Raw genomic sequence first — 72,089 nt, 5'->3', positions numbered from 1 at the left:
GCAAACAACCAATGTGCAGCTTAAGACAGTGACTGGTGACCTGGCCCCCATAAAAGGGAGGGGGATGTTTCAGTTTAAGGTTGGAGACCTAACCATGCCTTTTGCTGCCTGGGTGGCTGACGTCCAGGATGCCTGCATCCTGGGGCTGGACTTTTTACGAGCCATTGATGGTGTGCTGGACCTCGGGGAAGGCTGTCTGTTACTCCCGGGAGGAGAGAGGGTGCAGCTTAAACCCCCACCTTTAAACCCATCCCCTGCTGTAATAGCGGCTTGCACCTCGGAGTCCCCTGTATTACCACTAGTTGAACAGCGAACTGATGAAGAGGAGAGGCTGTCAGCAGTGAGAAACGTCTGGTCCAGGAACTGTGAGGGCCTGACTCAGCAGCAGCAAGGAAGTCTATGGCAGGTGCTCTTGGACTTTAAAGACATTTTTGCCCTCACAGAGTGTGATGTAGGCCTGACACACTTGGTGGAACACGTTATTGACACTGGGGATGCTCGTCCTGTTAAAATGCGTCCTCGTCGCCTTCCTCTGGCTCATCAGGAGGCGGCTGACCAAGAACTGCGTGAGATGCTAAAGATGGGCATCATAGAGCCATCTGAAAGTCCCTGGGCATCTGCTGTGGTGATGGTGCCCAAGAAGAACAGTCCACGAATGCGCTTCTGCGTGGACTACAGGCCACTTAATAAAGTTACTAAAAAGGACTCTTATCCCCTTCCCAGAATCGATGAGTCTCTCGACCTGGTGACAGGGTCTTCCTGGTTCTCCACCCTGGACCTGCGAAGTGGTTACTGGCAGGTGCCTCTGTCCCCAGATTCTAGACCAAAGACGGCCTTTTGCACGAACAGGGGACTGTGGCAGTTCAGAGTCCTGAGCTTTGGCCTGTGCAACGCCCCAGCCACCTTTGAGAGACTTATGGACGGTGTGCTGGCTGGTGTCCCAAGACAGCAGTGTCTGGTCTACCTGGACGACCTCCTGGTGCATGGGACCTCTTTTGAAACCACCATGGATACCCTGAGACAGGTAATGGAGAGAGTAAGGGCCGCAGGCCTTAAGCTGCACCCGGACAAGTGTCACTTCATGAGGAGGGAGGTGGAGTTCCTTGGTCACAAGTTGGGTCGGGAGGGCATCAGCACTTTGGAGGAAAAAGTGCAGACCATTAGGGACTGGCCCACTCCCGCAGACCAGGTGCAACTAAAAAGCTTCCTGGGACTGGCGTCATATTACAGGAGGTTTGTAAAAGGCTTCTCCTCCATAGCTGCACCACTCTTTCGCCTGCTGCAGAAGGATCACGACTTCAGCTGGACCCAAGACTGTCAGCAGGCATTCGACACCCTGCGCAGATCCCTGACGGAGTCTCCGATCCTTGCCCCACCTGACCCCGCACTACCATTTGTCCTGGACACAGATGCAAGTAGTGTGGGACTGGGAGCCGTGCTGTCGCAGGTCGGACCTGAAGGTGAGAAGGTGGTGGCATACTTCAGCCGGGTCCTGAATAAGAGTGAGCGACGCTATTGTGTCACACGGCGAGAGCTCCTGGCTGTGGTGATGGCAGTGAGACACTTTAAGTACTACCTATGTGGCACGCCTTTTATCATCAGGACTGATCATGCCGCCCTCCAGTGGCTTATGTCTTTCAGAGAACCAGAGGGGCAGGTGGCTCGTTGGCTGGAGGTGATCCAGGCCTTTAATTTCACTGTGGAGCACAGAGCAGGGGCACACCACTCCAATGCGGATGCACTATCCCGCCGCCCATGTGCCGCGACAGGCTGCCGCTATTGTGGGAAGCGGGAGGAGAAGGAGAGGGAACTCACAGCAACAGATAATCCTGCACAGCTCTCCTGCAGGGCACTCCTAGTGGTGGACATGGCAGAATGGAGGGCCCAGCAGGAGCAAGACACCGACCTGCTACCAGTACTACGATGGCTTGAGAACGAGCAGCGACCTAACTGGGATGAGGTTACCGGGCTCTCTATCGCCACCAAAGGGCTGTGGGCCAAGTTCAATGCTCTAAGGTTGGACAAGGGAGTGCTGCAGCGCGGCTGGAAAGATCCTGCTACAGGTGAGGAAAGGTGGCAAGTTGTGGTACCCAAGTCGCTAAGGCCAGCGGTGCTGGAAGCCTGCCATGGGAGTAGAGGCGCTGGCCACTTTGGCGTGTCAAAGACCCTTCGCCGCCTGCGCCAGGGTTACTATTGGGGCCAGCAGCGTAGAGATGTGGAGGGCTTCTGCCGAAGCTGTGACTCCTGTGCCGCCCACAAAGGTCCGCTGGACCAGTCCCGTGCTCAACTTCAACAGCAACCGGCAGGTGCACCGATGGAGCGAGTGGCTGTGGACATCATGGGGCCATTTCCCCGGACTGATAGGGGAAACCGCTATGTGGTTGCTGCTATGGACTATTTTACCAAATGGCCGGAAGCATACGCCATCCCGGACCAGGAGGCGGAGACAGTGGCTGACACATTAGTGGAGGGAATGCTCAGCAGATTTGGAACGGCAGGGGTTCTTCACAGTGACCAAGGCCGTAACTTTGAGTCCAGGGTGTTTGCTGCCATGTGCGAACGCCTTGGAATTCAGAAGACCCGCACCACGCCACTCCACCCCCAGAGTGATGGCCTGGTGGAAAGGTTTAATAGGACACTGGCCCAGCAGTTAGCCATCATCACGTCAGAACACCAGCGTGACTGGGACACTCACCTCCCACTCATCCTAATGGCCTACAGGTCGGCCGTCCAGGACTCCACCCAGTGCACACCCGCCCTGCTCATGTTAGGGAGAGAACTAAGGACCCCTGCTGAACTGGCTTTTGGGAAACCTCCTGATGCTCCGGATGCGCCACCGGGTCAAAGCTATGCCAGGAAGCTGCAGGACCGACTGGAGTCGGCGCATTCCTATGCTCGGGACCAGCTGGCAAAGGCGGGACTGCGGCAAAAGAGAAACTATGACCTGACTACTAAAGGGAGGCACTTCCGTGCTGGAGAGCTGGTGTGGGTCTACAGCCCGAAGAGAAAAAAAGGACGGTGTCCTAAACTGGACAGCAACTGGGTTGGATCCTGCAGTGTCCTGGAACGAGTTGGGGAAGTGGTTTATAGAGTACAGTTACCACCTAGAGGCAGGAAAGTGGTCCTGCACAGAGACAGGATGGCCCCTTATAAGGGTCGTTCTCCTTCCCCTTTCTCTGAGGGATGCGTGCAAATCCCCCACACTCCAGCTCAGCTGGACTCCCAGCTGGACATGGCTCCCTCCCCATCCCCTTGTTCTCCCCCTCAGTTTCCTGTAGTTCATGCCACCCCTCGGAAGCCAAAGAGGCGACGTCAACTGCCTCCCCGCCTCAGAGACTGTGTTTTTCCCTCGAGGACGAGGAACTTTTTGTTGGGGGAGCAGTGTAATGATCCATGATGGACGTTATTGCTAAATGTGTGTCACAGTTATTGTTCTCTTTAAGTTAGGTTGTTTTGGGGTTGAACCGGAAGGAGATGTGGGGGGTCGCTCTTGGGAGGGAGGTCTCTTTTTTTCTTGTGTGAGTTAGAGTTGGCTGTATCCGGCGAGAGCTGTTCTGTGTGTGTCCGGCCTGATTAAATGGTGTTAGTAACGAAACCTCTGCCTGGTGCTTGGGTGACATAACGGAACGTTACAATATGCATTTTCTTAAACATAAAATGACCTAAACAAGCTGGAACACTGAGCCAGTCCCAATAATTTTTTCTTATTTCCTTTTTAGAACATCTGTGTTAGATTTTTTTAAAAAAATAACTCAATTTGTAAAGCCAGATTTGTCTCTGATGACAAATAACTTAGAAGATGGTCATTTAGCCTGGAAAAAGAGTTTGTTGCTCTATAAAAAAGCCCTCCGTAAAGCTAGGACATCTTACTATTCATCATTAATTGAAGAAAATAAGAACAACCCCAGGTTTCTTTTCAGCACTGTAGCCAGGCTGACAAAGAGTCAGAGCTCTGTAGAGCCGAGTATTCCTTTCACTTTAACTAGTAGTGACTTCATGGATTTCTTTACAAATAAAATTTTAGACATTAGAGAAAAAAATTATTCATAACCATCTCAAAGATTATTCTTCATGTTCGGCTGCTTTCAGCACTGCTGGTATTTGTTTAGACTCTTTGGCTCCAGTTGATCTTTCAGAGTTAACTTCAATAGTTACTTCCTCCAAACCAGCAACATGTTTGTTAGATCCCATTCCTACTAGACTGTTCAAACAAGTCTTTCCATTTATTGATGCTTCTATCTTAAAAATGATCAATCAGTCTTTATTAGTTGGCTGTGTACCACAGGCCTTCTAAATTCAGATCAAACTGAAGTTCTTGTTCTCGGCCCCACAAATCTTAGAAACATGGTGTCTAACCAGATACTTACTCTGGATGGCATTACTTTGGCCTCCAGTAACACTGTGAGAAATCTTGGAGTCATTTTTGACCAGGATATGTCCTTCAATGCACATATTAAACAAATATGTAGGACCGGTTTTTTTGCATTTGTGCAATATTTCTAAAATTAGAAACATCCTTTCTCAGAGTGATGCTGAAAAGCTCATTCATGCATTTATTACTTCTAGGCTGGATTATTGTAATTCATTATTATCAGGTTGTCCTAAAAGCTCCCTGAAAAGCCTTCAGCTGATCCAAAATGCTGCAGCTAGAGTACTGACAGGGACTAGAAAGAGAGAGCAGATTTCTCCCATATTGGTTTCTCTTCATTGGCTCCCTGTTAAATCTACAATAGAATTTAAAATTCTTCTCCTCACATACAAGGTCTTGAATAATCAGGCACCATCTTATCTCAAAGACCTCATAGTATCATATCACCCCAACAGAGCACTTCGCTCTCAGACTGCTGGCTTACTTGTGGTTCCTAGGATACTTAAGAGTAGAATGGGAGGCAGAGCCTTCAGCTTTCAGGCCCCTCTTCTGTGGAACCAGCTTCCAGCTTGGATTCGGGAGACAGACACCCTCTCTATTTTTAAGATTAGGCTTAAAACTTTCCTTTATGATCAAGCTTATAGTTACGGCTGGATCAGGTGACCCTGAACCATCCCTTAGTTATGCTGCTATAGGCCTAGTCTGCTGGGGGGTTCACATAATGCACTGTTTCTTTTCATTCACCTTTTCACTCACCTCTTTTGACTCTGTTTATACTCCGCTCTGCATTTAATCATTAGTTATTATTAATCTCTGGCTCTCTCCCCCCTCAGCAGATGACCCCCCCTCCCTGAGCCTGGTTCTGCTGCAGGTTTCTTCCTGTTTAAAGGGAGTTTTTCCTTCCCACTGTCACCAAGTGCTGCTCATAGGGGGTCGTTTTGACTGTTGGGTTTTCTCTGTATTATTGTAGGGTCTTTACCCACAATACAAAGCGTCTTGAGGTGACTGTTTGTTGTGATTTGGTGCTATATAAATAAAACTGAATTGAATTGAACTGAATAACTCCCGGACTTGCATTTTTCGACACTGCTTGGGGTGTAAACCCCATATTGGAAAAACTCCCCCACAGCATTCAAGAAAAGTGAGTCACACAAGGCTCCAGATATAAAAAAACAATTCAGTTTTTTTTTTACACCTTTTGGCTTTTTTGTGCAGTTTGTCTGCAATCAAGTAAAGACTTGAAATGACCCCAGTTTTGTATTCTCCTCATCCAGCTGCTCAAACAGCATGTAAGCAGACAGAGCAGTCAAGGTGAACAACAAACTGCCCATCTTTGTGAAGAAAACTGAAGTGTCATCAGCTCAAAATTCCCCCAAGAGCTTTCCAGCAAAACCAGTTAATGAACCAGACAAACACTGTCCCGTCCATAATAAGCCCCATCCCCTCTTCAAGTGTTGAACCTTTGTGCACAAGCTCCTCGATGAATGCAACGCCTTTCTTAAAGAAAACTGAATGAATGAATGAAGTTTATTGCCATGTGGGTGAACAAGTTCACACATTGGAAATTGCAGTTACAGAACACCATCCAAGAATACACAAAACACAACACACATGGGGGGATATGTGTCCTGGGGTCATGCAGCCGACTTGCAGCGCTACCTTTGGCAGGAGGAGAAAACAACACATCATGGGGAAGTTAGGTTAAAAAAAGTCATCTGGTACAGTGCTCAAAAAGAGCACTATACCAGGGTCCAAAAAAACCACCTTAGCAAAGCATTTGCACATGTAAAGCAAGGACAGCGGCGGTAGGTGAGGTCAGGTCAGGAGGGAATGCAGACGGAGACGAGAGGTGGGGGCATTGTGGAGCCAGATGCCAGGTTCCAGCCAAAACAGTTCGCTGATAGTGGTGGAATTTCATCAGCGGCCATGGTACACCAGACCCAGCTTCACAAATCACAACGCGGAGTGGGGGAGAGAGCAGCCGCACACAGAGCCCTGGAGAGAGATATGGTTGCCAACCCAAGGCCGGCAGGGGAGCCGAATTCCTGATAACAGAAGTTGTTTTGGAACAGGCTGCTTGTTTTTCCAACAGCCTTCAGTCTTACTGGGAAACCATTCAAAAATCCAATATTCCAAATTCGTTGATTGCCGTCCTCACTGTGCAGAACCGAACTATATCTCCTGATCTAACCCCTCTCGCCTGCGAGCCCGCTAATCTTGCGGCTCAGGTCCACCAGGCTTTGAGTCTGAGTTTGTACGGCTCTGCTCAGCCCTTCCACCTGGGTCGCCAGCCTCTGCAGATGTCGAACCGCCGTCCAGATTTTCTTAATTTGCCAGTAAAGCAGGTATCCACCGAGCCCAAACAGAGAAGATACCGCTACCAAAAAGCCGAATATATATGCGTCTTCCACGTCTTCCACTCCAAGGGCTGAGAAGCACACAGGTCTCCACGAGCTCCAAGAGTCGATGACGTATCCAACCGGGTCTGTTCCACTCGGACACGCAGGCTCCCCTGTCCCGGATCTCATACTGGAAAAAATTCGATCAATGATGGAGAATGCCCAGTTTGCCAGATCCATGGTTCAATCTTGTTCTTATTCGGACAGTGTGTAAAAGACGCTCTCACAGCAAGCAGCAAGCGGAGAGATGGGGAGGGCAGGGAGAGAGAGATAGTGCGACCGTCTCCGACAAGAGCAGGAAATCTGTAATCGGTGCTTCACTGCCTGAAGAGAATGAATACAGCTCAGAATGTCATGATAAGCAACTGGCTGTCACAGAAATATGCAGTACTTCTCTTCAGCCCAGGTCATGCTCCAAAATATGTCTGGTGAAAGTTTATCCCACAGAACATTGTGAAAGAGCCCAACGTGTATATGCAGATGCCAAAGAATTTGTGCTCTGCAACTTTTATGCGGATGACGGGATTACCTCTGTTTCCTGGGAAAGCAAAGCCATTGACCTCCTGAAAAGGACAAAGCAAATGTTGTCAATAGCCAATAAGAAACTTCACAAAATGGCATCCAAGAGTAACCCAGTTATGGAGGCCTTCCCCCCTGAAGACAGGGCCAACAAACTCAAAGACCTTGACCTGAGCTCTGATTCACTACCTCTGCAGCGGAGCCTCGGCATTAGCTGGGACCTAAAAATGGACCATTTCACATTCAGAGTGTCAAGAGACATAGGCCATTTACACATTGAGGGACACTCTCAAAGGTCAATTGCCTGTATTACCCTCTAGGACTTGTCTCTTCTGTCACCACGCAAGGGAAAGCTGTCATGAGAGACTTCACTTCTCTGCAACAGAACTGGGATGATCCTCTCCCTGCAGAAAAGAAAGCTGAGTGGGAAGCATGAACCACGTCACTTGCAGACCTTGAGCACCTCCACATTCCATGTCCATACGTTCCAGTCTCGCTCTCAGAAGCCCAAGACATAGAGCTCTGTGTCTTCTCAGATGCATCTGTTCTGGCCATAGCTGCTGTGGCCTATTTTCGAGTCACTGACATAAAAGGACAGTGTCATGTGGGGTTCGTGATGAGCAAGTCCAAGCTTGCCCCTATCCCTGCTCACACAATCCCACGATTGGAACTGTGTGCATCTGTGCTTGCTGTTGAACTCATGGAACTCATAAAAGAAGAGCTGGACACCAAATTACATGTGAAGTTCTACATCGACAGCTGTGTAGTCCTGGGCTACATTCACAACACAACCAGGAGGTTTCACATGCATGTAGCAAACAGAGTTACACACATATGAAAATCCACCTCCCCTGATCAGTGACAATATGTTCTGACTGACCAAAACTCAGCTGATCACGCCACTAGACCAGTGTCTCCAGCCCATTTGCTACTCACCAACTGGTTCTCTCTTTGGGTGGTTGTAGCTCAGTAGGAAGAGCAGGTCACCTACTGATTGGAAGGTCAGTGGTTCAATTCCTGGCTACTGCAGGCTGCATGCCAATGTATCCTTGGGCAAGATACTTAACCCCAAGTTGCTCTCCGACCGTTCCGTCGGAGTATGAATGTGAGTGAATGTTAGCCGATTAAAGCACTTAGCTTAATTAATTAATCATGGAAGTGCTTGTATGAATGCGTGTGCATGGGGTGAATGTGTTGTGTAAGCGCTTTGAGTGCTCATATCTGAGTAGAAAAGCGCTATATAAGAACTAGTCCATTTACCATTTCTCAGAGCCTGCCTTTCTTCAACTTCCAGATGCTGCAGGAAACAAAGAGCAGTGCTTTCAGCTCACAGACCCAGACCTAGATGTTGAGATTCGGCCTCAGGTAACCACACTGATCACCAAAATGACACACCAGTCTTTAGGTTCACACAGGTTTCAATGATGTTCAAGCTGGAAATCTCTCGTGAGAGCCTTAGCCACACTCACCCATGTAGCGAGGTCATTTTTGCAACCCTTAAGGCCATTTCACACTGAATGCATTGCGTAAAAACGACACGAAATTCCGAATCTTTTGGATGCAAACCTGTCATGTAACGTACATACACACTGGATGTATTGCAATTTTGTGAATAAATCAGCCACATAAAATGCACTGTGAAAGAAATGAAGTCGACAAACGATGATGTAATGAGGTTGTGATGTTTCTAAACAAGATAAGGAAGAAACAGAGATTCTGGGTTCATCCAACTCATAAGAAAGCAGCAGCAGGGAGAGTTTTATGGTTTGATGCCTGCAAGGGCTTAACTTTGGTTCCAACATTGGGGCGTTAAGCTGTCTGTCTACTTATTTATTTATTAAATCATTTAGTTTTCTAAAAGGATTCAGGAGATTTTGGGTTAAGCGTATTAGAAATACATTGTAATGCTTTTACTATGTATTTATTTAACTTGCTTTGTATTTACTCTGCACCTTCAACAACTAAGAAAAGGCTTACATTTTTCACATTTCTCCCAACAGTAACAAATATTTTACACTTTTAGAATCTTTTATATGACACACCTAAAGTTATCAGTTTTCCATGTGGAGTAATAAACAAGGCAGGCCGATGGACCTGGATGCACAGTCTTTCTGGACTTCTCCAGAATGGACAAATTGCCAATCACCCTCTATTTGTGCGGTCACTGTGCCACGTGTGCGCACTTTTATCTTCTTTTTCTTTTGACTCATTGTCAGATTAGGAGTAGCAGGTCTAACAGAGCTAAAATACCTTAATGGTATTCAGTGTGTCTAATACACAGCGGCATAGTTACTACATCATCAGCTAACAATACATATACATTTACCTCATTTTAATTTTTCCACTTTTTACAACGGGGTGTTGTCGACCAACAATGAAAAATTGTTGGGTGTCCGCTTTTTGGCGCTCTTTTTAATTTTTCGAACTACACCCACTCGCAGCAGTTGCTTCCACAAGCAAATGGTGAACGCTGCCACTTGGTAGAGAAAGCGGGTTGGGTGATACCAAGTTTTTGTGGGTAGGGGGGGGTTACATTACCAAATGATTAAACATGCTAGTATTTTACCCAAAATTGATAATGAATAAAGAAAATTAACATGTTATTCATGTAAGATGTTTTTTGTAAATTGAAATGATGTGACTTTATTGGGGGGGAGGTTATAGTGATTGGATCAGATTATTGGGGGGGGGTTATAACCCCCCCGCAAATTACATGCTTGGATGCCGGAGTGATATCTGCATCACAGCCACTTTTGCGCATATTTCAGGATATCAGTGGGCAGTTTGATTATTTGCAGAGTTGCGATCACATGTGAGGAGGCAGAGAATAATTTCAGAGAGCCGACTGACTCAGAACAGTGTGTCTGAGATAAAACGATGATATGCTTTTATTGTTCCCACATCACTGTATATTCAGTACATCGCTGCGCGTTTTTGAGCTATGACCTCACATCTTGCTAAATGCAGTGCTCTGATTGGTCAGACCATTTTGTTCGCTTGCGAAAGTCAGAAAAATCAAACTTGATCAGAAAAAATAAATGTCGCAAATTCATCCTGTGAAATGACGTGGTTTGTGTGAACAGCTGCAATAAGAACAGACGAGTCCGAAAAATGTTTTTAATGCACGAAACATTCGAAACATTAGCACGGAATTTAAGTGTCCTGATGTTTGTGTTAAACATCAGGACCGCATTATATCATCCTTTGATGATATAATGATGTCGACTGCATTTTTTTTTTCACTGTGCGTTATGAGGGCGATTTATTCGCACAAACGCAATGCGTCCAGTGTGTATGTAGGTTACATGACAGCTTTGCATTCGAAAGATTTGGAATTTCATGTCATTTTTACGCAATGCATCCAGTGTGAAACATACGGTGGCCCAGAGGTGTCAGGTCAAATACAAAAGCCACAACACAAATACAAAAGCCGCAACACAAATACAAAAGCTACAACACAAATACAAAAGCTACAACACAAATACAAAAGCTACAACACATATACAAAAGCCACAACGGATATAGAAAACCACAACTGAAGTGACGCAACCTGCAACATAAGTAACAGTGCCCGTTGAATGAAACAACACGAAGAGAAGCTTTGCTTGCTGACAGAGACGCAGCAGCTAGAGCACATGTGTCAGGCTCAGGGTCCGCGGGCCACATCTGGGTCGCGATATAATTTTATACGTCCGCAAGATGATTTCATATCGCTATTATTAATGGCTAGCGGGTAACTTGCGCTCCCACCGTATACTACAAATCCCACAATGCACTGAACAGCTGCCGCGCAGGCGAAGACCTGTGCACAAACTCATTTTCCGTTGCCAATGACACAATTATCAGTTATCAGCTGATAAAAACAACAATCATCATGTTTTACAGTGACATTTAAGCTAGCCTGAACCCCCCCCACCCGCAAAAAAAAAAAGGCCAAATGAAAAGTGGAGAATGGATCTTTCAAAACAGGAGCAATGCAAAGGACCTGATTGCTAACATCGGAGGTAAACCGTGTGTTTATTTTCCTCGCCTGCTATGTTCGATATGGGAGAAGAGGCAGAGGGAGACCTGCACAGGTGAGCTGACAGTGCATCACTGCGTCACACAGCAGGAAGTGCGCAGCAAAGTCCTGAAGACAGAACGTGTCATAAGCACCGCAACACAGACAGTGAACTTTATAAGAGGCAAAGATTTAAATCACCGGCAGTTTCGGATGAAATAGTTCATGAATTTGGTGACGTTCTTTATCACACAGGTGCCATGAGCTACTTGAGGAAATCTGTCAAGTTCATGAAAAGGTTGAAGTCCCAGCAGGGCTTCGGGATGAAAGGTGGCTGTGGGAGCCGGCTTCTCTCTGCGACACAATGATGCAATTTCAGATAACTTAGCGACGTAACGGTGCAAAAAACGGAGATTTGATCGCTCAGAAACTCCCGAATTGGAAGCTATAACTTCAACTATATTCTATTAAATCGTCTCCACAGACTCCTTGAGTTGTTCATTACAATTACCGTCTTTATTGAAAGTTCTGGAAAAACAAACAAAAAAGAACTCATGTTGTGTCACTTCTGTTGTGGTTTTCTATATCCGTTGCAGCATTTGTATTGGTGTTGCGGGTTTTGTATTTGTGTTGCAGCTTTTGTATTTGACCTGACACCTCTGGGCTACCGTAGAAACGGCCTTTAGACTCAGACCCTTGTGTAATGGATTGAAACAAATTTTGTGTCAAAACAGCCCCCACCCCCTCCACACACATTTTTCTTAATATACTATTGTGCATTTCTTGCTCCAGCCTCTGACGGGGACGGTCGCATTCTATCTCTCTCCCTGCCCTCCCTATCTTTCCTGCTTGCTGCTTGCTGTGAGAGCGTCTCTTGCACACTGTTCGAATAAGAATAAGATTGAGAGCAATATGGATTTGGCAAACTGGGCCTTCAAGACCATTGATCGAATTTTTTCCACTGAGATCTGGGAAAGGGGAGCCTGCGTGTCCGAGTGGAACAGACCCGGTTGGATACGTCATCGACTCTTGGAGCTCGTGGAGACCTGTGTGCTTCTCGGCCCTCGAGGTGGAAGACGTGGAAGACGCTTACATATTTGGCTATCTGGTAGCGGTATCTTTTCTGTTTGGGCTCGGAGGATACCTGATTTACCGAGAAATCAAGAAAACCTGGACGGCAGTTCGACATCTGCAGAGGCTGCCGACCCAGGTGGATGGGCTGACCAGAATGGTACAGACTCAGACTCAAAGCCTGATGAACCTGAGCCGTAGACTTGGGGAGTAGCAGGTGAGAGGGGTTCGATCTGGAGATAAGGTACGGTTCTGCACAGTGAGGACGGTAACTAATGAATTTGGATTATTGGATTTATTGAATGGTTTCCCAGTGAGACTGAAGGCTGTTGAAAAAACAAGCAGCCTGTTCCAAAACAACACCTGCATTATCAGAATTCGGCTCCCTAGCCGGCCTTGGCTGGCAATCATATCTCTCCAGAGCTATGTGTGACGGCCGCCCTCCCCCTCAGCCCTCTCTATGATTTGTGAAGCTGGATCTGGTGTACCAAGGCCGCTGATGAACTTCCATCACTATCAGCGAACTGTTTGGCTAGGAGCTGGCATCTGGGCTCCACAATGCCCCCACCCTCTCGTCTCCGTCTGCATCCCCTCCTGACCCTGACCCTACCCACCATACTGCTATCCCGGCTTTATATGTGCAATATGCTTTTTGCTGAGGTGTTTTTTGGAACCTCGTAAGGTGTTCTTTATGAACACAGTATGAGATGATTTTTTGAACCTAACTATCCCAGTGTATCTCTTTCTGTCTTTCTGCTAAAGGTAGCGCCGTTGAGAAACGGCTGCATGACCTCAGACATCTGTCCCCCCTGTCTGTGTTATGTTTATGCTTGTTTTGGATGGATGTTCTGTTAACTGCAATTTCCCCATTTGTGGGACTAATAAAGGCATTCTTGATTCTTGATTTCTTTAAGTAAGAGGCATAAAATGTATGTCACCAATAGGGGGTGCTATTGCATTACTGTGGAGACTAGAGGGCCGACGCACAGCCGCAGTGTCAGAATTAAATGAGCTGGTGGCCTGTTATCATCAGCAAAGTTTCAAAAAATGTAAACTTTATTAGTACTTTAAGCATTTCCAGAGCAAATGCCATCTTCAAACCAAGAAGCTCCCACTGTGCAAACGTCAGTGTCATCAGGGAAAAAAAGCATTTTATTATTGTAAATTCCTTTAAAACACACAATGTAGAACTGGATTGGAGCATCCTTTAGTTATAGCAGTGACTGAATATGAAGTAAAAATATGAGCCTTGTTTTTGCATTTGTTGACCTAACCTGTAATTATCTGTTCCAAATCTCTTCAAGGTCTTTCTTGGTGAAAAAGAAGGTTTGCAGACCCAACATGTCTGTCATGAAGATCCTCCAGCTGCAGTTTGATCTCCTCCCTGCTCCTGCTGCTGTGCCTCCAAAAAGGAGGTGCAGGGGTCAGCATGATCCACTCACATACAGGCTCATGGAAACCTGCACTATATTTTACACATTATCTCTAAGTTCTGATGTAGACAGAGGTGTCAAAGTCATTTAGTTAATGGGCTGCATGCTGTCCAGTTTAAAATGGACCAGCTCAGTAAAAACCACTGCATAATAATGGACATGATCTTTAACAGTCAGAAAACATTCACGTCCTCATTTAATGAGCGACCCATTTACAAAAAGATTTACAGCCTGAGATGTTTTCAGAAAAATAAAAATATATCCCAGTTTTTATTTATTAAGTTTACTGTTACACTGCAGTCAGTTTACAGTTTACACAAAGTTGATCTATGATGTCACCAAATCATCACATAGTTTTTTAAGTTAACAACAGTTGTATTTTATGTCATTGTGACTCCATGTGTTCACTGCTGTTCAATAATGTCTGCATCACATCACCACAGCAGAAACAGCAGCAGTGCCTTTATTGTAAAATAATGACTAAGTAAACAAAGTAATTTTCCCACTTTGTTAAATTAAAAAATATCTGCAGCAAAACTTTGAGTATTTTAATCATTCCAGGTTTTGCAACATTATAAGAATTTTTTTATTTCCCTGCTGGGGTGATTTTATAATAATGTAAGAGTGACTTTTCTAAACTGACCAACTGTCTTTAACAATGGATTAATAAAGAATTTCTAACAGCTAATAATAATGACTCACCTTGTAAAAGTAGCATTACTGTCTACAGTGTTTACCAAGGATGGAGAGCACTGAGCTGCACTGATGGCAGCTGAGTTTGAGTTTAGAGGCCAGAAATGTAACATCATCATTAAGACCTGTGCTGCCTGAGCATATTAAACCTGTGTGGCTCCTTTATTTGCCGGTGTTCCTCATTCTGTAAGGGATCAGGTGGTTATGGTGTGGCTGTGGGGTGTTCCTTTTTTCCTTTGTAGGCTGGGCGGCTGAGTTCCTCCTCCTGCAGGGCGGAGCTGGAGGTGAATTCTGCAGCGACCTTCACACCTGGAGCTCATCAACAATCCCTCCGATTTTTAAGGACCAGCTCCAGCCTCCTGTCTCCGTCAGAGTGTTAACGTTGCAGTTGGGTAACTAGCCTCCAGCCTCCATTCGTGAGACTTTGGATTTGGTTTCAAGTTTTGTATTCCTTTAGGAACCTGCTTGTCACGTATCTCTTTTGACATTCTCGCTCCAGGGTTTTGCTCGCTCCACGGACTCTCCAGCCGTCAGCCTGCCTGCCTCCCCTCGGATTCATTCTGGCACACCACCGTCCACACCACCATTTCCTCGAGGACTCTATCACAGTGAATCCCGAGTAAGCCATTTATCATCATCATCTCCTTCCTCAGCGTTAGTTCTGAACAGTCCCTTCTCTTTCCCATACATTAATCATCCTATCCCTCTGTTTAGACATAACTTACCTGCCAGTCGCCGCCCTGGAATCCACCTGCGAGCCGCCCGTGAAATACCTGTGTCCACCTCGTTTCACTACCAGTGTTTTCAGCTCACCTCATTTTGCTAAGAGGCCTTTTTCAGTTTAGAGTTTGTAAAGATTAGTGATTAATAAAGTGATTTGTGTTTGTTAACGCTGTCTACCGAGTCTGCTTCTGGGTCCGCCCCCTTGTTTACCTTCTGGCGTGACACATTCTATGCATTTTGTGTGAGTAACAATTAAAATGTTCAGAGTTGCGTGCCTGAGTACAGAGGATCTGTCTCCGAGGTCTGCACTGTCTTTATAACAGCCTCTGAGGAGCAGCCCCCCCCCCAAGGAGCTGATGGTGAAGGCAGTCTACTCGCGGGGCCTCGACATGCTTTTAAAAAAATCAAACTGTTTACCATTAAACACCTCACTGTTAGCCCAGCTCAGGCAGGGTCACTGCCTGTAGCACAGGGTTTGATTTTGGACACTTAAGTGAATCTTCAAACTTCTTCAGGACTTTAACCTTTTAAGACTGCTGAAAAATGTGGAGCTCAGGGCTGAGGTCAGCATGAACTCCAAGGGACTGAATTTCTGGATGTGCAGTTTCTATAGAAAAAGGAATCAGTGTTAAGGTCACATAAAGCAGTACAATGGTTTGAATATCCTCAGAAATGTCCTTTACATTTTATTTACATCTGAATATATATGACCTGATGGTTCTACATGTGTACCTGCAGCAGTAAAGTTCATGTTCACATCATATATTTTGCACAGTAGAACACTTATGAATAAACACAAGATTATGACATGTTCTTGAACATTAACAGTTGTGTTCTTATGGCCTGCTGTTTTATACAGCTGTTGCATAAAGTGCTTTGAGTGCTCAGCTACAGTACAAAAGCATTATATAAGTAACTAGTCTATTTACCATTTTACATGATATGATGGTATAGTGCAGGTTTCCATGAGCCTGTATGTGAGTGGATCATGCTGACCCCTGCACCTCCTTTTTGGAGGCACAGCAGCAGGAGCAGGGAGGAGATCAAACTGCAGCTGGAGGATCTTCATGACAGACATGTTGGGTCTGCAAACCTTCTTTTTCACCAAGAAAGACCTTGAAGAGATTTGGAACAGATAATTACAGGTTAGGTCAACAAATGCAAAAACAAGGCTCATATTTTTACTTCATATTCAGTCACTGCTATAACTAAAGGATGCTCCAATCCAATTATACATTGTGTGTTTTAAAGGAATTTACAATAATAAAATGCTTTTTTCCCTGATGACAATGATGTTTGCACAGTGGGAGCTGCTTGGTTTGAAGATGGCATTTGCTCTGGAAATGCTTAAAGTACTAATAAAGTTTAAATTTTTTGAAACTTTGCTGATAATGCTGCATTCTTTAGTAGTTTCTTAAAGCCAGACTCTTACTTGTAATGGAGTATTGTCTAAGTGTATTATTAATAATTTTCCATAAATAAATGGAGCAGTCGGTACTGACAGAGGTCACAGACTGCTGCAGAGAAGCATCCCTCTGTATTTACTGTGACTGGGCTTTGGACACACAGGCATTCATACACAGTTATTCTGCGTGTTCTTGTTTCATGATTCCTTCAGTGTGATAAAGCTTTGAGTACTTTTCTTCCATCAGTCATATCCTAGTCTGCCTCTACTGATCAGATCCTCCAATGACTCCCACACAGTCAGTTTTAGCTAACTGCTTCAGCTGACATCAGTTGGCTGGTGAACCGTCAGCTGAGTGATCAGCTGTTCCAGTTACAGTCTCCACTCCAGCTGCATTTGATTTTTCACAGGGCTCCAATACGAGCTGCTGATGAAGCTCCTGAACAAACAGAAAGAGGTACTTCCAGTTAGCATGTGCTGAATCCAGTGAAGTGTCCATCTGAGCCAGCCTTGCATCGGCACAGCCACCGCTACCAGCAGGCTAATGTGACGCTGTTAGAGCGAGAAATAAGTCCAAGCGGACCTGAACGCAACCCGCCTGTGAGCCTGGCTGAGGGTCAAAGAGCCCTCGATTACAGACAAATCTGTCACAGATTCTGCGGCGGCAGAAGTGTAGCAAAAGTCACGTGTGTAAAAAGAGCCAATTGTAAAGCTTGGCGGCCTGAGGTACGTGTTTTCAGAGACTTGAGAAAAACTTTAAGACTTTGCAGATTTCTTTGAACATTTACAAATCTGATTACAGACAGATCAAAATACAGATCGCGATACACGTGGATCCAGTTACAGACAGATCCACTTACGCACACACAAATCTCTACACACTTTTGCTACAATAATAGCCCCATCCAGAAATCACAGCAAATATAACATCACAGATCAATAAAGATATTTGAAGTGGCCAAAAAGCTCTGGATTGATTATAATGTAGGTACAATAACACAGACTCCTAAAGATTGTTGAAAAACAGGTTATTTCTGCATTTTATATATAAGCCCTTCATAAATCATGCTGACTGCACTCTATTTACCAATATAAGCAAAGACATTACACATAAAAACACACAGAAACATCTGAATCACTTTATGACAGATGATCACTTTTTGGCACAACACCGGCCGCTGTTAAAAGTAACTAATAAAGTAACTTGTAATCTAACTTAGTTACTTCTAAAATGAAGTAATCAGTAAGGTAACTAAGTTACTTTTTAAAGGAGTAATCAGTAATCGGACTACTTTTTCAAGGTAACTATACCATCACTGATCGTGAAAGAGTATTTGAGACCTATTGCTGATGTTGTTTTGCTCTTTCCTAGTAATGACAAAGATAACTGATTCAGTAAAACAAATACACTACTCACAAAAAGTTAGGGATATTTGGCTTTTGGGTGAAATTGCAGGACGAGCCTAAAATGCATTCAAACCTTTACAGGTGAACTTAATGTGACCTTCTCTAAGCTTTTGAATGCACATGTCCAACTGTTAAATGTTTCAGAACTTTTTGCACAAGTTGCTGTTCTCTAACGAGGAGCTTAACGGCAAAATTCACAACAGATGTTTGATCCTCGAATTGACCAATAAATGTCCTGGTTCATGATGAGGACGACTGTTTAAACACCAGCTCTAATTGAACCAGTCATATAATAGCAATTATATCAGGCGGAGAGTGTTCCAAGTTGTATAAGTCATTGTATGTTTAAGTTTTAGAATTCTGTTTACTTCCGCATTTTCATGACATTACGATGACACCTAGTGTTTGTTTTGGGTACTGCACGTTATAAGCATTTCTCTGTCTGAGACACCTTCAGTTCACTTGACTGTTCATTGTGAAGTGTACAGCACGGTGGTTTCTCTTGCTCAAAACTTTGGAATAGATACATCTTTTTACGACTTGAGTACATTGCGGATGAAGCGGCAGTACAGCAATTAAAGCTTCGTGAAAGAAAGCCCCGCTCCTCATTTACTCTCATTAGCTATCTGTTAGTGCTTTGTATGAATTTAACAGCCAGGACAGAATACTCATACTGTGTGGATGAAGGTTCAGACTGAGCTGAATGTTGATGCTGTAAGCTGCTGCTTTTACCCACCCTGTGCCGATAAACTGCGCAGTTTCAGAGCCCGCATGTTTCCAGCTGATTCCCACAGAAACCAGTTCGGTGTCAGGAATTTTCTTACCGGTTTCATGTCCAAACATCATTCCAGACAAAATGAGCAGGAGGAGAAGCTCAGTCTCTGCGGAAGTCATCTGAGCAGGTAACATCACTTAAACACCACTAATGGACAGTTACAGACTTCTGGCAGAGAATCACTCATCCCAACTCAGTGTGTCAACTGATGCTGGCACCCACACTTTATTTTTGTTGTAATATCAGACAATAGATATTCTGATATTAGATATTCTTTATTTAAAAAGTCCTGTTTTAAATAAAATAGCTGCCACATTCAAAACGTTTATCTGCTGTGAAATAGAAATTAACTTAAATTATGACCTTAGTTTAATAAATTCTGCTTTCCGTTATAAAAGTTTGAAGACAAAAACATTAAAAAAGTTGCAGTAATTTATTTTCATGTTTTACTCAGACTCTCAGAAATCTTTAAGCAGTGTGAAATGACATGACAATGTAAAATCATCAGTTAACAGCATTAACACATTTTTGTACAATCCAGTATCAATTATCAACAGCATACCTGACACACTGGCTTCGTTCCATTAAAATTAAAAAAGCATTACAGGCTTATTTATGATAATACCAAGGACAAGTGTATACTAAAGAAGGCACATTCAAACTCAATAGGAGCAGGTTAAGGATTATGTTCACCTCAGTATTTTATAAGTGCTCATGTTTAATTAAGCTTAAACAATGTGAGCTGCTGCATGCATTTCAATTAGGGACGATTCATAAATATCGACATTTTCCAGAGTTTACAAAGCGTACTCTTTTTCAGACAGGGTACACCCTGTAATTAACAGATATACCTATATATTAAAATTTATAGGGTGCAATAAACTGATTTGAATTTTAAAGTGAATGTGTACTGCACTGAATGTACGGTAAATGTACAAGCCTCCACACTGTACAGAGTGGCAGTGGAGTGATTTTTCATCTGAATAGTCGGATTTCCTGTATTTGCCCAAAAAATTATTATGTTGATGTAAATGACTTGCAGACCAATAATCTGTGAAGCATATCTCAAACATCATCTCTTATGAATGATATCAATTCATTTTGAGTCATAAAGAACATTTCTATCACATGGTAGAAGCTGCAGTCAGTTTTTGGCAAAGTGACTTTCATATTGTAGCAATTCTGTTCAAGTTAGATGGTTCTGGGCAGATGTTCTGATTTCCCACTGTTTTGTTGGTACGGAATGTGGAACGTGTGTGTGCACACGAGGGAGAGTGAGAGTCCTGTTTTGGTGTTGCTGTTGTTGGCGTGGTTGCGGCACACAGCAACCATTTAATTGTTAATAAAAGGACAACCTTTGCTGGCAGTCTCTCGCCATCTTCTTCAACGTTTTAACAGATGCTACAATATATTCTTTATTAATGAGGGTAAGAACAAGTCATTCATTTTATATATGAGCCCTTCATTAATCCTGTGTACCCATTTACCGATATAAGCAAAGAAAAAAACATAAAAAAAAAAAAAAAAAAAATCGTTTTTTGACACAACACCGGAAACCTGAAAACTCCGCTGTCACCATGTTTTGTGTACACACAGTGCTCGTACTGCATCCCTTCGTGGCACCGTGGACCTCTCTTTGGCACCGAGGGGGTCAGCACACACACCCAGACCTGATTCATCCTTTAGCGACTTTTGAGACAGTCGACAGCGAATTTTGTTGCACAAAAGTTGGCAACAGTGCCGGCCACCAACTGCCAGATTATGCTCAAATATCTGGGCCAGCATAGATGAAAACAGGCCAAGAACATGTAGAATAAAATCCATCATAGTTTTCTGCGGTTGACTGCGTACGGTTTCTATTTTTGGAACAATGCTTCCACTTCTTGTTGGTTTTATCTTCGGCGGCTTTGGCTGCTTTCCACACCTGCTGCGCTGCACTCACAGCTTGTTCCTGTCTAATATAGAGTCATTTTAGAGAATTTAATGAGGCCTTTGAACTGATCCGCCAGACCTGAGGCCATATCGCTGCAGACCATGCAATGGTGCAGTGGTGTGGAAGCCTCGGCCATCAGCGGTCAGACGGCAGCACTCAAACATTTTCTAACTATTTGAAAAGCGTACGCTGGCTGTAAACCCCACCCCCGTCATACACCCTTTACACTCTGGAAAATGTCGATATTTGTGAAGCATCCATTACAGAGCATTTTTATTTAGCATTTTCACAGTTTACCTTCAGATATTCATCTGTACACAATCATACAGAGATGGCAGCGAGCTGCAGCCTGATCATCAGGTGTAATTTACGGACAGCCTGAAACATGGGATTTCAACTTTTTCTTTCAAAATTCAAGTGACACAAGTGACTGCTTCAGATCACAGATGAAATTTTTATTTTAAAATTACCTTAACTTTTGAAGAAATATTTAGCAGTTTTTCAGAGCAGTTTTCACTAGCTGCCACTGATTTAGAATATCTTGTTTCTCAGCCTTGGCTCAGAATTTCTGAATGTTCTCACTCTTTTTGTTTGTCTGTCAGCAGATAACACAAACCTACCAAACCAAATGTCATTAAATTTTGTGGAGACTTGGAGCACGGGCATAGGAAGGATATATTTTTTTTTAAATTACATTTTGACGCATATCAGGATTTCTTTAAAAGAACATCTGCAGAACAGATCACTGACCTTATCAAAATAAGCTTTCTCTGAGTGCCCTTCAAGTTATTATTGTTTTAATCCTGACATGGTCCAGCTACAAGTGGCATAAATAATGTTTGTGATGTTGAATCAGTCTGAAATTGTTTAAGGGTTTCACATGACTTTACAGCAAGTCATCTGATACTCATCTCTGTGAAAAAACATCTTGGAACAAACAATGCAGACCACTGTCAAACCACTTTCTTATATTTTCTTATAGTTTGGTCCCTTTTTTGTGTCACTTTCATTGTTTCACTCAAATTACAAATAAGGCAACTTGCATCAAGTTGACCAATTTTAATTCTTTGCAGTTTCATCACATTTGTTCAAGAAATAATATGTTCTTAATAATACACCTGGGGATAGTTACACATCCTTAACAAAAATGCACACTAATACAAACTCACACTGAGGTGGCCAATTTTAATCCTGGAAATACACTGGGTAGATATCAGTGTCTTGTAGAACTGCAGACAAGAAAACAAAATTATGTTTATAAAATCATATCTGTCTTGGTCATTTGCAGACTGTATAAATTATATAAAATTTCTCTTACACGTTTTATCAGGGTGACATAGTTAATATGCCAGTTTTTTCTGGTTTGCCTTTCTCCAATAGTTCTGACATTTCAGGGACAGCCACTCCTACCTGCTCTGTTTCTGCACATTGATGTCATTGTTACAACTATATTGTAACTAGGGATGTTCTTGGCAACTAATTTCTTAGACAACTAAACAAGGACAAAAAAAAAAATCAGACTGAGTAGTCTAGAGTAGTCTTGAAGAGGAGACATGGGCACGCCCTCCTTTACGCCCACCATCCGCAGGAGGCACTGTAGGGGTTGGGTGCAGTGTGTGTCGGGCAACGGTCCTGGTGAACCAATCCCCAGCTATCGTTTGCCGACTTTTGGGGCATGGAATGTCACCTCTCTGGTGAGGAAGGAGCCTGAGCTACAGCGTGACATTGAGAGATACCGAGTAGATACAGTCGGGCATACCTCAATGCACTGCCTGTCTGTGGTATGTATCCTAGTACCCGGTACAGAGTACCTGTCTTACTGGGAGACTTCAACGCTCATGTGGGAAATGAAGTGAGACCTGGATGGGGTGTGCCTGATCTGAACCCGAGTGGTGGTCTGTTTTTGGACTTAATTTGTCAAACTTGTCTTAGTTTGTCCATAATGAACACCATGTTTGAAGATAAGGATTTCCATAAGTTTGTAGTGCTGTCTGGGTTAACACTGCGTGAAGATCTGGGGCAGTGCCACTGGATTGGCAGATCGGCGTGGTGGTCCCACATCTTTAAGAAGAGAGACCAGAGGGTGTGCTCCAATTATTGTGGGATCACACTGCTCAGCCTCCCTGAGAAGGTCTATGCCAGGGTGCTGGAAAGGAGGATCCGTCCATTAGTTGAACCTCGGTTTCAAGAGGAACAATGCAGTCAGTTGTGAAGGCTGGAGAAGCTCTTCATCCTCTAAAGGAAATTTAATTGTGTGGGAATTTGCCCATCCAGTCTACATGAGCATTCGACTGCATCACACAGGGCATCCTGTGGGGGGTTGCTGAAGGAGTATGGGGTATCTGGCCCATTGTCATGGGCCATTCAGTCCCTGTACAGCAGTAGCAAGAGCTTGGTCCACACTGCTGGCAATAAGGGTTACTAACTCTGGGTAGTGCCAGAATGAATGAGATTGCGGATACAAGCAACGGAAATGAGCTAGCTCTGAAGGGTGGCTGGTCTTTCCCTTAGAGACAGGGTGAGGAGTGTAGCCATCCAAGAGGGACTCAGAGTAGAGCCTCCTCCACATTGAAAGGAACCAGTTGAGGTGGTCTGGGCATCTGACTAGGATGCCTCCTGGGCAACTCTTTGGTGTGATGTTTTCTCGGCATGTCCTACTGGAAGGACCTAGGACACGCTGGAGAGATTATATCTTTCAGCTGGCCTGGGAAAACCTCCTTATCCAAGGGAACCCTTGGATAAACTGGAGGAGGTGGCTGGGGAGAGGGAGATCTGGGTTTCTTCACTTAGGCTGCTGCCTTTGCGACCCGCCCCAGATAAGCGGAAGAAAATGGATGAATAGACACTAACAAGTCTAACAGCTGACACACTACTCAAACTTACCTCAAGCTTTGCAGTCAAATTAAACAATAATTCCAATAATTCCAAAAATAACTGAAACAGCAGTTGATCTAATCATCACATTCCCAGACGTGGCATCTGAAACAGAAAAAAGGTGAAGCTACTGTTATGTTCCTCAGCAAACGTACTGAACATAAGTCACAGCGTCTGCACTGAAAACAAAAAAGGTGTTCTAAAGTACATGACAACAAACAACAGTGGTAAAACATTATTTACAGATGAAACCCTCATTATCTGAAATCTCATGGGGAACAGAGTGCAGATACAGGGAGAAGTGTTTGGCTGTGCTGCTAAAACCTGATGCTTTATTTAGAATAGAATGCCTTCATTGTCATTATACAGAATGTACAATGCAATTGGAGATTTGAGAAGTCTGGATGTTCATCAAATACATGCTGAATGTGGTCATTATATTCACTTTGTTAAATTCAATTTAATCTCAAGGTTATAACTTCAGAATTTTTCAGAAGTTGCAATGAATAGTTCACAAGGCAGAATATTCAGGTTTGTGTAATTTGCATGTTTTAATTCATCATCAGTCTCCTAGCCTTGTTGAAGATCATAGGGCCAACCTGGCAGATTCAGAAACCACTGGTGTCCATCCCTCTTGATTATTAGATCTTCATAGTATCTTGTTCAGCTAGAAACCAGTCCATTCAGTGATATTACTCACTCAATACTTCTTTTGCCTCCCTTTTCGTCTCCCTCCCAGTACAGTGCCTTCCAGAATGGTCTTGGCAAGGCTTGATGAGCTAGTAAAAAGGTGGCTTGCAAATTGATCACTTTGGTATTTTATCACTTCTTGCACTAGTTGCTGCACACAGTGGTGTTTATGCAGATTATAATGGATTCCTGAATGTTTGAGTTCCCAATCCTAAGTTTTTTCTGCAATGCCCCTCAACTCAGAGCAGCCTGACTAACCCCAAGTGCTAAGTGCGTGTGATTAAGAGATCATATTTGCAGTGGATTGGTTCATTAAAGCACCTTTAAGTCACCTGCTGGTGGGATTGAGTTGTTTTCAGGTGATTGCTACCAGGCTGACATGTTGCACCACTGAAAGTATTCATGCAAGTTGTTAGTACCCCTGGAGATGGGGCTTTTCCCTTTCATGGATTAATTTTACTACAAACCTGTTTAATAATAAGACTTATATATTTTCTGAAACTGACCTCTTGTCCTGTTTATTCGGGACTCCTGCATAACTGTAGTTAAGGGTTGCACCAGTAGAGTCAGGGCTTTGGTAGTCTCGGTGCCGCTCTGTTTGATTGCTACATATGCTTTATCTGAAGCACACTTTCTGCTAAATCACCTGCAAATTATATTCACTGTATTGATTCATTATGTCTTTATTGATTTGCTAGCTTGTGTAGCTATTAGCTTAACGCTTAGCCAACTCACTAATACCATGGTGTCTTTTTCTGTCCCTCCTGCACTTTCCTGCTTTGTGTGTTAGCTGTTTAGTTAGTCCTTGGCTTCCGCTAGCAGTAACACTACTTGTAATAAATGTCTGTTTGTAGCTTTGGAGACCAGGCTCAGTGAATTTGAGACCCGTCTCAGCACCCTGAAAAATCCAGTAGCTAGCCAGGCCCCCGTAGTTGATGTGGACCATGGTAGCTTAGCCGCTGTTAGCTCTCCCCCAGAAGATCCTGAGCAGCCGGGATATTAGGCCGGCTGGGTGACTGTGAGTCCTAAATAGAAGCCCTCGGTAAACCACCAACCCGTTCACGTCTCTGTTTTTTTTCCCCACTCGGCAACACACCCGCCAAAGAACAAACCCTGGTTAGTTGAATGTCTTCCAGGGGCCAGAGCAGGGGACATAGAAGGAAATCTGAAAGTACCGGCTTAAGGCCTTTACACACCAGACACGTAAATTCCGTGCAAATGTTTCGTGCGTTCAAAATTTTTTTCGGACTCACAGTTCTTAATGCAGCCGTTCACACCGACCGCGTCATTTCACAGGACGAATTTGCGGCATTTACGTTTTCAAGTTTTCTGACTTTCGCAAGCTAACAAACAGGTCTGACCAATCAATATACTGAAATATGCGCGAAAGTGACCATGACACTCTCCTGCTGCCGCTTTCTTATGAGTTGGATGAACCCAGAATCTGTTTCTTCCTTCTCTTGTTTAGAAACATCAGGACCTCATTACATCATCATTTGATGTTGACTTCATTTCTTTCATAGTGCATTTTATGAGGACGATTTATTCGCAAAAACACAACACGTCCGGTGTGTATGTAGTTCACATCTGAAAGATTCGGAATTTCATGTCATTTTTACACAACGCATGTGAAATGGCCTTAGGGCTATACATAGATTTGGTAAAATTATAATTAACGCCGGAGGTAACGACACCCACCTATGTGGTTAGTCAATTGGAGGTCGCTATAATTAATACTGGATCGTGTGTAACAATGCCAAAAAAATGTCAGACTCTGGTTTTCTCTGGGCCCCTCCCCAATAAGACCAGGAGCGACATGTTTAGCCACATGTTCTCCTTGAATTGCTGGCTGTCTTGAGTGGTGTCCAAAAAATTATGTGGGTTTTTTAAAATTTTACCTTATTTAATCTGGAAGTCCGTTGAGATTAACCCCTTAACTGGCAGCAAAAAAATCACCTGACAAAAACTACATAACGCCTTCTGGTCATTATTGGCTCTGAAAAACCCATTTCATAGCCTATTAATCGGCTGCGTCTGGTCCGCGGGCCGAATGAAGTGCATTTATATGGCAGGCTAGACCCGCCCATTTTGACTGACACCTCATTCGGCCAATCATGTTAAGAAATGGGTTTCCCAGAGCCAATAATACTCAGAGGGCGTCACGTAGCTTTGTCAGGTGATTTGGTGCAGCCAGTTACATGATTGGCCGAATGACGTGTCAATAAAAATGGGAGGGTCTAGCCTGCCATATAAAAGGGACTACAAACGGCCCGTCACCGGGCCCTTGCCAGTTAAGGGGCTACCATCTCTTTATCAAGGGGACTTGGCCAAGAGGGCATTCCATTACAATGTTGCAAGTGAAAATCTTCATAGATAATTGGCAAAGTTTCTGGGGAAAACCTGTTCTTGTTAGGAGAGACGGCATCCATCCCACTTTGGATGGAGCAGCTCTCATTTCTAGAAATCTGGCCAAATTTATTAAACTACCCCAAAACGTGACTACCCAGGGTTGAGACCAAGAAGCAGAGTTCCAGTCTCACACACCTTTAGCAGCAATCTTCCATTCCAGCTTATTAATTAATCAAAGTCCCAGACAGAGTTTTAATTCTTTTGAATATCTGATTCTTAGTCTTGTCCACCTTAATTGGAAAACTTTTTTTTAGGTTTTTTATTTATTCTCTATTGTCCACCTGGTCCTTACTCAGAGTTTCTGTCTAGAGTCTCACTAATTAGACAAACTTAATTAGACTGGAAAAAGAGTTTGTTGCTCTATTAAAAAAAGCCCTCCATAAAATTAGGACATCTTACTCATCATTAATTGAAGAAAATCGTTGAAGAAGAATCGTTGGCTGCCCTCTCCCCTCCCTGATGGACATCTACACCTCCCGCTGCATCAGCAGAGCCAGGAACATCATCAAGGACAGCTCACACCCTGGCTTTGACCTGTTTGACCTGCTGCCCTCTGGCAGGAGCTACAGGTGCATCAAAGCCAGAACAAACAGACTCAGGAACAGTTTCTTCACCAGAGCAATCACCACCCTGAACTCACACACTCACCCACTGTAACTGTGCAACACCCACATCTCTGTGCAATATTATATTATTCATACTGAACAATATCTAACATTCCTATATTGTGTAATATCCAGTATTCATTCACTAGTGCAATATTCATTCACCAAGTGCAATATTCATCATCTTCATTATTATATGTATACACGCATTTACTTTCTTACAATGTACAGATGCACCAATGTAGGTATGTATGTATATATTTTTATACATTCTATTTTTTGTATATTTTACACATTGTTTATTTTCTGTATATCTCTTGATCATATTGATTATACTAGATTATGATATTTTTATAATATTTTTATTTTCATTTTGGAGAGTTTGATTTTCTGTTACATGGCACTGAACAGGAGTGGCCCTCCAATCTCATTGTACATCCTGTATAATGACAATAAAGGCATTCTATTCTATTCTATTCTAAAATAAGAACAACCCCAGGTTTGTTTTCAGCACCGTAGCCAGGCTGACAAAGAGTGAGAGCTCTTTTGAGCAGAGTGTTAATTTAGATGACATCATCGATTAAAGATGATGTAGCAGCAGGACGCAGCCTTACCAAGTCTCCATTTCAACTTGTGTTGAAATTATGAACTTCAAACTGTGTACGCATTGTGCTCATGTTTGAGGTGATCTTTAAGGTAAACCATTACTTAACAAGTAATGTTGGCCTATAGAGCTCTGCTGTCAAATGTTTTACTTATGTGATTTTAAATTTATATATACATTTGTTTGTTTTATTAAAAACAAACAAACAAAAAAAGTCCCAGCTTGCCCTGCGGGCAGTCCTGGTCCTCCAAGCTTGGGTCCTCTACCAGAGGCCTGGGAGCTTGAGGGTCCTGTGCAGTATCTTAGCTGTTCTATGCTCTTCTGGACAGAGATCTCGGATTTTGTTCTTGAAATCATTCTCAGTCATTCTCCCAGTTTGGGGGTCACAGCCCCGAGTGTTCTGATTGCCACGGGGACCACTGTTACCTTCAGCTTCCACATCCTTTCTAGCTTTTCTCTGAGCCCTTGGTATTTATCTCATGTTCCTTCTTCCACATGTTGCCATCACTTGGTATTGCAACATCTATCACTGCAGCTTTCTTCCTCTGTTTGTCCACCACTATGTCTGGTTGGTTAGCCATCACCAGTTTGTATAGCTCTGTTATTCTCGACCACCTTTGGGGATGCATCCCATTTTGACCTCAGGACTTCCAGGTCATACTCGGCACAGATGTTCCTATATACTATGCCAGCCACTTGATTATGGCGTTCCATGTGTGGCCAGAGAGACTTACTTGCTCTCTCTCTCTCTCTCTCTCTCTCTCTCTCTCTCTCTCTCTCTCTCTCTCTGTGTTACACTGTGTGGTGGCACACCTGCAGCTAATTGTGAGGTGGCGTCTCCTGCAGGATAAATTCACCTGGGCTTCGGGTCTTGTTACTCTCCCTTGCTTTCCCTGGCGTGAAGTGTGTGTGCGTAGCGGCATCTCAGACTCGTCAAGCAATCTGGATTAGAGCTAACTAAAGCACTAGAACTAAAGCAACTTCATGTTCCACGCTCATATATAGCAACCTCGCTCACTAAAGCAGTGTCTATGTGTGTTCTCGGATGCGTCAACCAAGGCCATTGGTGTTGGTGTATCTGAGAGCGATTCAAGAAAATGGGCTGTCAGAAGTTGGCTTCATCATGGGCAAGGCTAAACTGGTACCTCTTTTAAAGCCAACTGTTCCAAGACTGGAACTGTGTGCTGCTGGCCGTGGAGAAGGCAGATCTAATTCAAGATGAGTTAGACCTACAGCTGGATCCCACAGAGTTTTATACAGATAGCAGTATGGTACTTGGCTACATTCATAATTAGACAAAACGATTTTATACCTATGCCCACAATCATGTTCAACGGATTCGTCAGTCCTCAAAACCTGAACTGTGGAATTATGTATGTACTGAACAAAACCCTGCAGATCATGCATCAAGATCCTTGCCAGCATCCCACTTGGTGCAAAACTCTTGGTTCACTGGACCAACCTTCCTACATCATCCATCTGCAGAAAGAACTCAAGCATGTGAGACCTCTGAGCTAGTCGAACCCGAGAAAGATTCAGAAATCTGACCTCAAGTGCAGATTTGTGATTCTTATCTGGAGGAACCAGTGATCACCAGTAATTGTTTCCAGCGGTTCTCCACCTTAACTTCCTTAGTAAGAGGAATTGCATTTCTTGTACATAATGCAAGAGCCTACCAACCCTCAACCCAAAGTAACCAGTGCAAAGGACGACATAGATGTGAGTTGCCCCGAACTGTGAAGGAAACAGCTCAAGCAATGTTATCTTTAAGATGTTATCTTTAAAGCTATGCAGAAAGTAGTATTTGCAGATGAACTGTCAGCCCTCCAAACCAGCAGAACAGTATCCAAAAACAGCCCTTTGCAGAAAATCCCATCTTGGAGAATGGCCTCATTTGTGTTGTGGGAGATTGAAATATTCTAATCTGACAGCAGCTGAAAAGCATCCTATAGTTTTTGCCTAAAGACAGCCACATCTTCCTACTGCTTACACGCTATTACCATGAGCAGGTGAAACATCAGGTGTGTCACCTGACAGAAGATCCAATCAGGGCAGCAGGACTGTTATTTCTAATTCATGTTATGTTGAGTATTTGTGAATTTTATCTCACTGAGCTATTTTTAATTTAACATTGTTTTATTGATTTTTGCTTGTGGGTAATACCTTCCTGCACTCTGCCTTGTTTGTGTCTCCTGGGCTTCCGTAGCCCTTCCTAGCGTGTGTAGCTTCCCCCCTCCCTCTTCCCCTCACAGTGTTGTTCTGCCCTGCTAAGGGTAAGTCGCGGGAAAATTTGCTGCTGTGACTTATCATTGTTTTCTTCATGAAAGTAGTTATGTATGGGAAAACCTCTGGCACATGTTGTTTACCATTGTTTATTTGTATGTTGTGGGGCAGTTCTGGGCTGTTTAGACCACTGTTACAAGTTTTATAGATGTTTTTCCTGTCAATTTTTTTTGCGCGAACATGACCGCTAGTTCGCCGTCCAGTGTGTATTCATGCAGCACAGGTTGCTTAGATACCGCTTTTGTTTACATGTTTAGGAGCAGAGTGCATGGGAAAAGGCAGACAGAAGTGGATTAATGTGGTTTTAATCTCTTCTGCAGGTATGTGCTTTTATTTTAAGTTATACGTTTTATTTCTGCTCATTTCTTTAACTCTGCCCCCCCCACCCCCACGCATTATATGTTATTGTGGCCACTAGGTGGCGTTTTTCTCCTCATGTTAATTTACTTCCATTTCGTGAGGAAATTTGTTGAAACTGGAATTTAAAAAGAAAGAAAATATGTTAGTGTTGTTCTGCGCTGCATGAGGGAGCAGAGTGCATGGGAAAAGGCAGACAGAAGTGGATTAATGTGGTTTTAATCTCTTCTGCAGAAAATAAATATCCCAAATCATCTGAGTGAGCTGTCTTCTTCTGCAACCTATACGATCACACATCAATCCCGTTACACTGGTGCCGTGACCCTTTGGATCTACAGATCAGCTTGACGCTTTTCACCGTGGATGCTGTGCAGCTGGCCTGATCGACGTTTCAAGATCATTTTGTGGAAGAAAGAAAAAAAAAAAAAAAAAAAAAAAAGGTTTATAGTGTGTGATTTTTTTTTTACTTTTGCTCCCGTTTAGATTGTTGTTCTGCTTTGTTTTTTTTTTCTCTCTATTTGTGAATACACCTGTGGTACAGTTGGTAGTTAATGGTAGCCAGTGTGTTAGCAATGGATAGGTTTGCTACTCCTAAGTTACCTAAAGGTAGGGGTGTATGGTTCAATGATCCTGCTGACAGTGGGGATGTGGGACATTCAAAGCTCTCATAGGATGGTTGCACAGAATCAGGGCTAAGTCAGAGCCAGGGTTGTACCTCTATTGATGGGTTCATGAGGGGGAATCCTCCTACTTCCACACCCCGCAGCGATGTTGATGCCCTCCATCACCTTACAGACATGGTTGGACTGTTAGGGGCACAAATTGGTGAGTCAATTGTTTCTAAACTAATGTCAGCTGGTGTTATAAACACAAAGAGTGAACCTGAGCCTACCCTTGCCACTCAGAACTCATACTGTGACAGTAACAGACATGACCTACCTCATGTGACAGTCCATGTTAAACCTGATAGGGTACTCCAGCCATACAGAGGCGACAACACTGACAACTGCTCAATCCGAGACTGGATTGACTTGACTAAAATGCACCTCAGAAAACAAGGCATACCTACCAGTGTTCAAGTAGAAGAGATCATGTGCCACTTAATGGGCAAAGCCAAGGATGTGGTACAGATTGCTTTGCGTAGTGATCCTTCATTGGATGTTAAGAAGAATCCTGAACTGATATATAACGTTCTCCTCCATTACTTCAGTGAAGCCACCTGATGTCTTCCTCTCGCCGACTTCTATGCCACTCTGCCCAGACACAGGGAGAATCCTGTTGACTATTGGATAAGACTACACAAGGCAGCAGACCTAGCTCTTGATGGCCAGCGTAAACGTGGGAAGCAGACAGAGAGCATGAATGATGAATTAGCTCTCATGTTTGTCAAACACTGCCCTGATCCTGAGTTATCCTGCATTTTGAAGTGCAAACCAATTCACAAGTGGACTTCACGTGATGTTCAGCTAAGGATTGATGACTACCAGAGAGAGTTGAGGGCAGCTGGCAGAACCACTAATGCCCCACAGCTAAGAAGCCAGGTCCCTGCCATCACCCTCGAGCAGCCCGGCCCAGCGTCACCTAGCCTGGCAGCTTATGAGCATTGTAACACCCCCAGCTCATTATATTCAGCCTCCTTTCTCCAATCTCAACATCGGGCAAACCATTCTTCATGCTCATCTCCAGCTTTGGCCTCATTCCAAGGTGGTTCCCAGGATGCTCAGAGCCAAGACACTGTTCCAGTTGTTACGCAACATCTTCAACAGTCAGAGGAGAGGCTTCTCGCTTGAATGGTTGACATGTTTCAACAAGTGATGGAGAGAATGCAGCAGCGCGATACTTTTCATCCTACTCGGGGTGGGAGGTCCCAGCGTGCACCTCGTGAGCAACGCACCAGAGAGACAGGTTGCAGAGTCTGTAACGACTGAAGTCACACCACGACCTCGCACTGCATGTCTAAGAGACTGTGTTTTGCCTGTTTTGCTCCTGGCCACACTAAACTGAACTGCCCTGCAAAAAAGCCTTCCCAACACCAGTCTGAGGGAAACTAGCAGACCTGTATTCGGAGGGAGGCAGTGCAGGTCACATCACAAGCTCCCACATTGATGACATGTCAGATGCTGAGACTTTATACACATCAGAGAAAAATTCTTGTAGTGGCTCTGGAGTTGTTGTTTATCAGAATGTTCACCAAGTAGGCAGCAGTGACAGTCTTTTCTACACTTCTGTGAACATGGATGGGACATTTAAGATGGGTGGAATGTTGGACAGTGGTTCGATGGCCTGCAGCATCAGTGAGGCAGCTGAAATGAAGCTTAGAGAGGCTGGTGTAATAACTGAACAAAAGCTAATTGATGTTGATGTGGTCCTAGTTGGATGTGGTGGACTCTGTGTTAAGCCTAAATGTGCTTTTGATGTGGAGATGGAAGTGTATGGTTGTAAAATGGTGGTCCCCACACTTGTTGCTCTGGGCCAGCATGATGATTTGATACTAGGCACTAATGTCATAAAACACATCCTACATCAGTCTGAGCTTTGTGAGTCTTACTGGAAAACAGTGTCTGCCCCCTGCCCATCTGGGGATCCAGAAACTGAACACTTCCTATCCATGCTGTCTGGTCTCAATCCCTGGAAAGGTGGAGATGTTCCTCATAAGGTCGGCACTGTGAGATGTAACTCAGCTACTTGCCTTGAGCCTGGGCGAGAATATCTTGTGTGGGGGAAACTGCCCAAAAACACTCCCGTGTCTCCAGGCAGCACCATCATGACGGAGCTCACATCATCCCGCTCAGCACCCAGAGGTATTTTGGTTGCAAAGATTGTGACTACATTGTGGGGAGACAGGTGGGTCCCATTAAGCTCATTAATATGTCTGACAGACCTGTGTTGTTGAGACGCAATGCAAAACTAGCTGATGTCTACACTGTTGTGGCCCTGGAGGACATGGGTGGTGCTGAGTGCTCAGAGGTTCCACTTGCTTGTTGCCCTCAATCTGCCAGGTCACCCACTGCAGATGCCAGTTTGGCCAAAAACAGGCTCAAATCAGTTGGGCTCGGTGATGTCAATATCGAGTCTTGTGAAGTTTCTGAGGACTGCAGGACTAGAATGGCTAACCTTGTTTTGCAGTATGAGAGTTTATTTTCCCGCCACCATCTTGACTGTGGGGAAGCGAAGGGTTTTGTGCACCGCATAAACCTCTCTGACAACAGACCTTTCCGGCTTCCATACACGCGAGTGCCCCCTGGCCAGTACCAGAAGCTGCGCCAAGTACTGAGTGAAATGGAAGAAAGGGAAATCATCAGAAAATCCACAAGCAAATACGCATCACCTTTGGTGCTGGTGTGGAAAAAAAAATGGAGATCTCCGCATCTGTACAGACTTTCGCTGGTTGAACAAGAGAACCCTGAGGGATGCCCATCCTCTTCCTCATCAGGCAGATTGTCTGGCAGCACTGGGAGGAAACAGTCTGTTCAGTACAATGGATTTGACCTCTGGGTTCTACAACATGCCACTACACGAGGATGACAGGAAGTATTCAGACTTCACCACTCCTATGGGCTTATATGAATACAATCGTCTGCCGCAAGGTCTCTGCAACAGTCCTGGGAGTTTCATGCACATGATGACCAGCATATTTGGAGACCAGAAACTATCTAAGCCTACTTTGCTATTTGGATGATCTGTTGGTGTTTGCACCTGATGAGGAGACCGCCTTGCAACGTCTGGAAATGGTGTTTTCTAGGCTGCATAGTCACAATTTGAAACTGGCCCCCAAAAAGTGTTTCTTCCTCAGGAGGTCTGTTAAGTTTCTTGGCCACATCGTTGATGAACATGGTGTTTCAACAGACCCCAGCAAGGTTGAGACCATCTCAAAAATGACAGCTGCCCAACTCATGGAACCAGATGGTGTGACTCCATCTCAGAAGCGGATAAGATCCTTTTTGGGGATGATCAACTACTACCAACATTTTGTACCCAGGTACTCTGCCATTGCCAAGCCGCTGTTTGATCTGCTAAAGGGTGGCAGAAGGAAAGGCAAACACCAACACAATAAACTGTCAGCCAGGAAATTACATGTCTCCGACTGCAAAGTGGAACAAGAACATGCATTTGAACACCTCAAGTCCTCACTGACACAAAGCGTTGTCTTGGCTCACCCTGATTTCACTCGTCCTTTCGTGCTGTCCACTGATGCATCTTTGGATGGCATAGGTGCTGTTCTGTCTCAGGTCCAGGTGGGCGAGACACGCGCCAGGCCCATTGCTTTTGCCAGCAAGCCTTTGTCCCAGTCACAAAAGAACTACCCAGCTCATAGGTTGGAGTTTCTGGCCTTGAAGTGGTCTATCTGTGACAAGTTCAGCCACTGGCTGAAAGGCCACAAATTTACAGTCTGGACTGATAACAATCCCTTAAAAATAACTCAGATAAATAAAATAAAGGGTTAAAACATCAACAAGAAGAGCCTATTGACAACCTATAGAGCTCATCTTGAAATAGCAAATATGTTTGGCACAACAATGCATTCAGATCACAGTTCTGCTTGCAAGATCTACCAGACATGACAGCTTAAAACATAAGGAAAACATACGGTAATAGGATGTGTAACTGGGTAGTATAATTTGGGGGGAAAAGAAAAAATTTACAGAATAAAATAATTTGAAAAAAATGTACAGACTGATGTAGTGACAACCGACAACAGCACAAGTTGAATCAGAGCTCATGTTCCAACTAATAAAGCCGCCTGTTACAGCACAAAGTAACCGAATTTTGTCATTAACTCTGGCTCTGACTTTGGGTAACCAGAAGTATAAAACGGAACAGCGGAAGTAGCAGTCTGTCATGGCAGCCTACGTGTGCTCTTCCAGAAACCTGTGGATATATAAATAAAAGATGCAAGGCAGGAAGCCTTATCCAGGCATCCTGCCTTGTATAAGGCTGCCTGAATAAGGCAGAAATTTGAATCATTGACAGTGTGGAATATATTTTTGTTGTTAAGGAACTGAGATGTTTGCACACACTGTACACAAGCACAACTGATGACCACCTCCACGCATTCTGGTTCTGTCCACCAATACAAAACCTCTGGAACGAAATAACCCCCAAACTTTCTCAAACCTCAGTCCTCTTGGCAACCACCATGTTTTGGAGCTGATTGCGCTCTCGTTTAGCGTAAATGAAATCTCTGGTCATAAGCAGTGTTTTTGAGCTGTGCTGTGTTGTTGAAATTGAGGAGAATAACATGAAACACAATTAGTGCATCTCTCTTTGCTTTTATTTGAGATATTTTGTAACAAGCAGACCGACATTAAACGTAGCAGTGAACGTTTTAACCTGTTAACTGGCCAAACCAAAATCACCTGAAAAAACTACGCCCTCTGGTTATTATTTGCTCTGGAAACCCCCTGTCATTTCCCGTTAACTAGCCACGTCCTGTCTGGGATGTAGTGCATTTTATATGGAATGCTAGACCCTCCCATTTTGACTGACACAGTATTTGGCCAATCATATTAAGAAACGGGTTTTCCAGAGCCAATAATAACCAGGGGGTGTCACGTGGCTTTTCGGTTGATTTTGGTGCAGCCAGTTACATGATTGGCTGAATGAGATGTAATCAAAATAGGCAGGTCTAGCCTGCCCTGTACAATGCACTACATCCGTCCCGATTATGGGATGTGGCTCTCAGTTGACGAAAGCTACGATCTTTTGGAGAGAGTAGAGAATAGAGGCTCCAGCATAGCACGAACAGTTCAGAAACAATTTGAAATGAGAAGCAGAATCTTTTAGTGGTACGCAGTACCGGACCTTACCAGCTTACTTTCACCCCTGGGTGTGTGGGAAGCAGGTGAAACAGTAATGTAAATATTATTAATAATATTCCATAACTTTTAAAAAATGTTTAATTTTGTGTAAGTGTGTATAATGACTAATTCAAGGGAACTGAGAAAAAGCATTTACATTTTAGACCCTTTATATTATAGTCGACTAAATCTACTGTAGATTTAGTCGACTATATTCTTACCATAATTTTGTCGACTAAAACTAAAACTATTCAGATGACTAAATTATGACTAAAACTAAATTACATTTTCGTTAAAAGACTATGATTAAAACTGAATCAAAATTTGCTGTCAAAATTAACACTGGTGTTGACAATGAAAATTGGATTTAAATACTGACGCTAACCCTCCACCTTTGCCAGTGGTCTGGGGAGAGCCAAAAAAATGAACAGTTGGGTGAACAACCTCTGTGACGGCCTCAGAGGTTGGTTAAGAGGATATTGGGGAGTAAACAGCATCATGAAGTCCAAAGAACACAGCAGACAGGTCAGGAAGAAGGTTGTGGAGAAGTTTAAAGCAGGCTTAGGCTATAAAAAGATTTCCCAAGCTTTGAACATCTCACGGAGCACTGTTCAATCCATTATCCAGAAATGGAAAGAGTATGGCACAACTGTAAACCTACCAAGACAAGGCCGTCCACCTAAACTTACAGGCCCAACAAGGAGAGCACTGATCAGAGATGCAGCCAAGAGGCCCATGGTGACTCTGGACCAAATGCAGAGATCCACAGCTCAGGTGGGGGAATCTGTCCACATGACAACTATTAGTTGTGCGCTGCACAAATGTGGTCTTTATGGAAGAGTGGCAAGAAGAAAGCCATTGTTAAAAGAAAACCATAAAAAGTCCCGTTTGCAGTTTGCCAGAAGCCATGTTGGAGACACAGCAAACATGTTGAACAAGGTGCTTTGGTCAGATGAGACCAAAACTGAACTTTTTGGCCAAAATGTAAAACACTATGTGTGGCGGAGAATTAACACTGCACATCACTCTGAACACGCCATCCCCACTGTCAGATATGGTGGTGGCAGCATCATCATGCTCGGGGGCTGCTTCTCTTCAGCAGGGACAGGGAAGTTGGTCAGAGTTGATGGGAAGATGGATGGAGCCAAATACAGGAAGAAAACCTGTTGGAGTCTGCAAAAGACTTGAGACTGGGGCGGAGGTTCACCTTCCAGCAGGACAACGACCCTAAACATAAAGCAGGGCTACAATGGAACGGTTTCAAACCAAACATATTCATGTTAGAACGGCCCAGTCAGAGTCCAGACCTAAACCCAATCTGCTGTTCACAAACGCTCTCCATCTAATCTGACTGAGCTTGAGCTGTTTTGCAAAGAAGAATGGGCAAAAATTTCAGTCACTAGATGTGCAAAGCTGGTGGAGACAAACCCTAAAAGACCTGCAGCTGTAACTGCAGCAAAAGGTGGTTCCACAAAGTACTGACTCAGGGGGGGCTCAATACTTTTGCACACCGCACTTTTCAGTTTTTTATTTGTAAAAAATGTTTTGAATCATGTATAATTTTCTTTCCACTTCACAAATGTAACCAGTTTGTGTTGGTCTTTCACATTAAATTCCAGTGAAATATATTTATGTTTGTAGTTGTAATGTGACAAAATATGGAAAAGTTCAAGGGGGATGAATACTTTTGCAAGCCACTGTAACAGCTGTGCATATGATATGATCAATAACAGAGGCATGGCCCGTAGAAGGATAAAAATGTTGTTGGGATGAAAAAAAGCTTTTCAAAGTCGTTTAAAGGCAGTCGGTAAGTTATGTCAGTGTATCAAGAGGAGGCTTTTAAATACTCAGGTTAGTTTAAGTTACAGTGATGATGATGATGATGATACTTCATTGATCCCACAATGGGGAAATTACAGTTAACAGAACACCCATCCAAGAAGACAAACAGAACAAACATGGGGAGATAGGTGAACTGTGGCCATTCTGCCCCCCTTCTGGAGGCGCTGCCATTAAAAAGACAGAAACAATAGTGAAAACATATAGGGATGAGTGAGGAAAAAAATCATCTCATACTTTGTATACATTCACACATACACAGTATAAGGTTACAAAAACCTCTGTGATAGAGCAGAAACATATAGCATGGGAGCACTAGGGTGGGGAGGGATGGAAAGGGGAGGCAAGGGGGGCGTTGGGGGGTCAGGCTACTGGGTATATAGGGGCTGACTCAAACTCCCTCCTCAGCTAACAGTTCTGATAAGATGTAGAGTTCATCAGCAGCTAGGTCAGGGAGATCAGTCCAACACAGGTCAGAAGAAGACAGGACAGCGGGGGGGGGGGGGGGGGGGGGGGGGGAGTATCTGTTTACAAACATCCCAGAGACAATTTGATAAACAGCAGTCCAAGAACATCAGGGAGCCAAATTCCTGATTCTAGGACTTGTTTTGGTACAGACTGTACTGATTAATTTGTTGACAGCCTTCAGTCTTACTGGCACCTCTCTGTGGCAAAAAATCCAATTCATCCGAATCTTCTTGGTTCGTTCCTTCGCCGTGCAGAAACAGATACATACATCTCCAAGATCTTACCCCTCCAATCAGCTCCAGATATACAGAGTCTGAGTTTGAGTCTGTACCTTCCTGCGTTCCCATCATAAGCAGCCTTACCAAGGCCAGACAGCTGCCTAGAATTCCTGAATTGCAACGACAAACCAGGTATCTCCAGGTCCAATTCAGAGAAACCCCAGTGTCAATAAGCCAAATGTGTGTGTCCTCCATTGACAATACGGCCAGGCACGTCATCTTCCACACCACACAGGAACCATAACGTAGCCAGCTGGAATGTCAATTGATAAGAGGGAATAGGGTTCTCCTTCCCCAATCTCCTCATGGTGAAAATTTGATCAAAAACAATGGCGTTGAGAGACCAGCTGACCAGATCCATAATTATAAATTCCAGTTCGGAAGTTGTGTGAACAGAGGCTCTAAAGCAGCAAAGCAGGGGAGAAAGGAAGGGCTGGGAGAGAAGAAAAGTGCGACCGTCTCCGCTGAGAGCTGAAGAAAACAAAAAAAAAAAAGTAGTAGTAAAACTAGTAATGCTGCCTCCCCGACCTGACCCCAGTTAAGCAGAAGAAAATGGATGGATGGAAAATAAATCCTGTAATAGAAGTCTTATATTTTATCCACGAATAAGTGAGATCTAGAAACATGAACATGGTAAACCTTGAGAGGGTGCATTCTGTGTGTGTGTGTGGGTTTGGGGGGGCCAAAAATGTGTCTGCATACACCTCAGAAAGTATATAGCTGCACCCCTGCCTGCTCCTCACCTGGATTGTTTTTCTCACTTACAGCCTCCCCATGCATGACCTCAAGCTAACTGAATAAACAATCAGATTTTGGACTTTAGCTTTGGTTGCTTAGCCTGTTTTTTCTGTGCACTGGAGTTTAGTCAGCTCCACAGGATAAACTGAAGCAAAATAAACTTTTTAAAAAGCAAAAGCGTAGCAATAAATATACAAGGAAATAATATGAGAGTAAAGGTTCAGTTACAATCACACAGTCAGGAAAATGACAAAAGTGAAAAGGGAAATGGGGTAAGTGAACATTAATTCATTTAGTATTCATAATTAAATTTAAAAGTATTTCTTTACTTTAATCTAGTGAAGACATTATGGGCATCTCAGATTTTTAATAAGCAGGGAGGTGCAGGATCAGCATCTGGGAAGGTCTGTTTTGTTAACCAAGTATTACTCCAGGTGTGGCTGCAGTGCTGTGAGGACCTGTCAGATGTGCATTCTGACTGAGGGATTAGTTTAATCAGAGAATAATTAGGTGTTTTATGACAGCACTTACCAACAAGCAGAATGATTTCATCATTACTTTCTGGCTGCTGTGGAAAATTACAGGTATACTCTCCATGGTCAGTCAGTTTCATATTTTTGATAGTTATGGAGGCGTTGCCGTTCTTCAGCTCATCTGGAAAATGTGAAACTCGACCTCTGAACTTCTTGTCTTGACCCGTGCGATCAATATTGCCGGTGTCATAAAGGAAAACCTTCATTTCATCTGCTGGCCCTTTTTTCGTCCAGCTAAAAGGCTTTGACTCAATGCTCTCACTGGTCTTGAGGGAACAGGGTAAAATGGCATCATCACCTTCTTTTACCCGCACAATTTGCCCTGAAAGACAGAAAAATTTAACAGTGTGTTCACATACAAAGTGACTGAGATAGAAGGAAAGTCAGGTAACAGAATTTAGATGTGTGTGTTTCTTCAGTTAGTCTGAAGCAACAGTTTGATGGTTAGTCAGATTATCTGTCTACCAATTTTATTTATTTGGATACATTTTATATCTGCACAGACATATTGTAGATGTATTTAATTTGCTAACACTGACTTTTATTGATTTGGTCTTTGAATTTTACAAATTATATTTTGATAATGAAATCCTGCAAGTGTTCATTTTCCACGATTCTTGGTGCAACCTTCAACCCTGAAGATAAAACTAATTTTATACACTCACTTTCCAGTAAAAAAAAAATAATATTTGAGGGCTTCATGATATCAAATTACAGTCATCGGTGAGCATCAGTCTGAATTGTGGTACATAGTTTTATTCAGGACATTTCACCATTTGTGCACTTATGCCATAAGAATTTCACTTTCAACTCTGTTCTCAGGATCACACTGCAGCAGCTAATGTTAAATCTTTTCCTGTCTACGGACACAGCAGCATATTTACGAGTGAATCTCTGCTATTTTTAGAGTCGAACAGGAATATAAGATCAGCACCACAAACTGCAGAGTCCAAAATGGTCACAGTTTAATGAAAATCATCAAAATCTGACCATTCATGAAAGGAGGATTAATTGCAGACTACATGAGTCTCTAAGGTAGCTCCAATAATTTGGAAATTAATCTGCTGAAAAATGTTGTCTTTCTAAAGAATTCTTTATTAAAATATGTGTTATATACTTACTAGTGAAGTCCTTATTACTGTATTAATCTTTCCACCAACTATCATGTTATAGATTTAACAGTCATCAACAGAGGTAAATGCATAAATCAGTGCAACGTCACATTTTTACAAATAACTGAAGATGCATTAAACTAGGGCTGCAACAATTCCTCAAGTAACTCAACTAATTTGCTTATAAAAAAATCCAAGCAAATTTGTTGCTTCGATGTTTCGTTTAAACTCTGCAGTGCTCAGGTGCCTCCGTGTAAGTGTTTCACCCACATTAGCACCATTACAGTTCTCTGTTGTCTTCTACTTGTGGGTTTAATGACATATAACGTAGAAACATATTTAGGAGAATGCTTGTGAATACAAAGCAGTACAATATTACACTCACGCAGCCCCCAGTTTTTCAACATGAACACTGATAACACAACAACAGCAGTCAACTGTTTTACGTGCAGTCTGTCTGCACAAGCACAAAGAGGTGGAGCTGTTATAGAGACGGTGAGCTCAGATGGAGTGGAAGTAAATGTTTTTCTAGTGTCCAAATGAAGCTTTTCCCCCTGTAACCTCCATTAAACCTTTACTGGGAAACAGCTGGAGGTCCTTCATCAACCACCTGATCAGTAAATGAAGAAAAGAAAACTTTGCTCCATCCACCCAGTTTGTTTCACACTGTGGGTATGAGAACTCATAAGCCAGTTAAAACTGTGTGAATAAGCAGCCTCTAAATGTTGATTAAAAAAAGTTATAAGATCAAATTTATTTTTCCCAAAATTTGGAAAATGCCTATCCATCAGCAGCCAAAAGTATGTAAAAATGATGGCCAAGGCTCAAAATTCCTGCTGATCTTGAAATGTTGGGGCAAAAATCTGTGGCAATTTGAAAATACATAATTAAGTTTACGTTTATGTGCAGTGCTAGGTTATTATTTTATGTTTTTACTTGCTGAAGACAGTAATTACACTATCAGTTTTGTGTTTCTTAAAAAGGGTTCAAAATGATAACATGAGGAATCTTCATATCTTCATACATCTGAAACTAGTTCTTTATAAAGTGCTTTTATTAGTGTAGCACAGAAAAGAAACAGAGTATTAGATATCTTTGTTTATTTACTGTAATAATGACTATCATTTATTCCATAATATTTTGATATATTAAATGACAAAATAATAAAATACAAAAATATATCACACAAAAAGCCAAAGGCTGCAGTGTCTATCTCACTCTAATCATTGGTCTTAATTTCAAGCCTTGTGTAATACAACAAGATGCTCTGTTTGTAAATTATGGTCCTAATAAAGCCCAATAGCATGATAAAGCACGAAGTGGTTCAAGGAAGACTTACTTTTTGACCGACAAGTTCCTATATATGAGTGTACAGTGTCTGCCTCATATCTATGGGAAATGGCTGTCGAGTCACTTACTCTGACCCTCGGTAAAACATTAACTGACAAGATGATTGGCTAAATTGCTACTATTATTTGTTTGTTTGTTTGTTTTTTAACAAAGTGTAGTTTGTAAATTATAATCCCATCAATTTTAAAAATTAGGATTAAACAGAGGATGATTTACTGTGATTGGAAGTCACAAGTCTGTGAGCATGCAGTGGTTTCAAAACACCAAGACTGCAATGGCAAAAACTGTAACCTTGTGGCATCATAATAGAACTTCACAAACCAACTAGAAAAAGCATTTCCTGAAAAAAATGCACTGTGAATGCTGCAAGCTGAAAGATTGCAGCTGAAATGCTAAGAAATGCTTCAAAGAGCTGAAACTTTATTTGATGAATGAGCTTCAACAGCTGAACTGCTGAATAGCTGAAAGGCTTGGCTTTATTTTAAAGCCTAAATGGTGTCTCTAGCTGAAATGCCAGGAAATGCTCCAAAGAGCTTAAATCTGGCTGAAAGAGTTTAAGCTGGTGAATGAATGCTCAATGGAAAATTTTTAAAGTTTGGAGTAAAGTGGGACTTGAACCTGCTCTGTGTGCTTCTTGTGCATTGATGGGCCCCTTTTCTACCACTGAGCTAACAGTAGTGTCACACAAGCTGTGAGGTTTGCAAGCATACATATTGGAGAGCTCTGCCAAGCTGAATGCTTGTAAATGCGCCAATTGAAAACACCTGCCAGGTGCACTGCTTACCTGCTGAGATGCATGCACTGTCAAATTTGCCTCGGTGCACCTGTCAAATAACTGCTTCTAAGTCAAAAGCCGTAGCTCCTATCAAAGTCATTTTTGAACTGTGAGCGTCACAAGGACCTGTTCTAAACAGTGGTGTAATTTTTATTTTCCTGGGCTCAAAAGTGTGGCCGTGGGAGCAGTTTAAAAAAGGTGCTCATTTCTGCTTTGGAGAAAATCAGCTCTCTGAAATTACTATGGAGGTTAATGAAGGAGTTGGAAGGTACTCCCTCTGTTTGAACCCTTACAGTTTAAAAAGTGTTTGACAGGGTTTAGAGACATATTGTTTGAAAGTAGAGAAGCAGCTCTACATTTTGAGCATAAAATGATGGCTGTAGCGCGAAGAGTGTGGACACAGTGGCAGTTTAAAAATAAGTTTTCCACCTGAAAGTTTTGAAGCCTCCCACTCTACTAATCAGGCTCCCACTCTAGCACACGCAATACACAACCATTATAAACTCTGAAACGGCTGAAAAAACTCCTTCAACTTAAACACTCACTGTGCTTAAACCATAAAAGATTTTGAAACACCAAGTAAAAGCTGAATAGCTGAAAGGCTTGGCTTCATTTTAAAGCTCAAATGGTTTTTCTAGCTGAAAGTATGCTGAAGTTATTAGCTTTTAAAGCCTGAAAGGATTTGAAAAGGATTTGAAACTTCCCTATTCATTTTGAATGGCAAAAATGAAGATTATAAAAAGTTCAATATCTTTAGAAGTATAAAGGTTACAAAAAAGAAAAGTAATAGCACAAATCTCCAGAACAGGCTGAACGTTTTGTTACCAGAACGGTGTCTGTAGGCCAAATGCTGCTTGAGTTTTTAGCAACCAAAGGTTTTTGGAGTACAAGAACAATACTGTGAATGCTTTGCAGCATTCACAGTAATCATTGATGTCACAGCAGCAAGATCCATCTTATATGTACAGTATATGTTTGGGAGTTTATTTTGTTAATGTTAGAAACCGACAACTTTCTCCCCTTCATTTTGTTTTTAATGTTGCTACCATCTCCTCTTTATATGAGGTATTATTTGTGTTTCGGTAAACATCCTTTGTTCTATAGGAATGCTGAGATGCAAAACATGTTGGTTCCTTTAAGGATTTAGGGACAGTAATAGGACTTGATTTGCTATGAGAAAGAAAATGGTTCCTTCTTGGAAACAGAGCTCAGATGTTTTAAGCATCATGTAATTTTTTTAGTGACCACAGTTTCTGCTCTGTAAAACACATTATATTTACAGATATTTGAATGATAAAATACCACTCACTTTCATGCACACAGATCTCTTTGGAAGTTTGATGCCAGATGTCCATCTGTGTGGCTACACAGTGATAACAGCCAGGCTTGGTCACAGTAGTCTGGATAATGATGTAAAAGCGACCTTGATCTTCTCTGTCCTGTAGCATCTTAGAAGAAAGTGTTTTGTTATCACTGTCCCACCACTGTAACATAGGTTTAGGAGAAGCACCCAGAATCTCACACTCCAGCTGCCCTTTGTTTTGCATTGTGACATATGGCTTTTGAACTGCACCTGTGAGCACATCATAGACGACAAACATAAGACAATGTTAACAATGTAGCAACATGCCATGTATCACTTGAATGTTTCACTTGAGGGGTGGCTGTAGCTCAGGAGGTAGAGCAGGTCACCTACTGATCGGAAAGTCAGCGGTCTGATTCCTGGTTGCTCCAGGCTGCATGCCAATGTATCCTTGGGCAAGATACTAAACCCCAAGTTGCTCTCTGACGCAACCGTTGGAGTGTGAATGTTAGATTATAAAAAGCACTTAGCTTAGATAATTATGGAAGTGCTTGTATGAATGGGTGTGAATGGAGTAAATGTAAACATGTTTTATAAGCACTCTGAGTGCTCAGAAAGAGTAGAAAAGTGCTGTATAAGAACTAGTCCATTTACCATTTTATGTGCATAAACAGATTACACTGTGTTTAACAGCAAACCAGAGACTATTATGAAGTTTTTACTACAAATCACATTTGTAACTTAAAAAGCGATGAGTTTGGACACATTGTTGCAGAGAAAGACAAAATGCTGTGTTAGAGCAGCTAGCTTACATAATTACCACTATCAAAATCAAACATTAAAGACTAAATTAAGAACTAATACTAAAGAAAATTCACTCTTACTGGGTTCTATAATGATTTAATTACAACCTCAGATTATTATACTATGTCATTACTTAACAAGAACTGATCTTAAAATGCAGAAACAGTGTGTAGAAAAAAAAATGCTTGGCACATTCTACTGCTACCATATAAATTAAGAGGGTAGCAGCCAGGTGCAGAAAAGCACTTGTGCAAATGTAAGCAACTTTATAAAAGCACAGGGTTTGGAGCATTTAGGTTAACACAATGCCGAAGAGGAATGATCAGCAGGGCTCTTAGAGGAGCAGCTGTTGCTGCCCATAGATCTGGGACTGGTCGTGGAGATCATCTCCAAACAACTGGAGGTCCATCATTCAGTGTGATTATTCACAAGTGGAAAACGTTCAAGACAGCCGCCAGTCCTCCCAGGAGAGCACGTCCCAGTAAATTCACCCCACGGTCAGACCAATGCTGAGAAACTGCAAAAAAAAAAAAAAAGGAAAAAGGAAAAAAGAAGTCCATTTCACTTTACAGGCCTCAGTCAGCATGGCCTGTTTGGAAAGGTAACCAGGAGAAAGCCTCTACTCTCTAAAAGAAAATGGCAGCACAGCTTAGGCTTGCAAAGCTGCACCTGAACAAACCACAAGACCTGTGGAACAATGTCCTTTGGATAGACAAGACCAAAGTGGAGATGTTTGATCATAATGCACAGCTCCATGTTCAGAGAAAACCCAACACAGCATATCAGCACAAACACCTCAGATCAGCTGATGATTTTGGTTCCTTGAAGTCACTGAGTGGACCATGAATTCCTCTATATACAAAAATATTCTAAAGTCAATGTGAGGCCATCTCTCCCACAGCTGAAGCTTGGACCAAACTGGTTCATGCAGCAGGACAATGATCCCAAGCACAGCAACTCTCCAACATACTGTCTGAAAAATTAAAGAATCAAAATGCTCCAACAACCCAGTCAAATCCTGTGGTGGGACCTTCTGTGGATAAATGAATGCTGCAAACTTCAATGAACTGAAGCAATGCTGTGAAGAAGAGTGGGCCAAAATTCCTCCACAACGATGTGAGAAACTGATAAAGTGGTTAAAAAAACATGATTGCTTCAAGTTATTGTTGTTAAAAGAGGTTCTTGTTTTTTTTTTTTTTTTTTTTTTTTTTGCATTTTTGGCCACAGCAGCTTTTATTGACAGTAGAGAGAGACAGGAAATGGGGGAAAGATAAAGGGGAAGACACGCGGGCAAATTGGCGATGGGCCAGGACGCGAACCAGGGCATATGTATGTGGTCGCCGACTTCACCTCTAAGCCACCCAGGAGGTTCTACAAGTTACTGAATCATGGGGTGTAAATTTGTTGCACAATGCTTCTGCATTTTGACTTTGTTTTTGTTAATAATTGGTAATATATTGTGTTGTTCTTCATCTCGGGCTGTATTAACCCAATTTTAAGACCTACTTGGACCAAGGATTTTAAAAATTATGTTCTGATACACAAACCTTAGAAGTGACAGAAGGTGTACTTTCTTTTAACAATTTTAAATAGTAAATAGTTTTACTTTAAATAGTAAAACAGCAAACTAAAGCTATCAAAAGTGTCTAAAAAAAGAGATGTGACAATATGTACAGTACTCTTTAAGAAGGCAATGCAAAAAAAGTGTTAAAAATATAAAAAGTACTTTCCAACTGTAAAATAAATCATCAAATACCTGCAGCTGTAAGTTGGGTGCAAACTAAAGCTCAGAAAAGATAGCATTTCTTTTTAAAAATAAATACTAATTGTATTTTAAATCAGTCAATGGGTGGAATAAATATCTGAAAAGTAACTGAAGTTACCGTATATTTATTTAAACAGCACAAAAATGCCTTAATAAACAGCAGATTCGCTATTATTGAATTGACTGTGAATCACATACTCTAGCATGAAAATCCCTAATTACTTGCATAAATAGAAATAAAATATATTAAGATTTAAGATTTACCTAGGGATACGTTTACACACAAACAACAAGGACGTAAACATCAGTGACATCATCACAAACAGGACTCACCTGTCACGTTTCGGACCTTTTAATCTGCCCTCTGAAAGGAAAACACACACATGTTAGAGGGGACTGGGTTAGCATCAGCTTAGCACTCACACAGCTGGACAAAAGACACTCAGAAGTGTTAACCTGAAATATTACACATGGTTTTATAATCTAAAGTAAAAGAGAAAGCAGAGTGACAGATTCATAAATGTCCTTATACACAGCAGGCTGGTTGATGGTCCTGGATGGTGATAATCACACAGTCAGGAAAGCCTTTGAACAGCTGAGAACATTCATGTATTCACTGCTTACAGCTGCATTCACTGATACTTTATTTGAAATATTCAGGTGATTTATAGCAGCACTCACCAACAACAAGCTCAATGGTAAATTCTTTTTGACTGGGCTTCGTTCTTGGAAAGATACAGATGTAGTTTCCTTTGTCCTCCAGCCTCACTTTGGTTATTCTTATGGAGGCGTTGCCCTGCTTCAGCTCTCCAGGAAAATGTGAGACGCGACCTTTGAACTGCTCATCTTGATCTCTGTAACGTGTGTCGGGACTATCGGGATCATACATGAACACCTCCTTTGGAGGAGATGTTCCTTCCTTCTTCCAGTCAAACAGCACGGACTCAATGTTCTCACTGGTGCCGAGGGAACAGGGTAAAATCACATCTTCATCTTCTTTCACAGTCACTGTGATGACAGGTGACCCTGGAAGACAAACAGGAAGTAAACAGTGTGGTCACATACAGAGTGACGAGGATAACAGTCAGGTATGAGTCAGAGGCAGCCAATCAGAAGAAAGCTGACTTAAAACCATGTCTCATTACAGAAGCTAAAAAAGTTCACACTTGATTTTAATCAATCATAAACATCAAAAACAGATCCAGTCACAACAACAGCATCTACAAACCTTTGTTTCTACAATAATCATATTCCTTCAGCTTAGATTCATATTTTCCCTCTGCAGTCCACCCCCCACCACACAGTCTGAGAAGCACTGGTTTAAATGGAGGGAGAAGGAGCTGAAGAGCTTGTTTCAGAGAGGACGCACTCAGAGGCTGCACTCACACCCAGTCTGGGAAACTGGGATTACTGGGAACTGTCAATCATGCTAAACTGTTCCAGTAGAGTCCCAGAATAACATACAGAGCTGGAAATGAGTAGAACAGGCTGCCTTTACTTCATGGATTACATCAGAGCACAGAGGATGAGGCCCATTAAAGAGGACTGAATATTGATTTCTGCTGATATGGCTGCATCCACTTGAGCTGTTGGAGCTGATACAGAAATGCTCCTCCATCCTTCCTTACACACAACTCCAACTTATACTGCTCAAAAAATTAAAGGAAGACTTTTTAATCAGAGTTTAGCATCAGTCAAATAAACCTCTGTGATATTGATGTGGTCAGCTAAGCAGCAGTTTTTTCACTAGCTCTGCATTTGGCTAGGGTCAGAGTCACTGCTGGTAGCATGAGGTCATACCTGGACCCTACAGAGGCTGCACAGTTAGTCCAACATCAATACGTGCCATTGGCAGAAGGTTTATCAACTTAAAAATATCATCCCTTCCATTTCAGAGCAATTTAAACAAAATGACTTTACTTGTGATGAGTAAAGGATGTTGCTGGGCATTGATGGATTCCTGCTGAATCTTATCACCACTTTTGGAACATCATTGAAAACCCTTTAATGGAATTATTTAAGGAATGTTTGAGAGAGAAAGAAATGTTCAACTCTATGAAACACGGTCTACTGACTCTAATCCCCAAATCAGACAAAGACCATTTTTTAACAGAGACCTGGAGGTTCCTAGGATACTTAAGAGTAGAATGGGAGGCAGAGCCTTCAGCTTTCAGGCACCTCTTCTGTGGAACCAGCTCCCAGCTTGGATTCAGGAGACAGACACCCTCTCTATTTTTAAGATTAGGCTTAAAACTTTCCTTTATGATCAAGCTTATAGTTAGAGCTGGATCAGGTGACCCTGAACCCTCCCTTAGTTATGCTGCTATAGGCCTAGGCTGCTGGGGGGTTCCCATAATGCACTGAGTGCTTTTATTCACCTTATTTACTCTGTTTATACTCCAGCTGCAGTCCACTCTTTGTGAATCTCCCCCACATTTTTGAAAGTCTTTTGTTCCACAATCCTCTCCAGGGTGCAGTTATCACTATTGTTGTACACTTTTTCTACCACATCTTTTCCTTCCCTTCACCTCTCTATTAATGTGCTTGGACAAAGAGCTCTGTGAACAGCCAGCCTCTTTAGCAATGACCTTTTGTATCTTGCCCTCCTTGTGTGAGGTGTCAAGGGTCGTCTTTTGGACAACTGTCAACTCAGCAGTCGACTGAGAGACAATTTAAGGGTCTTTGCAGGTGTTTGGAGTTAATTAGCTGATTAGAGTGTGGCACCAGGTGTCTTCAATATTGAACCTTTTCACAATATTCTAATTTTCTGAGATACTGAATTTGGGGTTTTCATTAGTTGTCACTTATAATTATCAAAATTAAAAGAAACAAACATTTGAAATATATCAGTCTGTGTGTAATGAATGAATATAATAGACAAGTTTCACTTTTTGAATGGAATTACTGAAATAAATTAACTTTTTTATGATATTCCTACTCAACAGAGGAATAACCTGCCTTGAGGTAACTTTGCATGTTGGGGGTGTGGCCAGACAGGTCACCTCTACAGAAACTGCCCCATGAACCCTTGGGCTGGGCCAGTAGCATGTTGGGGGGGGGGGGTGCACGCGGTTGCCATCAGGATGTGTGGCCTCAGGTCTTCTGAGCTCCTAGTGGGCTGCGGATGGCCTGGGTCCCCTGGGTCCTTTCCTATTCGCCTCTGGATCACGGGGGGTATGGTTGCAGTTTCTTACCCTCACTGAGTACATTACATGACAGAGGCGCATACACACACATTACTGTAAACAGCAAAATTGTGTGTATGTGTGTATATGTATATGCATATATATAGATATGTGAATGTGTGTATGTATGTATATTTTCTTTGAGTATTTTCTTTCCTTTCTCCCTCTTTTCTATCCCTTTCCTTATTGCCTGTCAGGACTGGCATAAAGAACTAAATAAAAAATAGAAATACAAACATTAACAAGAATAGCCTATAGAAAACTTATAGAGCTGTACTTGTAAAAGCAAATATGTTTGGTACATCAGTGCATTCGGGCATTGTTCTGATTGCAAAAACTGCCAGACATGACAGGCTTAAAAAAAAAAAAAATCAAGGTTTGATGGCAGCAGCCTTTGCCTTTCAGAAACCGGGATTCTTAACTCAAAGTCAGCTTGTGATTCTGTGTACGTCACATTAGTTATAAGCTTTGCCTTTTAAGCCCAAGGTTTGTTATCACTTAAGCCAAGCCAAGCTAATTTATTTATATAGCACTTTAAAACAGTAAGCACTGACCAAAGTGCTGAACATGGAAGAATAAAAACAACAAAAGACAAACGTAAAAGTCAACACACAGAAATAAGAGCATCAATAAAATATAAAAATAAATAAGAGCATCAGTAACATAAAAATAAAAGAGCAACAATAAAATAAAAATAAAATACACAGTCAAAAGTCAGGATAAATTAGACTAAAAAACAAATAGATACATAAGAAATAAATACACTGCGATACAAACATCTCAAGCTTGTTTGAACACCTGGTGGAAAAGGTGGGTCTTAAGAGAAGATTTAAAAATAGCTAGTGAAGAGGCCTGTTGATGTGCATAGGCAGAGCGTTCCACAACCTGGGAGCTGCCACAGCGAATGCTCTGTCCCCCCTGAGCCTCCGCTAGTCCTCGGTACGACCAACAGCAGTTGGTCAGCAGATCTAAGCGGGCGGGAGGGGGAGTGTAGATGCAGCAACTCTGCGAGGTAAGGTGGTGCATTGCCATTTAAGGACTTATAAACAATAAAAGAATTTTAAAATGAACTCTAAAATAAACAGGAATCAGTGAAGAGAAGATAAAACTGGAGTGATGTGTTCCCTCTTACGTGTTCCAGTCAATAGCCGTGCAGCAGCATTTTGTACAAGCTGAAAACCAGACAGTGAGGACTGATTTACACCAAAATACAAAGAATTACAGTAATCCAAACTGGTTGTAACAAAGGCGTGGATCACTGTATTAAAGTGATCTTTCGACAAGATATTTTTTATTTTAAACTAGACTACGGGGTGTGAGATAATTTTTCTGCCCCTGAACTATTGAAGTAATAATTTATAATTTTAATAATAATATTAACTCTGTCTTAAAATGATGCTACCTGATGAACTCCTCATGATTGTGTGCTGCAGATTGACAAATCTGAGAGAGCTCAAGAAATTGAATCTGCATACTGAATTTATTGCAGGTGATTTAAATGTTTTTGGACAGTTCTCGATTTAGGGATGAGCGTGGCTGTAATGTGGACTATATACAGGGGTTGGACAATGAAACTGAAACACCTGTCATTTTAGTGTGGGAGGTTTCATGGCTAAATTGGACCAGCCTGGTGGCCAATCTTCATTAACTGCACATTGCACCAGTAAGAGCAGAGTGTGAAGGTCCAACTAGCAGGGTAAGAGCACAGTTTTGATCAAAATATTGCAATGCACACAACATTATGGGTGACATACCAGAGTTCAAAAGAGGACAAATTGTTGGTGCATGTCTTGCTGGCGCATCTGTGACCAAGACAGCAAGTCTTTGTGATGTATCAAGAGCCACGGTATCCAGGGTAATGTCAGCATACCACCAAGAAGGACGAACCACATCCAACAGGATTAACTGTGGACGCAAGAGGAAGCTGTCTGAAAGGGATGTTCGGGTGCTAACACGGATTGTATCCAAAAAACATAAAACCACGGCTGCCCAAATCATGGCAGAAATAAATGTGCACCTCAGCTCTCCTGTTTCCACCAAAACTGTCCGTCGGGAGCTCCACAGGGTCAATATACACGACCGGGCTGCTATAGCCAAACCTTTGGTCACCCGTGCCAATGCCAACATCGGTTTCAATGGTGCAAGGAGCGCAAATCTTGGGCTGTGGACAATGTGAAACATGTATTGTTCTCTGATGAGTCCACCTTTACTGTTTTCCCCACATCTGGGAGAGTTACGGTGTGGAGAAGCCCCAAAGAAGCGTACCACCCAGACTGTTGCATGCCCAGAGTGAAGCATGGGGGTGGATCAGTGATGGTTTGGGCTGCCATATCATGGCATTCCCTTGGCCCAATACTTGTGCTAGATGGGCGCGTCACTGCCAAGGACTACTGAACCATTCTGGAGGACCATGTGCATCCAATGGCCTGCACAGTCACCAGATCTAAATATTATTGAGCCACTTTGGGGTGTTTTGGAGGAGCGAGTCAGGAAACGTTTTCCTCCACCAGCATCACGTCGTGACCTGGCCACTATCCTGCAAGAAGAATGGCTTAAAATCCCTCTGACCACTGTGCAGGACCTGTATATGTCATTCCTAAGACAAGTTGAAGCTGTATGGGCCGCAAAAGGAGGCCCTACATCATGCTAATAAATTATTGTGGTCTAAAACCAGGTGTTTCAGTTTCATTGTCCAACCCCTGTAGTTGTTTAACTTGATTCTGCAGGTGTAAGGTTTTCCACTCTAGAAGCTCAAAGGGTTGATCTGCAGAGTTCATCGCTGATCTCAGAATAAAAAGTTTAACAGCTTGTAGACCTGCTTCAGGTAAGAGACTTAAGTTGTACATTGATTCAGCCTATGTTCACGAGGTTTGGCATGCTAATGCTAATATTTGGAGATAGAGACGATTTATAAGAGCTGATGGCAATCCTCTAGTATATGGAGAGGCTGTGTTGCAGTTAACTGATGCTTTACAGCTTCCCAGTGCAGTGGCCAATATTTTAAAAATAAAATCAAATGCTCAGGAGGTCTCAAAGGTGTGATCCAGGGAATAGCCCCGTCAGTGCTAACTTGGTCTTCCCATTAGGTGGAGCACTAAAGAGTGACACCACTGGACATAAATTATGATTGCAGAGGAGTGTCAACATGAAACTGGAGAACAGATAGCAGAGCTAAAGCAGGAAGATATTAACAGGCACTCATCAGCCTCAAGGGGGGATAATTTAATTGTTGAAGGAAATTAAAAAGTGAGGCTGATGATTTTCTGTGTTATTAGTAACAATAACAGTGTCAATACCACTTTGCATAGGTAACACAGTGCAGAAAGGGGAAGGGGGGGGGGGGGGGTCTGTCTTGCCCAAATATGATAATATGCTTGGATGCATCAAGTCAAGTCAAAATTTATTTCTATAGCACATCAAAACAATCTCAATTGACCAAAGTGCTGTACAGGATATATAAAATTTATTATGCATCAGTCACTAAATCAACAATAAATAAATATATACTAAGAATCAGTTAGAGAATAAGTAAAAGCTGTCATGTAACGGCTGAAAGAGGACCCCAACGCAGGATACGCAAGACGGAAGGGAAAATAACGACTCTGCTTTCATTTTAGTGAGGGCAGAACAGAAAGCAGGGCTGGACAAAACCAGCGGCAGATTCAGGGCAAACACAAAACAACTTGACTTGAATTCACAGAGCTAAGGCACAACCAAAAGAAACCCAGAACAGAACAGACAAGATAAAGCAAAAAACAAAACACACATGACAAAAGCTGAGTTAGCATAGTCAAAGCCAGGGTACTAACTCAACTAAACCTGTACGTAAGCAAATATGAATATGTTCCAAAATTTTAAATGATTCAAAGTCTGAGCTGCTCTTATGTGAAAGGGTAAGTTATTTCAGAGATTAGGCGCCACCACTGTAAAGGCTCTGGTGCCTCTGATTTTAGCCTGGATTTAGGCAGACTGAACAGCAGTCTGTTTGTAGACCGCAGAGCTCTGATAGGAATAAAGGGTTTCAAAAGTTCAGTTAAATAACCAGGCATAACAAAGTAACAGCTGATTGCATCAACATATAAAGAATTATAATAGTTTAAAACAAGAAGTAATAAAAGCATAAAGTATTCTTAAAGTCATGTGACAGGAAGTAGGCCTTCTGAGGAGCCTTAATTGACAGAAACTCAATTTAATAACAGAGCTAATTTGCTTATCAAATTTTAAAGCACCATCAAAACTCACCACGGTTCCTTATAACGGGGTGACACTGTAACGCAGAATGCTGGACCTGCTCTCAGTGGAGACGGACGTGTTTTTCTTTTCTCCCCCAACCTCCTTATCTACCTGTGCTTTTGCTGCTTCGCTGCTTAGAGCGTCTCTTCACACATCCCCAAACTGGAAATTAAATTATGGATCTGGTCAGCTGGTCTCTCAACACTGTTGATGATCAAATTCTCATCATGAGGAGATTGTGAGAATGAGAACCCTCTTTCCTCTGGTCTGACTGACATACCCAGCTGGATTCCCATGGACGGTGGAAGATAACGTTCCTGGCTGTACTGTCGATTGCGGATATGTGTCATATATTGGTTTATTGATACCAGGATTTCTCCTGATTGGACTTGGGGATACCTGGTTTATTGTGAAGTTCTGGGCCTTAGTAAGGCTGCCTGTGAGGGATGCAGAGCTGTACGTACTCAATCAGACTCAGTAGAGCTGAATCAAATGGATTAGATCTGGAGGAGTGTTTGAGAGTCTGTTCCTGCGCGGCAGAGTAGAACCAAAAATTCGGATGACTGGATTTTTCACCACTGAGAGGTAACCAGAAAACTGTACGGTCTGTCAACAATCAGTTATGATGGTCTGTACCAAAACAATTGTAGCATTTGGAATTTGGCTCCCAGACGGCCTTGGATGGATGGCTGTGTATGTAAATCGTCTCCTGGAGATGTTTGTAAACAGATGCTCTGCACCCCCGCCTCGTCTTGTGACCTGTGTGAACGGGTATCCTGGCGACCAAGGCTGACTGTACCATCTTATCATAAACATCATCATGAACTGCTGGCTGAGGAAGCTGGCTTGCCTCCACAGTACCCTGGCTCACCCATCTCTGCTGGCACAGCCCCTCCCGTCCCCACCCTAGTGCTCCCCATGCTGTTTATGTGCTTCTAAGCTACTATGCAGAGGTTTTTTAACTTCATACTGTGCCCCCATTATGGGGCAAAATATGAGATTTTTTTTTCTTTCCTCACCTATCCTATTGTTCACTTTGTTTCCCTCTTATCTTTGTAAAATGGCAGCACCTCTGATGGCTGCAAGGCCTCAGACACTTATCTCCCTGTTTGTTTGATTTGTTTGTCTTTTTGGATGGGTGTTCTGGAACTTCTGTTCATTACATGTCTGACATATAATGATAATAAATTGATTCTGACAATAAGAGGCTTGTAAGAGCCATTTTCCTTTCTTTTTTGCATTATGTGTTTGGATACTTGGGGGGACTTACTTTATGGGTCATTGTATTATATGGGAAGGGGTTTGCTCATTTGGTGGGCGTTAATGGTGGAGTTTTTGACATGCAATCTGTGATACTCAGGTATGCCAGCATTTACAATGTTCAGTTAGGCTGCATTTACTGTTCAACAAAAGAGACTAGAACTACCTGTTGTCAGTCACAAATAATAAAGGGAAGTGAATACAAAGATGTTTGAAATCATCAGTGTGTGAGTTAATGTGGAGCACGCGTCAGATCAGCTCAAGTTAACACCGAGTCTCAGCACAGGAAAGCTGATACAGCCCTGTCGTACCCGTCCAAGAGGTGAGGTTGTCCAAAATAACATAATTTCTGTTTTGCTTTTAATTAAAAAAGAAAAAAAGTTTATCTCTAACTGTGACTGCATGTCTCTAAGACAGGTTACTGCTGTCTGAACAGAAGCATAAGTTTAGCTTCTGACTCTAATGTAGTTCAGATAAAAGCTTACACAAACTGAGTGGCTATGAGAGGTTACTGCCTGCAATATTATCAGTGCCAATGCAAATAGACTGAGTATGTTTTATCTTCTGAAACACACCACTGTGTGGTGTGAGAACCAAGTAAGACAACAACTGTAGATGCCATCATTTGTTAAACACTATAAAACTGTAAAAATAAAGAGAAAATGTATAAAAAGCAACTTAAGAAGAAGGAAGGGAGAAGAAGGAGAGTTTTGTTTTAGGAGAATATAGAGTTGTATGTTATGGATATTATTAATCTTGTCTTGTGTTATAAGCAGTAATGGCAGAACCAGAATGGAGGATAAAGCCAGGATGCTGCCCAGCCTGGCCTCATATTGGAGGAAATCCTGCTGAGACCCGTGAACACCAAAGACTCTCCACTTGCTGTGGGATGACTAAGGAGAAGAGAGAATCAGCAGAGCGGGTGTCCAGTCCAGACCTGGATCTTCTGGAAACGCAGAAGGAGCCATCTCGATGTAGGTGCGACGTGGACCAAGGACGGCACCTGGACCAGGGCTGAGTCATCTGATGGGTCTTCACAACATCATAGCCATGACTTCTGGGAGCTGCCTCCCAGGCCAGTGGGAGTTCTGATGACAACAGCCTCCTAACACTCAGAAAATCGACTTCAAGATGGGAGCAATGAAGGCTATGAAGGCTTGTTATGCTGAGAAAAATGGAAGCCTGGTTCGAGAAATAAGTCATCTAAAGATAAAGCTCGACACTAACAGTAACTTTGTCACCCATAAGCTGGTTTCAGTCATATCCATGATTGGACACAAGCCAGTGAGATTCAGAGGCTCAGTGCTGAGAACTCCAGGCTTAAGATCATCAATAGCCTTTTTAGAGCATCGAGGAGGAGGGACAGAAGAGATGGAGGATGAGGTCCCCCGACCTCCTCCACCTGAAGCAGCTGCAACACCACGAGGACTGAGTGATGATTCAAAGATGTTCATGCTGTCCTGAGACCTGACCTGTCCTGCACTGAGTTATCAGTTATTATTGCCCTTATGTATTCCTACACCAAGCATTTCATACCTTGAATTTATATACCAAATATTTAGTGGCCTATATTTCTATACCAAGCACTGATATCATATTTTATATATCACATAGTGTGAGTATTTTACCAAGTATTTCTACATCCAAAGCCCTATGGTTTGTGCCAAAGAAGTGTGATACATATTATTGTGGTTCAGTATTCTCTGAAGCTCACTAAGAAGAATATTAACCCAATACAGCTCATGCAATGGTCTGAAGTTCACCCTGTTTATCAATATTTAGTCAGCAGACTCTACTGGAGCTGCCTTTATACAGGACCTTTGATATTTTGTGGATGATACCCAAATAAGGGTACCAAGGGGGGAATATTTTTATTACCCCAATGCTGATATTTAACGTTAATCTTCCTACTTCTGTTTATTTGCAACTAAACTGCATTTTACACTGAAATAAAATACATACTGTGTGTCTAAAAGTGGTAGGAGGATTTGAGGCCTGTTGGAATTGCTCTCATTCATGTTCAGGGCCTCAAAGCTTCTGCTGCCTGTCTATAGCCTTCTGCTGTGGCTGCAGATTGAACTTCTTGCCTAATTCAAATTCATGCCTGGCTCAACAGATTGTTAAAACGCCCTCATCGGGTTCATGTTGAGGACACCGATCCCAGCTGTTGCCAGAAAAGTGTAAATCTGTCCTCACAAGCAGCCCTTAGAGAAATTTGGCCCTAAACTGCAGTGTTTGGCTAGTGTTCGCTCCGGGATGTTTGAGCCCTTCTAGATAGTAGATGAGAGCTCCTATTGTACGGTCTGCCGAATATGGCGGATGATTATGTCTCCAAAAGTGCAGACTCAGCACAAATCTTAAACAAAGCGAGACAGAGTATAATTATGAGGCTTAGGCATATGGGGGAGTAGTAGTGATATTCATCGTCCATGTTTGTCTTTTTTCCAGTAACTGCCAAGGCGCACACTCCTGGGAGGGCTTTTTTTGCTTATTTGCTTTTTGTGTCTGTATATTAACTTCTTGCTCATTGCCATGGATCACCTGGACAGTTTGATTTTATTTGGACATTCATTTAGTGTCTGCACGGGATCTCTTCAGCCGGAGAAAGGAGTAATGAGGGAGCCGGAGCACCAACAACAGTTTCTCTCTCTGTTTGTATCTCAGCCTCAACTATGTTACCGTCTGTGTCTTGCTTTTTGACTGTGCTGTGTGTGTCACTATAATGTCTAATAAACAGCCTGCACAGAAATCTGCTCATCTCGTGACTTTTTGAAACTTTGGTTTTAATTGAGTTTGAGTTTTTGGACAAAAGGAATACAGAGACCCCTAAAAATAAGACCAACAAAGTGCTTGTTCATAGGGGGTCGTTCTGACTGTTGGCTTTTCTCTCTTTACCCACAATACAAAGCACCTTGAGGAGACTGTTTTGATATTTGGGCCTATATATTTAACATTGAATTGAAATGCTTATTGAAGGCTCACACAGATTTTTATTGGCAAATGTAGACAATCTCAGCAAAACAACAAAAAAAAGAGAGTACAACCACTCTTCACCCTTTGCTGTCATATTAACATATTAAATAATTAAGAGGTCTCACCACTGGTTGTGCCACTCCCTCTAAAAATGGCCAGCAACTGCAACTTTAATAACACATGCACCTTAAAGTATTATAATAATAATAATAATAAATAAAGCCCAGATGAAGGCATCAGGGTTTTAGTATTCAAAACACTGAACCCTGAACCTTTTGAAAGATTGTTACAGCTGTTTGCTGATCTATGTTTGTAAAAGATCTACAGCTTTAATGAGCTCATATGAAGAATGATATTTTCATTTTTCTTGAGTTTTTATAGTTTCTGTCGTACTTTTGTTTTTTATTATAAACCAATTATTAATACTAATAATCACCACTCTATTTATATTTATGAAAGAGCTCTTTCAGGTTGTGTGAGTCTAGAGTTTTCATATCATTGTGTTAGACCACAATAAGATAACAAATCTTTAAATGCTTTAAAAAATCTCACATAGCGGACACACACACACACACACACACACACACACACACCACACACACACACACCACACACACACACACACACACACACACACTTCATACTCAGAAACAAACGGTTCACAGTCGGTGTGTCAACAGGACAGACAGATCACGGATGCGCATCTACAGAAGCAGCGCACAAACCGCTCGAAATGTCGCCACACCTGATGTTGAAAATAAATAATGAGGATCTCTGATAATGATCATAATCAATAAAGAGAATGCTTTCATATTATTGTGATGATGATGCGCATTAATGCTATTTAGAGTAAAGTGCAGCTGCGTTAAAAGCTGAGTCACAGGTGCAGATGCTGCAGTCCTCCACCCACTGAACACCCTTAAAGCTCCAGCCTGCTGCGCGCTCACAGACCCTCCATCCTCCCTATGAAACACAGCTGCACCTGCAGACACGATCGGTCTGAATTCAATGATTTTCTTACCGGATCGATCACCAAACGTCAGTCCGGACAAAGTCAGGAAACAGAAGCACACGCGTGGTAGAAGCTGCATGTCTGCACAGGCCTTCGAGGACTGCAGCATCTCCTCAATATAAAGGAGTCGGAGCCACTCCTCTCAGCGCACTGACGCGCTCCGAAACTCTTTCAGTTTCTATTCTCTGACAGCAGTAAGCCATAACTGCACTTCCGGAGGAATCAGCAGCAGATAACCTATAATCACAGCGAGAGTTACACAGAAGATTAATGAGCAGAATGACTGTTTATGGTAAAGGTCAGGTACAGGAAGAGCTAAAGGATCCGCTCCAGACTCTGCGACCTTTAAGATTACATAAGAACTTTTTTGAATGTGGCCGTGAATAAAAATATGACAAATAAACCAGTATAACCTGGACCCCAGTTTGAGAGCTTCAACGTGTTGATAGCTTTTGATCACAAGGTGATGATAAAGTTAATCAGCAGCAGTTTGAGACAAAGCTATCCTGGTTGATCTTTAGGGGGCGCCACAGCGGATCATCTGCCTCCATCTCCATAAAAAGTCCAATGCCCTCTCTCCTAGATATCTCCATACCTGCACAGGTATGTCATTTGGACCATCCACCTTTCCACTCTTCTTCCTCTTCCACCCTTACTTCCTCCTTCCTAGTCCTCTGTGCTTCCTGATTCATTAACCATCCTGAGGTTTACATTCTGATGCAGACTTCATGTCACAGCACACCCTTCAGATGAGGTGATTCTGCAGGGTCACCTTAACTACACAAGAAGGAAGGTTTGAATGAAGGGTTAATGTCCTGTAACGTGCTGTTTAATGAGAACATGAATGTGTGGGTGTGTTTAGAGTTTGTTTCCAAAGAAATTCAAATCATTCACTTTATTTGGTGAATAATGGTTTCATCCACTCACTCAGGTTAAAGGAGCTGAACTATGAATCAACTCAGATAACATTTATTTTAAATGTAAATGATTTATGAAGAGTTCATCTCTGACATGTAAGACTCATTATTCTAAAATTAAACATCAGATTACTACTAATTACTGATTACTGCTGACCTTCATGCATTTTATTATTGAATTTGATTTCAGAGTCAAACACAGGAATGATATTAAAACAAAGGCTATAAAGTCATTAAGAGTTAAGAGTTCAGCTCCACTCCCACTTTTACAGACTTCCTGTTGGGAAATTAGATTTCACAAGCAGCTGGCTGTCATCCAGACTTCCCAGGAATCACAGCAAGAGGAATAATGTCTGCAGTTGTACAAGTACATGCACTGACATGATGTTCTCTTCAGTTATCAATGAAGTGTTTATAGGCCTAAACTGATACGGCAGTGGAAGAAGAGCGCTGTTATTCCTGCAGCAGGACTCTCCGACCTTTGTGCCTGCTTAGACCTCAGGGAGGAAGAAAAGGAGGTTTTCTTGTTTCACTGCTGATCCTTTTCACTTTTCATGTTGGACAAACCAGTTATTCAGCTTTAATCTCCCCTGCTTATTACAGACTAAAAGATAAAGCAGTGACTCAGAAGTGTGTAACTGTTGGTCTCATCACTCAGATTAAATGTGGCAGGATAAGAGGGCAGGAAATAAATGTGAGAACTTCCTGTTGAGTGTAAAAGAGAAACCTTTTGAATGAAACCCTCTGAGAAATGTTCTCTTTCCTGTTTTGTTTCTACTGATAGATTTGGACTGAAGTCAGCTACAAGGCTTTGTCGTTTTAACTCCAGAAGATCATGTTACCTGCACTACATGACAGCATGAGAGTGAAAAGAACAAAAACAGGGAGGCAAATAGATCTTGTACTGCTGGCTGCAGTCAGCTCTCTCCCTTCTTTATTGATTCAAAGTGAGAAACACAAAATGGTAAAGTACTCTGACCAGAACAAAGTGGCAAGAAACTGGCAGCATTAGATAACTCTATTTAGTACCAAGCTAAATTTCAGAGCAGTGGACTTAAAGTAATTCAAGAAATCAGAGAAGTTAGAGCGGCTACAGCTCAGGTATAACTCTTTATTAACCCTCCATGGAAAACTGCAGCCACATGGAGCCAGGCTGCTCACAGGTTTGTGAAGGTTTTTGGGGCTCAGAAGGAGTCAACTGAAACTAATCTGAAGCTGAAAAAGCTCATGAGAAGAGTTGTGCTTGTGCCTGTGTTGAGATCTGAAAAGTGTTAGTGAGGAAGACGACCTAAAACGCAATCCCAGAGACCTGAATTTGGAATTACTAGAAGCTGCTGACCAATCAACCTAAGTGAGAAGCATGGAACATAGGATTATGAAAGATCTGACAGATAACACAGAGCAAGCCCATGCAAGAATTTATATGTGAGCAACAATATTTTGAAAATGATCTTGCATTTGACAGGAAGCCAGTGCAATGTTTTAAGAATTGGCAAAATCTGACCACACTTCTGTGTACAAATTAGGAGTCTAGCAGCAGTTTTTTGAGCCAACTGTAATCATAATATTAGTGTTTTGCTCATGTAATAAAGCATGAATGACTTTCTCCAGGTCATTGATAGGAAGAGATCCTTTCTCAAAGACAACACCAAGATTTTTTTTTTTACCTGAGTTTTAAAATATGATAACAGGGGCTCAAGATCTCAGAGAGAAATGGAAAGTGAAATTGCCTGCTGATGAGTGGTTGAATCACTGAAATTTCAGTTTTATTTTCATGAAGTTTGAGAACATTTTGTGAGAGCCAGGTTTTAACCTGAGGTTAATTAATTTGCAGAGGAGTTGGTGCCTGGTTTAAGAGGCAAATATGTTTCAGTATCACAGGCACAAAAGTGGTACACAACAATATGTTTTTAAAAATAGACCCTAGTGGTAGAATTGGAGCCAGAATGGAACCTTGAGCCACACCACAGGTTAAGAATAACTGCCAGTGCTGACAAAATAAAATCATTATAGTGGGTGATTTTAACATCCATGTAGATGCTGAGAATGACAGCCTCAACACTGCATTTAATCTATTATTAGATTCAATTGGCTTCTCTTAAAATGTAAAGGAGCCCACCCACCACTTTAATCATACTCTGGATCTTGTCCTAACATATGGCATAGAAACTGAAGACTTAACAGTATTCCCTGAAAGCCCCCTCCTTCAAAAAATGACCTCATAGGTCGTTTCTGCAGGCAAGGTTTTACGACCAATACTTACTTTTTTAAATTAAGCAACCTCTAGCAGTTGTACCTGAAAGAGGCTGTGAATAACCTGTTCTGTGTTCTACACTGTAAACCCAGATAAGTTGAATCTACTTAAAAAAGCCAAGGTAACTCGTTGCCTTAAATTTTTTAAGTAATGAAACAGTTTATTTAACTCAGCCTGTTAACTCAGCTTATCTACAACGGCTGCAGGTGATGCTGAGCACCACCCTCAGAAGGGGAGGTGTAACTGCAAGCGACCTTGACTGGCATCTTCTTAGGCAGTTTGTCAGGGGCTGCTGGGATAACATCTTGATAGCTGAACTCCAGCTAGAACAGAAGAAGCAGGATCCACCTACCTTTGCTGAACTTCTCCTGTTACTCCGCACAGCAGAAAATAAACGTTCTTCCAAAGCTTCACGCATGAAACAGCACTTCAATGTTTCAAAGCCAAGAGTGTCTTCTCATTATCAAGGTGTTTATGTGCAGGGTGAAGAAGACTGCAGCTCATCTCAGCCAGCTCCTGATCACAGGTCTGAAATCCAAGACTTAAAGAAACAAATAGCTGATCTACAGTCCCAGCTCACACGTATCACACAGAAAGACAGTAGAAAAGCTAAATCAGCTACCAGACCACTAGCTCCCCCAACAGCTAACACACATTCCCCAGCTATCACTCACACATCTCAAAGGCTGCAGCCCCACAGCCGAGGTGCAAACAACAGCACAAGCAATAGACCAAGGCCCTGGTATTGCTTTAGATGTGGAGAGGATGGGCACATTAAGCCTCAGTGTGAAAGTGAGCCGAACCCATCTCTTGTGGCTGAGAAGAGGAAGCAGCTAAAAGAAAAGCAGTTAGCATGGGACACTCAACATGGTACTTCAAAGCCTGATCCTTTAAACTAGACCCAGTTCCGGTTGTGGGACAAACGGGGACTGGAGCACAGGCAAAGTGTCCCAGAAAGGTGTTTTACAGAGCCCATGTGTACTCTCACACACAAAGACAGTCAGTGACTTTGCCAAAAGGTCTGATTGGAGCCAAGTGCACCGCACAAGTGACCATAGCTGACAAGGACTGTAGTTGCTTGTTGGATTCAGGATCCCAAGTAACAACGATCCCCAACTCTTTCTATCTAGAGAACCTGTCTCACTTGTCTCTCAATTCCTTGAACGACTTGCTTGAAGTGGAAGGAGCCAACGGTCAAAGCGTCCCTTACCTTGGCTATGTTGAGGCCCCCATCAGATTCCCAAAGAGCTTGCTTGGAGTCGACATCGAGGTACCTACGCTGGTCTTGGTTGTACCTGACATGCGCTCCACATTGTCATCAGTGCTTATAGGCACAAATACTTTGGATGTTCTCTATGAATAGTATGCAGAGATCGCACCTCAGAACTTTGAGCAGAGTACCTGATGACACATCATCACAAAAAGAGTTGGAGAGAATACAACAATTCACAAAAAGACACTTGTCAGAGGCTGATTATGCACACCTGAATGAAAGCACCATCAAAGCCATCTGTGAGAAGCATTTGGTCCATGAAGTAATCAACAATCACCCTGGGGAAACATCACCCAGCACCACCTTGGTTGTGTCACTTGCCCACCACCCAAAGGCTCTCCCTCAAAGCTTTGAAGAGGAGGATCAGCTTGGTGGCTTACCTGTCATTCCACCATTAGCACCAGCTGAACTAAGAGACAAACAAAATGCTGATCCCTGCATTGGTGAAGTCATCAGGCAAGTGGAGTCAGGAGAGAAACCTCCACCCTCCTTGAGGAAAGAACTTCCTGAGCTTGGTCTCTTATTGAGGGAGTGGAACAAACTGGAGGTCTCAAATGGTGTTTTGTATCGCAGGCGACAAGAGGGTGCTCAGACTCACTACCAGCTTGTACTCCCTGAAGCCCTGAGATCCTTAGTTCTCGAGAGCCTCCACGACGACATGGGCCATATGGGCACAGAGCGCACGCTAGATCTTGTCCGGAAGCGATTCTATTGGCCCAAAATGTCAACTGAGGTGGAAAATAAAGTCAGAACCTGCAACCGTTGCATACGACGTAAGACCATGCCCGAGAAAGCGGCACCACTCATCAACATCGTGGCTACAAGACCACTTGAACTCGTGTGCATGGATTTTCTCAGTGTGGAGCCGGACTCAAGTAACACAAAAGACATTTTGGTCATCACCGACCATTTTACGAAATATGCAGTGGCAGTCCCCACCCCAAATCAGAAAGCCAGGACAGTGGCCAAGACCCTGTGGGACCACTTTTTCGTTCATTATGGCATTCCTGAAAGACTCCACAGTGACCAAGGTCCTGACTTTGAGTCTCAAACAAAAAAAGAACTGTGTGAGCTCATTGGCACTCAAAAGATAAGAACCACGCCTTACCATCCGAGAGGGAACCCTGTAGAACGCTTCAACAGGACCCTGCTCAACATGTTGGGCACCCTTGAAAACCAGAAGAAGAGTCACTGGCGTGAGTATGTCAGGCCGTTAGTACACGCTTATAATTGTACTAAGAACGAGACAACCGGCTTTACCCCCTACGAGTTAATGTTCGGGCGTCAGCCGAGACTGCCAGTTGACCTAGCCTTTGGCCTACCAGTTAATCATCAGCCAGGCCCTCACTCGCAATATGTCCGCAACCTGAAATCTCAACTTGAAGACAGTTACAGAGTAGCAACTGAGAATGCTAAAAAGACAGCCAATCGCAACAAAGCAAGGTTTGACAAGCATGTTGTTGACTCCACCTTGAAAGAAGGCGACAGAGTCTTGGTTCGAAATGTCCGTCTCAGAGGCAAGCACATGTTACAGTAGCTGACAGGTGGGAGTCCGACGTGCATGTTGTCCTGAGACAGTCCGGAGACATCCCAGTGTATGTTGTGAAACCTAAGACAAGAGATGGTCCACAAAGAACTCTTCATCGTGACCTCCTGCTGCCATGTGGTTTCCTTCCTGCGACCCCGGTCGAAAGCGAAACTAACCCACCAAAAGCAGTAAGGCGACCAAGAACTTGACAACATTCTAAAAATGACACATCAAATGGAGCTGATGGGGATGAATCCCAGTCTGATTCTGAGGGATATCACTATCACAGAAACCTAAGAGTGGAAACACTAGGTTTCAACCTGACTTCAGAACCTACGGAATACTTACCTGAAAGGAATGAACCGGAACCTGACTTGACTGCTGTTGAGCAAGATCCTTCAGCCGTAGCCAAAGCTTTCCCTGAAGATCCTCCAGTAGAAACTTATGATTTAGGCTTACCTGATACTGAAGAGAAAGACCTACCTGATCCTGAAGAGAGAAACTCAATCGCTGAACAGGAAATTGGAAGCCTACCTGAGAAAGACCTGGATAATGTCCATCCTTCTACTCAAACTGCTCAGGAGAGCAAAGAAAACACAAGTGATCTGGGTCAAACGGACAACCAAAATGAAAGTGACTGTTCGGGAAGACCTGTCAGAGACAGAAAACCGACTAAAAGACTGACTTATCCTGAGCTAGGAAACCCGTTGGTTACAATAGTTCAGTCTTTATTTCAAACCTTGAGTGATGTGTTTACAGATTCTCTTGAAGAACCTAGCTTTCCAAAAACTCCTAGAGTTATGACAGTATAAATTCAAAATGCACAGGGACGTGCATTAGGTAAAGAGGGGAGGATGTAACCCATGTTAAAATCTGACATAAAAAAGAATAAACAGTTGATTAAAAGTCTGCAGACAGAAAATAACGTCACTGCCCCTTTAAGGAACCAGCGTTACAGACGCAGCACCTGAGTGACGCTGCAGTACACAGACCGGAGGGAGAGAGCAGAGGAGGAGTCGGAGAGAAGAGCGGTGATTAATTAACAGAAAAAAGTTAATATTATGGTGAAAAAAACATAATCTACCTGGTCGGGAACTGACGGGGATTTTATGAGAACTAAGCTACATCGGGTTTGGTGAGTTTTATGTTTATTTTCCTGCATTTTCACCGTGTCGTACTTTTTCTTTTGGCGGAGGGCTAATGCTAAAAAATGTAGCCGTTACAAAGAAATGCTCTGTCATAAACTGTTACCCGATTAATATATTGGGTTTATGAAGAAGAGTTTATTTGTATAATTTGAGGATTTAAAAAGAGTTTTATTGTGTTTGTGACCTGTTACACAGGTCAGGTTTTTGCTTGGTTGGAAGCTCGGTCGGAGCGAGGATTGGTTTGCCGTGTGCGGCGTGCACATTCACAGACGGGATTCAAGATGGCGAGCCAGACCCAGACCTTCAATTCATCTTCTCCATCGCATTAGGGAGAGATTCTCCTGCGTGTGGTAATTCGCTGCCGGAGCGGTAGGAATATCAGGAACTAGTTCGAACTGAACTGACCAGAACTGAGAACTGATTGAATTATTATCCTTTTTGGACTGAGTCAAACTGAAGCTTTTCACTGAACTGAGTACCTGAATTTACATTTTGACTTGAACTTGAATTTAAAGTGCCATACTTTGATTTTCATATGTTTATGTGTCTGAATGTGATTTGAGTAGTTTTGGTCCACTTTGATTTAATTGTGTTTGAAGGTATTTTTCTTACCTCTAAAAGAAAGGAGATTGAGTTAACTCAGGAAGAAAAATAGGAATCTTAAAATAGATGCAACCTAGGAAAAAAAGACTGGTTTAACTAACTCAAATTAGTCTTATTAAAATAAGCTAGGTAAACTAAAGAGCAAAAAGAAAGAGTGACATACTCTTTATTTTTTCCTTTTCAATTATATTTGCCTCCTTATTAAGAACCTGCATGGTAATTTTTGTTTTATGTATTGTATTTTATGTGTCTGTTTTTGCATTCAGTAAATTGCCGGCCTGTTCCACTTAAAGCAGCGGTCTCTGGTGGTGTTATTCTTGCTCCCCACTCCTTAGAGCCTAGAACTGGTCCAGTGGCGCAGTTAGCGGTGTGACACCGGTGCTACATAAGCACTGCTCCATTTCCAGTTGAACTAAATTGTATGTTCTAATTGACCAAACTTATCTTTTATAGTTAATGAAAAAATAAAATGTCTTTTGATCAATCAATCCCCCCCTATCCTTTTCATGGTGGTGTGGGGGTGGTGGGGGCTGGAGCCTATCCCAGCTGACAAGACAGTAAGATGCAGGGTACACCCCGTACAGGTCACCAGCCTGTTGCAGGGCTGACACAGACAACCATTCACACCTGTGGGCAATTTAGAGAGACCAATTAACCTAACCCCAGTAACTGCATGTCTTCAGATTGTGGGAGGAAACCCACACAGACACAGGGAGAACACACAAACTCCACACAGCAAGAGTCCCAGTCTAAGGTGGAATTGAACCCAGACTATCAGATAGCTATTCTAGCTGTGAGGTAGCACTGCTAACCATCATGCCACCATGTAACTGCGTGTTGCTCCAGTCTGTTAAAACTGGTATAAACTAGATTTTTGGCAGGTGCAAAACTTGATGATATTAAGTTGTTTACTCAGCATTAACAAGTAATGTTCACATTCTAGGTAATTTTAAGTAATATGAACTCAGTATTTTTAAGTGGAATCAAAATCTGGGTTAACAGTGTATCTGGGAACACGTAGAAACAAATACATAAAAAATACGTAAGAAAGTAATATTTTATCTTTGCTTTCTCCCATTGGGTGCACTGATAACTATCAGTGGATTATTTTGATACTGTACAAATCATAAAAACCTCTGTGTTATTATAGGTACAAATGTGCCCTGCTGTAATGAGTCTGATTTTACTGTATGACCTTCCATGGTGCATACACCCTTTGAGACTACTAAAATGATCACAATAATACTTAAGTGGCGATAATTAGAAACCATTGCTAGGTGGACACAATATTAGCATTAGAGTTGGGCGAGGGTTAGGGTTGGGCATGCTGATGTGTGAGGCCTCCCTGCCAAGCATGCTTCATGTTTTTGAGCCACAGTCTAAGCTAATTGTGTAATGTGAGTTATTGTAGATGCACACAGGTGCATACAGGTATGGACCAACTGACTTCAGAGACAATGACTTCTTGTTCTCCTGATCACTGCTGATCTGGTCTGTGCAGGACCTGTTTGAGCCTTCATCACCATTTATTCTGATACAGAACGGAGCTATAACAGTCACACAGTCAACTCAATTATTCATCAATAGTTGTTGTATTGTTAATTTGCCATAGATACAACAGAGGGAGAACCATCTTTCATTTGAGTATAAGTATGTCTGTGCAGTCAAACTTGTGAAATGCACATTTTCATCAGGTTCAGGTCTTATTCTGACCAATGAATCACAGACTTGTGTTACATGAGGTCATCCATGCTTTTTATTTCCATATAAAATAAAAATCACAATCAGTAAATCTGGATATTTAGTGATCTATTTAAATCTGGTCCTTTCATTGGCACAGTGTGTATACATCAAACTGTCACTCGACAGCCTGTAATTAGACACCACATTTAATGTACTGCTGCTTTTGAAAGTGAGATCAAATCACCATTGTGTTTATGAAAAAGACATCAAAAAGGAAAACACTGATCAGCTCTCACTGAGTGCTATCAAAGCCTAACATGACAAGCTGTCCAAAACATAAGAAACTTTATTTTTCCCAAAAGTTGGCAAACTTCTGCCTTACAGCAGCCAAATACATAGAAAACAAAAAAGTAAAGAACTCAATAAATCAACTCTATAAATATGATTAATGAGGGGCTTAATTATCCAATGAATGCAGGTATGAGGTGGTAAAATATCTGTAAGAGTGAAGCTGAAACAGCTGTTAGAGACAGTGTTGAGCTGCAGGTCCAGTGAGGGCTGCAGTGGACAGTCAGGATCTACAGCCAATCACAGCCACAGTCATCTGGATGAGCTCTGGCTCAGCTGATGGAGGAATCTGGATTCAATGAGGAATTCTGTCAGAGAGGGACCTGCACCACAACTTCCTGTGCAAAACACGTTAACATCTAATTACTTTTTTGAGCATCAGTTCCTGATAGAAAAGGAAATGCAAAGCAAGCATGTTCATAGGTGTCAGGGGTAACGCTATGCTGTACTCAATGCATGGACAAAGTCTGTGCAGGAAACCACAGTATCGTTAGGCAGCACAGTAAATGTACAGACTCATATACAGTATGACAGTGTATGACACTGCACTACTTTAGGATTAACAAAAACATGTTTAAAACCCAGACTGTTTTGTTCTGGAGAGATCACTGCTGAATGATGGGAATGTGTACTCCTTTCTCTAGGCCAAGGGGTCGGCAACCTGTAATCCGGAAAGAGCCATTTGAACCCGGCGTCATTAATTGAAGAAAATAAGAACAACCCCAGGTTTGTTTTCAGCACTGTAGCCAGGCTGACAAAGAGTCAGAGCTCTGTAGAGCCGAGTATTCCTTTCACGTTAACTAGTAGTGACTTCATGGATTTCTTTACAAATAAAATTTTAAACATTAGAGAAAAAATTATTCATAACCATCTCAAAGATTATTCTTCATGTTCGGCTGCTTTCAGCACTGCTGGTATTTGTTTAGACTCTTTTGCTCCAGTTGATCTTTCTGAGTTAACTTCAATAGTTACTTCCTCCAAACCAGCAACATGTTTGTTAGATCCCATTCCTACTAGACTGTTCAAAGAAGTCTTTCCAGTTATTGATGCTTCAATCTTAAAAATGATCAATCAGTCTTTATTAGTTGGCTATGTACCACAGACCTTCAAGGTGGCTGTAATTAAACCTCTGCTTAAAAAGCCATCACTGACCCAGCTGTCTTAGCTAATTATAGGCCAATCTCCAACCTTCCTTTTCTCTCAAAGACTCTTGAAAGAGTAGTTGTAAAACAGCTAACTGATCATCTGCAGAGGAACGGTTTATTTGAAGAGTTTCAGTCAGGTTTCAGAATTCATCACAGTACAGAAACAGCATTAGTGAAGGTTACAAATGATCTTCTTAGAGCCTCTGACAGTGGACTCATCTCTGTTCTTGTCCTGTTGGACCTCAGTGCAGCTTTTTTAAGTGTGCCTTTTAAAAAAATAAAAGAAAACAACAATTTCAACTGTTTCCTTTTCCCTATCTTTTAATGTCAAACTTTCCTATTAATATGCCCAGTTGACAAAAGCTTGAATACATACACCCAAATCAGTCACAGCAGTCTGTTATTTTGTTGTTTTATTCAGACTTTACTCAGAAATCCATAAACACTGTGAAAAATGATACTGCATTAGTACATGATCATAAACATTATTTCAGTACAGTTCCAACATCCAACATCAACATCATAGATTTCAGTGGGTGTATGGTGACAGTCTACTTTAGCAAAAATAAGATGCAATACACAAATGTATTTTAAAAAAGGCACATCAGGTGCAAAATATTCAAATCCATTTATAACAGAAAAGCTCAGGGTTATGGCTTACAAAACAAAAGTTAAAAAAAAATTGTTGGTTGGTGGTTTAAAGGAGAGCATTTACTTGAAATTGCTGTTTGGAAAACCTGCTGTCATCAGATGGATCAGGAGAAACAGCAGGTGGAACATTCATGCCATTAAACTGCCACAGAAAAACAAAGAAATTACCTTATATATCTCAATATAATGAATAATAATGATTACACAATGGTAATTTTCAATATTAAGCATTTTTCAATTAACAAAATGATAGTATACACAGCAAACACAAAACTATGATTATGTGGAATGAAGAAAACACTGATGATACTACACTTTTTTGTAGACACCTCAGGACCACCCATCTGCCCTCCACCACCGGGCTCCAGCTCCACCCCATTCACTGTCCAGGAGCATGAGGTACGGCGCGTGCTCTTGGCAGTGAACCCCAGGAAGGCTGCTGGACCAGACGGAGTACCCGACAAGGTCATGAGAGCGTGTGCCCACCAGCTCACCCTGAATCTCACCAGGATTTTCGACCTCTCCCTGGCCCAACCAGTCACCCCCCCCCCCCCCCCCCCCCCC

The 72,089-nt window shown here is 42.4% G+C and overlaps 1 protein-coding gene across 2 annotated transcripts; it reads right to left on the bottom strand.

Moving 5' to 3' along the window:
* Window positions 1–16,141: 16,141 nt before the first annotated feature.
* LOC115777846 (butyrophilin subfamily 1 member A1-like) lies at window positions 16,142–60,109 on the bottom strand. 2 transcript variants are annotated; one of them, XR_004019694.1, is made up of 7 exons: window positions 59,985–60,109; window positions 47,994–48,338; window positions 44,750–45,013; window positions 40,202–40,525; window positions 23,611–23,706; window positions 21,897–21,956; window positions 16,142–16,322 (listed from the first exon to the last, which is right to left on the bottom strand). XR_004019694.1 is itself a non-coding variant. In XM_030725849.1 (6 exons), exons 1-5 carry the CDS (start codon window positions 60,082–60,084, stop codon window positions 23,630–23,632), a joined length of 1,110 nt encoding a protein of 369 aa, XP_030581709.1. In that variant the 5' UTR covers window positions 60,085–60,109; the 3' UTR covers window positions 19,250–21,956; window positions 23,611–23,629. The 2 variants fall into 2 exon arrangements, 1 of the variants encoding a protein (XP_030581709.1); XM_030725849.1 differs by lacking the exon at window positions 16,142–16,322 and having other exon boundaries at window positions 19,250–21,956.
* Between the last annotated feature and the right edge of the window lie 11,980 nt (window positions 60,110–72,089).

The sequence above is a fragment of the Archocentrus centrarchus genome, unplaced genomic scaffold (assembly GCF_007364275.1).
Source record: "Archocentrus centrarchus isolate MPI-CPG fArcCen1 unplaced genomic scaffold, fArcCen1 scaffold_80_ctg1, whole genome shotgun sequence".
Lineage (NCBI taxonomy): Eukaryota > Metazoa > Chordata > Actinopteri > Cichliformes > Cichlidae > Archocentrus > Archocentrus centrarchus.
This window is presented reverse-complemented; position numbering and strand designations above follow the sequence as displayed.

Bases quoted from the DNA above. Each gene is read 5' to 3' on its own strand.
- LOC115777846 (XM_030725849.1), bottom strand. From the start codon at position 60,084: ATGCTGCAGTCCTCGAAGGCCTGTGCAGACATGCAGCTTCTACCACGC. The intron at 48,339-59,984 runs GTAAGAAAATCA...TTTGTCTTCCAG, and splicing joins GACGTTTGGTGATCGATCCG to GGTCACCTGTCATCACAGTG. The intron at 40,526-44,749 runs GTGAGTGGTATT...TCTGTCTTTCAG, and splicing joins AGAGATCTGTGTGCATGAAA to GGCAAATTGTGCGGGTAAAA.